This window comes from Genypterus blacodes, unplaced genomic scaffold (genome assembly GCF_046128005.1).
Source record: "Genypterus blacodes isolate CSIRO-AG114 ecotype Tasmania unplaced genomic scaffold, CSIRO-AGI_Gbla_v1 ptg000099l_1, whole genome shotgun sequence".
Classification (NCBI taxonomy): domain Eukaryota; kingdom Metazoa; phylum Chordata; class Actinopteri; order Ophidiiformes; family Ophidiidae; genus Genypterus; species Genypterus blacodes.
Window position 1 is genome coordinate 2,112,538 of NW_027466903.1, and position 69,180 is coordinate 2,181,717.

The window sequence follows — 69,180 nt, forward strand, 5'->3', positions numbered from 1 at the left end:
CTTTGGGTTGAGCACGAGCTGCTGTTCATCAAAGTGCAGCAGAGCCACAGAGTTAGACTCGGAGTTGTTGACGAAGATCTGCAGGCAGGGATAAAGAGACGTCCCCTTGCAGTCCGCCCCACAGGTGAACACGCACTCGAACACCTCCTCCGGAAGCAGCACCGACACCACCTACAGGAGGGAGGGCGTCAACACAAGAGCGTCACATGCGGGCGGGCAACGCTTCCAAAGGATGTGATCAGAAGAAGTCAATGTCAGGGTTCAAGATGTGCAGTGAACATCTCAAGTCTCAAGTCATTGGACATCACACAGATTGTCTAAGTAACAGTTTCATGAAATTCAATGTAAGTCCAGGTTCAAAGTCCAAATGACTTAAATCTCCCGACTGCTGAGACTCGCAGAAAAAGGCAACTTTTATTTTACGACGACACAATCAGCTAAGAGGGAAATGATTCTGGTTTATATGACTTTATCATTGGTGTCAAAATGTTGCAGGCACTTTTAATGATCCGTATCAGGAACACCAAATGCTTGAAAGGTCCCAATTAAAGATCACAATGAATGATGAACAACACGCATAGGACTGAGGCTGTATCCATGTGTGTGTGAGAGGTGATTGATGGCCAAACCAGGTGAGAAGGTATGAGCCTCTGGTGTACATTTGGACTGCTGTAAACTCTCGAAGTTTGCGTATAGAAAACAACTTAATAGCAAAAAGAAAAGAGATTTGTCTGATGCTTAACCTTTGGCCTATTTTGGAAGAGGAGTTCCCATGTGTTTCCACAGATCTGACACTCAAACTCTTGTTGGAAGTGATGCTCCGGTTCTCACCCACAGTCAGAGAATATATCTGGATCAACCTATTAATACTCAGATTTTGGCTGAATATTTTGTCAGAAGTCTTAAAGCTCAGCGGACTGACTCCTTCACTGGCAGATCATCTGTGATAACAGCAAGTTTCTGCTGGGAGATGATGGCTGTGGTGGCAATGCACAGTTCAGTTTACTGATCATTAGTTGTCACTACATCATGGATTTTATTTGGAGTATTTCTGATGTGGTTACAGTGACAGACCATGAAGACCGTTTCTCCTGTGCTGGAATTCTGGAATTCTTTATCGCTCCATAACATGAAGTAGCTGAGAGAATGTTATGCAGATACATGCAGGGCGTGGGGAGGACATATAAGAACATAGATGTGACAAGGCGTGAGTGTCGTAATAGCATTACACAGTTCTATTGGTGTATCCAGGAGATATGTTATAGCTTTTATTGTGGAGGGCAGAACTTTTGTCTTTGTGCTGTAGAAGAAACAACAACATGGATCCATAAGGGTCAATTCAAAGACCTACAGACCTGAGGAGAAGCTCAAACATCTACACAATGACACAACCTACAGAGGAACAATGTAAGTGACTGAGTGTGGACCTGGAGTGGAGTGGAGACCATCTTCAAGTAATCCAAAATGCTGCTGCACAGCTTTTAAGTAGGTCTGGTAGAAGGTAACATTAGTCCCATCTTAATTACATTACGATCTTTTGGCAGACGCTTTTATCCAAAGCCACTTACATTGCATTACACTACCACCCTTCGCAGAGGGGGGAGCAATTGAGGGTTCTGTGCCTTGCTCAGGGGCACCTCGGCAGGGACTCGAACCGGCGACCCTTGAGTTCCCAAGCGGAAGCTCTACCCAGTGAGCTACTGCCTCCCTACATTACTCTAATTGTGAGCCCTAATTACTCAGCACATTCAAGAGTCCATTATAAAACACTTGAGCTAACTTACAGCTCTGCACGGTGAAGCTCCTCAATGCTTTACTGGTGTCCTCCTTAATGTCATCAAACCAGCAGCATCTCTCAGCTCCTCTGATCAGAGATTACTCGATGTCACACACACACACTGAACTAATAATACAGTCACAACTCTAAAAATTAGTATTTGTAACTCTTGCCAGTACCACCACTCCCACTCTTTAAAGTAAGAATGATAGTACAACTAAAACAGTCATTTCTAATACCAGTAAAATTACCACAGCACGAAAGTATACAGATTCACACACACGCACACACACACACGCGCACACGCACACACACAGATAATGAAGGAAGGCTCCGCGGCGGCAGCGGGGCTCGCTGGCCGCTGTGGCCGGGCTCACCGTGCAGTTGGCCGGCTTGCTCTGCAAACTCTGCAGCGTGGGGCTGAGCCAGCAGAAGCCCAGGATGAAGAGGCTCAGGATGCCGCAGGCGATCAGGAACAAGCCCAGGCGGATGCTCTTGTCCTCGGCCTCGGAGTACTCGTACGACACCCGGATCTTCGCCATGACTGAGCCCCGCGGAGAGCCTCCTCAGCCCGGCATGGAGGCCGGAGGAGGAGGAGGTGGAGGTGGAGGAAGAGGAGGAGAGGTGGAGGCGCCGCCGTCTGTCTGCCGACTTTAAACACCAACTGCTTCTCCTCTCGGTCTCTTCATCTATTTATCCTGCCGCTTTTTTTTCTTTTCATCTCTCTCTCCATCTGTTCATCCTTTCACTCCTTTTCTGTCCCCGTCATTCATCTCTCCGTTTATCCTCCTCCTCCTCCTCCTCCTCTCTCTCTCTCTTTCTCCCCCCCTCTCTCACAGGATTTATCTTCATTTTTTCTTTTCATCTAAATACATTTCATCTCTGGCTGCATCCATTTATCCTCCTCCTCTCCACATATTTTCTTCTCTCATCCCCCTCTCTCCACTCCACCTTTTACATCTTCCTGTCAAACACCTTTCATTTTCCTCTCCCATCTTTCACGCGTTTTGTTTTCTAGCATTTCTTACATCTGTTCATCTCCTCTCACTTGTTATTGTCACTACTCATCCTCCTTACCTCCTCACCTTTACCCTGTTTCTTTCTTTCCATCCCTCTTTTACTCTCCCTTTTTTCCATTTCATCTCTCACTGGTTCTCTTCATCTCCTCCGTCCTCTCTGCTTCTCTTCATCCGTTTTCATCCTCTTTACCTCTTTTTCTCATATTATCTCCCTCTTACTTTACATTTTCTTTCCTCTTTTCTATCCAGTTATCAATTTTGTTGATAACTGGATATGCCTTAATGGTGCCTTAATGCCACAGTAACCATCCCGTGTGGTCACATTGAAGCCTGAATGATGCTCCTGTGTCAATGATCAACAGGTGTCATGTTTTCATTCAAGGTCAACTTCTGTTCCCAAAGCTTGCAGAGGGAGAATTGAGCAGGGAGATGAAGGCCTCCAAGGGGCACAGAGTTCTTATGAAGCAGCGCGTTCACACTAATCACATTGAGACTTGTGTGCAGAAGAGAGCCACTCCTTTACCTTTACCTCTCTCTCTCTCCCTCTGTCTCTGCAGGGTTTAGTGATTGGTGGCAACTTTATGTTGTTTGTTCTCTCACTGTTATAAGCCTCTTATAACACACACACACACACACACACACACACACACACAGTCTAAATCTGCAGGGGTGACGTCATCCCACCCCTGTGCAGCGGCTGTTACCTCTATCTGAGGTGTCCACTGGTTTCAGCTCCTCTGCTGAAGCTTAGATGTTTAGATGTTCCACATTCTCCGCCACCAACGGAGAGCCAAGACACGCAGCTATACAGTCACCACGTTTACATGAGCCCCAGACTCTTTGTTTGAACCGAAATAGGATCAAATAATTATAAGGTTTCTCTGGAAATAAGTAAATCAGAATGAGTTTTCAAAAGCATCCCTTTTGGACTGGGACTTGAGGGCCAAAGTTGCGGCTTGGTCTCACGTCTCTGCTGTCTGAAATCAGCAAAGCGCGACGCTTTGGTGCCTTTAATGATCTATTTTTTTTGACAGTGATAGAAGTGAGCCAGTACAGGAGAATAAAGCCTCAGCAGCGGCGGCGTGGCTGTGGGTTTGTAATCAAGGAGGCGTGCGGTGGATTACTATGATCTGTGCAGATGAAAAGATTACAACCATAACGGCCGTCAGCACGGGAGGACATGGATGTGTGTCTGCAGTGTCCGTGCTAAAAACATACTGCTACATTCATTCCGTTTGACATTAATACTGTTTGTGTTCACAAGACGAACCCTAGATTAAATTGTAGGCTGTGTGTTTATCAAACTAAATATTCACGATCTTCAGCATGTTATTGAAAACCATTATCGCTCTGAACCTGAGGTTAGTTAACCAGTTTGAACAGTTGGAAAGTTTGACCAGCGCCAATCAGCGATACTTGGATAGTCACGTTGTTAAGTGCAGTCAGTGTAGTTTAAAAAGGAACCGGTGAAATATCCGCGGATATTTCTTAGCTTGTACAGTGGCCCCCTCCTGTGGTCACAACACCCAAACACATCGAGGTAGAGAATCGGAAACCGGTTGCGGCGTTTATTATTTAAATGCATTTCCTCACGTTTCATCCACGAAACTAAATATGTTGTGAACGTTCATTATTCTGAAAAATGCACTTTCATGGCAATCCACAGAAATCGTAATACTAGAAATCCTGCATCTGTCTATTAAAACTGATGTCTGGAACAAAGGGAAAGAAAACTCATGATTACATTATTTTCTAATTTCAACTTTTATTCTCAGTTTGATAAATACGCATTTTATTTTATTTTTTGTCATTTTAATGTGCTGTATTAAAAAATGTCACGGCAGATATTCAAGCTTATTCATCCTTTACGGATGTCACCAAAACTTGTGCTCATATTTTGATATTAAAAACATAATGAAGACTAAACAGATCATCACAGATTTGTCTTCCTCTTTTAAAAGAAATTAATCTTAATTATTACAATTTGGCTTTGAGATTTTTTTAATAATTCCTAAAACCTCTTCCCTAACTTTTGAGCATTCTGCTTATACGAGGTCAAAAGTAACTAAAATGCACCGATTCATTTTGTGACCAGAAATATACATTTATCCAAAACTCCAAGAGGTGGATGCTGCTATGGTGACAGAAAACATAGATAGCCGTTATGCTCTCATCCATGCCCACCTCTAATTTATTCAAAAAGCATGTTTTTTGATAAAGTGATTGAAGCACTTTGATTTCTCCTTTACTCCTCTGTCCTTGACCTTGTGACCTTTTCATCAGGGTGGAAGAAAAGTATTTATCAGAGGAGGAAGTTGATGCAGGTACTCACCAGGTGGTGGTGCTCGCTGTCACACAGACGAGATGACCAAACAGGAAGCTGAGAGAGAGAAACACTAAAAACAGATGACTCTTTGTTCAGTTTCATTACCAGAATATTTTATTCTTTTCCTATTAAAACACTAGCTGCCATATTTAATAAAACAGCCAACGGCCAAGTGCCTCAGTCCTCATCCCACCAATCACACTGCTCCACACAGGTCCCCAGGGTGTGCGTCCTTGGCTGGCTGAGGCCTGAACAAGCCGGCCTCACGCTAAGTGCTGTCGCTGTCATCGTGGCGGCTGTTTCAAATTGGTTGTGGTAACGGCGGGAGTCATGTGTGGTCCCATGTTTATCGTCTGTGGTGGTTTCCGTGGTAACAAGAAGTCTAGTATTGCTTCAAAGCCGTTTGGTCTTTCAGACAAAATGTTGCTCTTTAAAATTCTGCCTTATATGTATATGAAGTCTATACATAGGAGTGAACATTGGGGATGTACAAAAAAAAAGTGGAAAAAATAAATAAAAGTGATTTATAAAATCCTTTTAGCAGATAGAACGGCCCAGGAGAAGAAGAAATGTTATGGTCGATCAAACAGTTTGATTGGTTTGATTATTGCCTGGCGGAAAATGGAGAAAGTCACAACAATGTGTATATAAGACGCATGAACACATGACAAAGAAATAAAGGTAAAAATACAGAAACAGGAAGCTGCACTGGAGGATTGTGGGAGCTGAGAAGACAAGGAGAAAGCAAGATGACAAAACATGAAAAGATTGATCACAAAAACCCTCACAGATCATTTTCAAGCTCACTCGTTTCATTCAGCGAATGAAGGTTCATAATAATTCTGTCCAACATCTGGATGGTCCAGCTGCTCACAAAGTTCTTCATGTTTGATGCTAAATTTCACCTCACAGAGATAAAAAAGCGAACACGTCACCACATAACATCAACAAACCAAAAATAACTTTTGTTTTTCTTATTTTATTACGAAATAGTGCTACACCGTACATTGCATTTCCTCTCCTGACTGTCCGCTGACTGCTAGCGTGAGCTGGATTTTGAAGTGTGAATGTTGTAAAGCTGGTAGAAACAGATGAGCTGATATATTGGCCTATATCAGAGGTGTGACTGTGTGCAGTGTGAAATAATTCTCCATCTTGACGGCTGATTCTCTGCTGTGTTAAAATCTCCTTAAAATGAAGTGAAAATCTTCTCTAGACAAAAATAGAAGACGGAATAGAAAAGTGAATCACTCGCTCAGATGGACAGTTGTTTACAGTGCAGCTGTCAGTCACATTAACAGACCAATCAAACTGAAGTCATGGAGGAGGGCGGGACATGAAAACATGAGGAAAAGAAAGAGAAAAACACAAAAGTTAAAATGATAAAGCGTCTGTTCAGAAACATGGATGAGTCCGTCCCACGTCCTCATTGGCCAGATTCACTTTAAGTGGGCAGAGCAAAGACTTGGAACCCCAATGGCCGCCTCTACTGACCAACTGCAAGGCGTCTGCAGGAGGAAGGGTGGGGCGACTGATAAGCCACGTGGGCCAATGGCAGGTAGGCAGTAATGGAAGGGGGGGGGGGGGGGGCAATCAGAAAGCCTGCTGGGCAGGATTGTAGTTGAAGGTAGAGGGAACGTGGGGGCGCTCTTCTAATTTATCGTACTCCAGGTGAAACTCCTGAGAAAGAGAGACGGAGGACAGAGAGAAAGTGTTTCAGTGTTCCCATGGTGACAGTCCTCTCAGTCTTTGCCCATATTTCCATAATAAAAGCTGATTAATTAATAAATTACTGAGACACACACACACCTTTTTAATAATAAGTATTCCTGTGATATGACAACATTTTACTCCCTGCCTTCACACTTCACACACATTTATAACCCCATGTATTTAACTGTAGTTGAATGTGTGTGTGTCTACCTTGGCCACTTTCCTCCAGTTGATGCAGTCGAAGAAGTAGTAGGTCCCTCTCTCGTAGGCGTTGGTCTTCAGTGTGGGCTCCATACCAGCGGCCCGCGTGATCCAGACCCGCTCCTCTTTATGATACCGCCAGTCCCTGTTAAAGCTACACACAGTTGACATGCTTTCATGTTTGCTGGGGAAAGCAGAGAGGTAAGAAAGCTGAGAACACCTGCTATCTGTAATCGCCCCCAACTCATCACAACCCCCAAGGAGCTCACACACTCACATGCAATCCAACATGCTTTGATAGACATGAAAAACATTCCCCTAACCCAACAGCAGGCACACACACACATACACACACACGCATACACAGAGAGAGAGAGAGGGGAGGACACATTATGAGTCATCTATAAATAAATACATATAGTCTGTTTTATATTATATATAATATTACTGAGGTGTGTGTGTGTGTGTGTTCTCACAGTTCTACAGCAGCCAGCAGTTGTAGCAGGTCTCCACCATTCATGTAGTAAAGATAAAACAGTAGATCTTCCCCATACCGAGACAACTTGATAGCTGCTAACTGGAGACACACAGGAAAACACATTTCACTTTTTAGACTTTTAGACTCAATAAAAGGTTTGGACAAAATGGGTTTCCATACAGAAGGCGGCAAATACTCAAGAAACAACTTTTTCATTGGTGAGATTTAGTCTCAATTTGTTGAATGATGTTTGGGGAAATTGTGTCTAACTCTGCTCTGTGTCTGGTCTTGTGTCACTGAATAGATGGGGGACAGTAACGGTAGTAGTATGTAACTAAAGTGATAGCTTCATGTAGGGGAGCTTTTAGAGGCTTTAACGCGTGTTCATGGATCCATAAGGGTCCAGTCAAAGACCCACAGACCTGAAGAGAAGCACAAACATCTACACAATGACACAACTTACAGAGGAACACACAGAGAGACAGTTTTGACACAATTTCCCTTGAAATCTTCATTGTGGATGGAGAAGTCCTGTGACTGCTCACTGGATGGCTTGGTTACCATGCCAACTGAGAAGAGCAAAGGGTCAGCAGTTATTATCGCGATTATCCCATTGTAAGAGTAAGAGTAATTGTAAGAGTAAAAACCAACGTTATTTTTTAAACACAAGTCAGGATGATTTCCAGGACATTGTTTTGAGTTGACTTTCGTATTTACAAATTGCATCTAAGTTGGATATTTTTATACTCGGCTCAGGTTCAGCCACATATTTTGTAAAATCGGGAGCAAATAAGTCCATTTAAAGGCAGAAAGCACAGGAAGTGTCTGTTTGTGCTGATGTGATGTTTCTTATCAGTACTCACCTTATCCCTTATATGGATGTTGGTTAAATATTCTGAGGGAACATGGAAGTCTGTGCCAAGAGACAAAGAGAAGTGACAGAAATTAACAGCTGTGATCCGATTCTCTCCATGATCAATCATCCTGAGATGCCAAGTGAAACTTCATATTTATGGGATCGATATCCTACCAAAACCACAACATTTCTATGTGTAAAAGGAAATAAGTTAATGCATAAGTGATTTGTCTTAGTAAAGGAATTTGGTCGTTAGTCTGTCCGCCAACCCGTGGACAAGATTTTGGCAAAACGCTCAAACTTCCTACTCTCATGTGTTTAGGCAGAATCTTTACTCCTGCGCCAACAGGCCAATGAGAGAGAGGGCCAAGTCAAACTGTCCAATCACTGCCCTGACCACTGGGAAAACCCCTCATTTGACTCTGACACAAACACATTTTCTATACAAATGTCTGAAGGCAGAATATTGATCCCACACTGATTATTCACGTGTATTGAATTGTAAACATGTCATTCAATTAACAATGACATGAACCATAAACAGTGAAACGTCTGTGTATTTATTCATCAAAGATGAGCAGAAAACAGAAGCTAAATAGTTAACCAGAGAGAAGACCTGGTAAAACTGGAGACATTGATCACACGTTAAGCATCCACGTCGGGTCCAAACTCACCTATGTCCTGCGGCCGACATGGAGCCGACGCCCAGGGAGACGCAAATTTAGGATATAGATTCCTGACAGAGAGAGAGAGTTTAGTTAATTATCTGTTTGCGTGTAGACAGAAGAGACAGAACATGTGGACACTGGATGTTTGTCTGGATACTACAGACATTCGGCTTTTGAATTCCAAGCGGTTTCATGTTTTCATTAATTAACTGCCAATCTCCTTGCATCTCTCTCTCTTGTCCCGACTGTTTGAGCGTTCAAATACTCGTTAGCTCCATCAGTACTCCAGTTTGTATCTTCACCTGCAACCGACCCACAAGTATGCAGAGGTAAGAAGGATTGTGTAACTTAGCCTGGGCTAATGCATAAGTTACCGTCACACGTCCACATGGTGTCCAATCAGAGAACAGCACAAACTGGGAGGAGCTTCAGAGTGTGACACAGTGAGCTCAGGGTTTGCAGTTTTCAGACTGTGAGCCTGATCATTGGTTCAAGTGATCACATTTATTCTGAATGTTGGTTTGTGTGATACATGGGGACAACATAGGCGGTACCAGTACATAATACTCATGTAGCTCCATGGTGCCATAGTGTGTACAGGCCTACATCACTGAGGGAATGCTGCCACCAGCTGGGCACATTGAATAGTGCAGAGATCACCACACTGTACTGCACAGTGAAATACTAGGTGTATTTTTATTTTAACATCTTATGTGGTTTATGTGACAAACAGAGAAACAAACGTCTTTATTTAAAAAAAAAAAAGCAAGATAAGTGATTGAAGGCTATCTGTCCAAGGTGTGTGTGTGTGTGTGTGTGTGTGTGTGTGTGTGTGTGTGTGTGTGTGTGTGTGTGTGTGTGTGTGTGTGTGTGTGTGTGTGTCATACTCTGGTGAGTTGAGGTTGAGGCCCAGTGTGGTGAGGTCAGAGCCCAGTGCCAGGTGGACCATGCCAGGGTCCGTCTCTGCCGCGCGGATAAATGTCAGCAAGCCTATCATTCCAAACTGGTCTGTTACCATGCCGATTGGGATGTTGGTGACACGCCCTGGATCAAACCAACACGCGCACAAAGATGGGTTAGATCTGCTCTGAATATACACAACCAAAAAACAAATGTGATTAAAGGGGGGAGTGTGTGTGTGTGTGTGTGTGTGTGTGTGTGTGTGTGTGTGTGTGTGTGTGTGTGTGTGTGTGTGTGTGTGTGTGTGTGTGTGTGTGTGTGTGTGTGTGTGTACATGTCTCACCATCTGGAAGCACCTGTATCCCTTTCTTCTGCTGGTTGTTGTTGCTAGTTGTCACCGAGCTCTTGTCACCAGGGAACTTTGGACCATCCGAGTTAGAGGTGGGTTTTCCCGACGAGTTCAGATTCTGTTTGGGCGAGAGGCAGAAAAAAAAAGAAGGACATAGTAAAAACTATGGGAAACAAGGTCATAAGGTCACGAGTCGCTACAGAAGGAGGCATAACAACAGACTAGAGGAAGCAAATACAAACAAGAGAAAGGAGAGGAAATGAAGTCTCACTGTTTTACTGTCGTCGCTGGTGCTGGTGGGGTCTTTTGTTTGGTAGTTTGGCCCAGGGAGAGCTGGGAAATCTTCATTATGGATGGAGAAGTCCTGTGACTGCTCACTGGATGGCTTGGTTACCATGCCAACTGAGAAGAGCAAGGGGTCAGCAGTTATTATCGCGATTATCCCATTGTAAGAGTAAGAGTAATTGTAAGAGTAAAAACCAACGTTATTTTTTAAACACAAGTCAGGATGATTTCCAGGACAATCTTTGAGTTGACTTTCGTATTTACAAATTGCATCTAAGTTGGATATTTTTATACTCGGCTCAGGTTTAGCCTAAAAGAATTCTCACACACTCACACACACCATAGGGAGCCCGTCCGGCCAGTGGGTTGAGCAGGGGCGTGGGATTCGAGCCTCCGTCCCGCCGACTCCTGTCTGCTAACGCCGGGAAATCAGACAAATCCAGGCCCGTCACATTCTCACTGCCATCTGGGAACAAACACATGGCATGAAGAAGACTAAAGCACACTGCCGTGTGTATTCAGGCGACACTCGAATCACAGCTCATACCTCAGCCAAGGCCTATTAACCCTCCAATTATGTGTCTCTCTGTGACGACATTTAACAGGTTGATCTCAAATATTCTCCAAATGACTTTAACATGACAGTGACCTTGTTTTTGATGCCATTTCCCAGAGCATCACATTGATTCACTCTAGCTCAATTTGAACTGGAGAAAAACAAAAGCAAAAAGGCAAACATTTATGGGATCTTCCCTGGAACCTATACCATCAAGTATGAAGCAGGAATTTGGACAATCATGGGTAAAAAGCAACTTGGCGGAGGTAATCAGCAGAAATATGACTATACACAAATACTACTACAAGTATAAAATACTTTAAACGTTAAAGTACCGGTGCCGTTGAAGATGTTGTTGGATAGGGAGTTGTTCATGTTGAACGCTGGATTCCTGCTCACACCAAACCCTGACATACTGACACACACACACAGAGATTACTGTCATAACACATGATTGAGCACCCGCGCGTTGACAGCGACACCTGTGTGTTAGCGCATCAGTCAGTGTGTGTGGTACCTGTTAATGGTGAAAGGCTGCCGTGCTTGCTGCTGCTTCGGCATGCAGATGATGCTGGGCGACGACCGACTGGGACTCCCCATGCTGCCGCTCCTTCCCCCTCCCACGCCTCCGCCCCTCTCTCCTCCTCCTCCCAACACGCCAGCCTGACCTGCACCCACTACCTGCTGATTGTGGTTCAACACACTCCTGCTGCTCATTGGTAGAATACCTCTGGAGAGAAAGAGAGCAAGAGAAATGATCGATAAGTTCAGATCCCAACACAGAACCTGATGTCATCATCAGAACTTGTGTAGAGTATGCAAAATAAACATTATTTGTGTAAAGAATAAATACATTGGCATACATTTTTGAAATCGATGAAGGTGTATCACATACAATACCCATCATCTGACCAAAGGGTTCATTTCAACCACATTGATTACTTCAATTTAACATTCCTTCAGGTCACTGCTTGAGCGACATGTCATCATTTCTTGTGTTATCAAACTTTTTGTTGGAAAAGAAAGAGGTTGCTTGGCTGATTGATGATTGATGCTTTTTAATTGCACACGTGCTCCTAAATACATTTTGCAGATGGTACACATCCATAAAATGTATTTCCTGACTTATTATGACATCATCCAGCCCGAATAGAGACGATTCTGATTTGTGTGGTTTCTCAACTACGCTTACATGCACATAAGCAAATACGTTTATGACTACAATCTAATGAATGGGATTGTGCACACAGTGTGTGTGTGTATATGTGTGAGGATGTCTTTACCTGCTTGGTGAGGGAGGCGTGTGCATTGTTCCAGTATTGGGTGTACTGACATGGCTGCTTAGCTGGCTGGCAGGCTGGTTCAGACCACTTCGACTTAACTGAGGAGCAGAGCTGCTGTTCATCCCACGCATGGGAAACCCCAATGCACCTACACACACACAGAGAGCGGGTCACTTTGTTGTGTCTAATGCCATTCAAATTTGGACAACGTTACACTTTAGCCGATAAGATGAACAGAGGCTGGGGAACCGGAAAATGTTTTAGAATGTGACATGCAAACACACCGGCTACTGAGATGTACTGCTTAACAAAGAAACAGATGAATAGTGTGTGTGTGAGAGTGTGTGTGTCGTACTCTGCGGGCCATATAAACTGGCTCCGAGCTGTGACAGTTGACCCGTAGAGGAAGTGGAGGAGGATGCCAGCATCTGGAGACAGAAGACACACAGAAAACAAACGTCCTCCGGTAAAATGTAATGAAAACATTTCCTGCGCTCTTATTGGATAATAGGGTCAGGGTCTTTGTTTAACCTGGACCGTAGTTCAGGACACAGATGTTTTGTGGACAACTAATTGTGGGACAAAAACCGTGAAATGGTGATGGAGGTCTTACGTCTTTGTCAGCTCGATGTGGGGGGAACATGGACTGCTGGCTGTAATAAAGGCTGGACTCATCTGTGTAGTCGCTCTCTACCCCCTCCACAAACTTCTTCCTGTTAGCACCAAACATGCCGCGTGTCACCTATTAAACCAGAGGAGAAGGGAGAGCGTCAGACCGTGGCCAGGAGGATCCATAAAGATGTTGGTTACCGTTGTTTCCTTCGATCAACAGCAGTTAGTTCTTAGACCAAGACCAAGTAAGTCTGAACTGGTTTGGCCTTGAAGAGGGTTTGAGCTTTGACGTTTTGATAATACTTCCAAAAGCATGCAGATAGTAGCTATCACAGGCACATCTACAGGCGATTTTTAGAGAGTTTCAACTTCACCAGACCTACAGTAAGTGTGTGTGTGTGGACTGTGGGAAGAAACAAAACATGTCCAGGTCCCGGGCAGCCGAGTGTGTTGCATTACGTTTGTGTCCGGCTTGGCCAGATGCAGAGCACAGAGCTTTGAATTAAGCAGACTGGAACCTGAAAAAATTCTGTTGGACTGACCCAAGCCACGAGTCCAAACAGTGCGCGTTTCATCATTATCTATAAACAAAATCAACATTCACCTCATAAAATCACATTTAATAAACTAATTTCAATATATATACAATACACATAACTTCTTTCATCATTATCTACCATCAACAAGGCTTAATCTTGATAACTTTCCCTGTGTTTCTCTCCCTGTGAAGGCTTCAGTGATGTCCTGAGGTCATTGTTTGTTAACTCCTACTACACAGAAACCAAAACACTCCCTGAATGAATATCTGGTGTAGATTCAGCCTCTACAGCTGGCTGCTGACACCACCAGCCCACTGCAAAAGGTATAATTTAGCTACTAAGTGGAGACTAGACAAACTATTACATACATACACACTTGAGTTAGTTTAAGATAGTTAGTAAGTTAAGTTTAGTTCTTTATTGTACACATCCTAGCTATGAGGAGAGATCGGGATCAACTGCGGATGTACAGGCAGGAGCAATGGCAGGAGCATGAACTTGCGGATGTTTTTGATAGCACGGAAACCAGACAGGCACCTGGAGCAAACCCACCTGGCCAATCTAAGCAATGTGTTTTAGTTATTCCGTTCAAACACAAATCTCAATGTCAAGTCCAAATCCAACGTCTCACATTCTGATACTAAAGATGGCATGCAATCCTGACATATACAGGTTAAATGGAGTTTTTTTTGGAGTTTGAAACAAAGTCAAGATAACAATTACAACTCACAGAACAGAGGGTTCATCAGGTATTGATCAATTATGATCTGTGTGGTCAAACGAAATATGCCTCAGGAAATATGAAGCTTCATAACTCCAGATTAACATCCAGATTCACTCATAATCGAGCCCTGCGACACCTTTTGAATGAGTGAATATGAAAAGGAGTTCGACCAAACTAGGACCATCATCTGTAAACATGAGCTGCGGTTAATGGAGTCAATGTATTTGACACATGTATACATATGTGCATTACTGTTTGAAACGTGTAAGTGTTTTCTAGCGTAATATTGCTATATGTATAATATCCTTTTACAGTGTCTAGAGTAGTGAACAGTCAAAGTTCCGTGTAGCTGTCTGCAGTAAACAGACAGAGCGCGTTCAAGTGAATCGGCTTCATTAACGTTAAACGTGCAGCATTGTCGCAAAAGGCTAATGTTAGCCAATAAGCTAAAGTTAGCTCTGGTAATCGTTCCACCTTAATTTCTGCAATGACATAACCGGACACGCGGCCGGTTAGCTTATAGTCCGAATGAAGACACTCGGCTCTTCACATTGTCTGTCCGACGTTACATTGTATAAGTAACTTATAAGACGTTAGACGGTTAGTTGTGGCTAATGCTAACAGCTCAGCGGGAGCTAGTGGTTGCTAGCGACCAGCATTTGAATATACTGGAATGTTAGCATCACGGCTAGCATTCGCTACAAATTAAATAAATTGCTACAGAAGAACATCCACAGCTTCCAGGGATGATTCGTTACTCCGGCGGGTGACAGAGGCTGGACCCGGCCCGGCAGAGATGAGACCGGTTGACGCTTTTTGTTCGAGCTTGGGCCTGCAGAGCCTCCAAAACAACAACAAACCAGCGACAAAGCCGGAGCGCCGGTTTCGGAATCGCGGCAACTTCCCAGGTCTTCACAGGCCCGGTAACTTCGGGGCCACCGCTCTGCTGTTTCTACTCGGCACCGGTGGCTGTTCGTAGAAAACGGGACAGAAAAAGCAAAGAAATTATAAAAAGAAGCTCACCGCATCAATCCTTCTTCCCCACTTCGAGCCAAGATGGCCGACCTGTGAGCGCCATCAGAAAGGATGCTGGGAAGCCTTTGGCCTCTGACCTCTGTGCATCCACTGTCCCGTTCCCAAACATGCTATGGATGCTGTATTACTGTTCAGTTGGTAACCTTGTCATAGGTGCTATCAGTGTAGAACGGTTATGTATGAACATTGCATAATAACTCAGTTGTGAGAAAAATTACTCAAGTTTAGTGGTAATAAGACCTGCAGCCTTAGCTATAGCTTCGTGTTTCTCTTGCATGGGATGAATTCCCTCTGCATCAATTACATGTCCCAAATGTGACACACGAGGCTGGAAAAGGGCACATTTTTATGTACTGACTTTTCAGTCTTTTTAGCATCTCTTCCAGAGTTTTCATGTGCTTTCCCGTGTCCTGTGACCAAAATGTCATCTAAGTTGATAGACTGGCTTGTTGATACGCTTGTGACAACTCAAGCTTGCTGAACTTCACACCTCCTGCTAGTTTAGTGAACAGGTCCTGTGGTTTTGGTATGGGGTACTAATCTACCTCAAGCCATGGGCTGGACATTTAATAGTCCCCACATATTCTCACTGTCTGGTCCAATTTAAGAATGTGTACTGTTGGTGAGGCCCATTCTCTGTACTTGATAGGCGTGATAACCCCACCAGCCTATATTTTGCTTAAATGAGCTTCCACTGCTTCTTTAAGAGCATAAGGCACATAGAGTAGTTTGCAAAATTTAGGAATAGCCCCTGGTTCAACATGGAAGTGGGCTTTGATCCCTGTCCCTTTCCCTCGACTGGGCTGAAACATCTCTGGGTATCTGTCACATAACTCCTGTACGCTCTCTCTCAGTTTACAGAAGAGAAATACAGTTTTAACAGCTTGATCCTATCTCTACCTACCCAGTAATGCTGGACCACAAGCAAGGTAAGCATGCACTTGTGTCTATTTCACTTAACTTTTACCGAAACTCTCCCCTTCAGACTGATACTGTTTGTGAACTTTTTAAAGGTCATTTTAGTTTGAAATTTGGAGTTCAAGCATAAGATGCTGACACACACACATTTTTATTTGATATTTTCTGCTAGAATTGTCCTAAAACTGGTGGAGGTGATCGTTTTCCTTGAATAATGATGCAGTCATTAAAAAGAGGACATCTGCTCATTTAATCGCCAATTTACCAGTGTTGAATTGACTAATTGCTGGGAAAATACAGGAATTTTGGAGGGACAAGACAAGGAGCAGATAATAATGTTCCTTTATACGTTTGATTCTTTTTAATCTTTTCTTTTCTATCCTTTATAAGAACTTTAATATATTATAATCGTCACATTTCCTTTTTTGTTTGTTTTCCTTTTTACTTGATATATAAGGTGGCTATTTATGAACAAACTTTTCAGCATGTCCTCTCGTTGTATGTTACATTTTCTCAAGTTTAAGAAAATGCAGTGTCATTAAGCCGCTGTGCAGTGACTCCCAGAGCAATGAATAAGGAGTGGAGTCATTCTGATTCAAAGAAAGAAACTCATCAATAGAAGCTGACCTGCTGCTCGCCCTCTTTTACAAGCAACTGTGCAGATTTACTGTAGTGAAGTACTTTTACTGTGTTTTACTGTGTCAGTGTGTGTGTTTTACTTGTGTCAGAGGCGTATTGTTTGCTGTGTCAGATTCCGAACGTGTCAATCAACCCTCACAAAGAAGGAAAGCCTCCCGTCCAGGGAAAAGACAGAGCTCTGCTTTCAGACTAGGAGGGGGTGTGTCCTCCCTGCCTCACAGTAATATGATTGGCCACAGTAGGTGTCACTCCCCTGGGATGAAGGTATGAACGTCTGTGGTCACTGATCAATGAACAATTTGGCGCCACTCAGCTCTGCTCCATAAGATCTCACTGGAAATGTTGCAGATCTTTACTTTACAGACTCGTTTCCTTAAAACTGAGCTGCCAAACTGCTGTGAATGGGCCTCATTTCCCTCCTTCTCTGTGTGTGGCTGCTTTAAGTATTGCACATGTTAAAGCTCCTCCAATTTATATTACGTTGTGTTCTTAACAGGTCCTCCTCGTTTAATTGTTGTTGCAAAATAAATAATGTCAAACGTGCTGCTCTGTTGTTTGGATCGAGAAGCTGCAGTTTGTGTTTCTGCCACTTGGTGATGCAACAACCAAACCTTTGTGTTGTCAAACACAAACAGTTGCTGCAAGATGAGGGAAGCAACCTGAGTGGCCTTAATGAGCTTATGTTGCGTTATTGTGACACACAGGCTAACACACAGACACAGAAACACAGAAACACACACAGACACACACACAGACACAGACACAGACACACACACACACACACACACACTTCACTCCACAGCTCCACTTTTTTCCTCGAGACGCCCCCTGCTGGTGGATGTCTCCGCACAAAGCCCCTACACCAGTGGTCTCACAGCTTCAGCAGCGTTTGTGTTTTGCTGCTGGACCCCATGATCAAAGTCAAGCCAGCCTGAGGATGGACTGCTGAAGAAAAGTTTGCACATCATTTGCGTGTTTCACTTGCTCTTTAGCGCAGATAACCAGGATGTTCAACAATATCAGAATATCTTCACATCCTCAGGGCTTCATTAAAGGATCTCTGGAAACCTGCTGACACTGCTGAATGTGTCAAAATCCTGTTTGTCACATTAACCTCTTTATCAAACAGTCACATGATCACTGCCAGGCTTTTGTTGAAGTAATAACCTAAAATAAAGCAGCTTTTTAGTTGATTTGACTGTAAAGGAGCAGTTCTCCCAGTTTCCACAGTGTAAGGTCAACTTTACCGTCCCCATAAGGACAAGTTGCTATTTTGATCTGCATCTTCATCAACACTTACCTCTGATCTCATCTACATGCAGAGACACGTCTCATCTGAAGATTTAAGATCTTAAATCTTAAATCTGGCAGCTTCAGCAGCGTTTGTGTTTTGCTGCTGGACCCCATGATCAAAGTCAATCCAGCCTGAGGAGGAACAGCTGAAGAAAAGTTTGCACATCATTTTCATGTCTTACTTGCTGTTTACCGAAGATAACCAGGATGTTCAACAATATCAGAATATCCTTACAGCCTCAGGGCTTCATTCAAGGATCTCTGGAAACCTGCTGACACTGCTGAATGTGTCAAAATCCTATTTGTCACATGTTCTTCTCTTTCTCTCTCTTTGTCCTCTGCATTTAACCCTCAATAGTTATAAATTATTGCTTCCTAATGATTCCCAAACATCCAGCCGGCTGTGACACAAGTTGCTAAGTTGAAATAAACTGATATGCATCATGATCTCACGTCTGCATCTTCATCAACTCTTCCCTCTGATCACAAACTCTGGGTCGTGAGCCAAAGAATGTGATGGTGGAGACAATGAATGGATGAATGTATCACATCTCATCCCACCATTGACCCATTCAGGGACCTCACATGTCTCTGAGTTCCATGACAACATCCTGAAGAATCCAAGCACTAATTCAGATCCTGCACCATTTGCAGTGAGATCTTGTGGAGCCGAGCTGAGCGGCGCCAAACTAAACGGCGACTTTCTGGTGACCTCAGATGATTTTTGAAATGATAGGACAACAAGACATTCAGACCTTCTTCCTGAGGTGAAGCTGACTTTAGAGTCTCAGGTGACTCTGAGGATTCATGATTTATAAATCAGTAGAAACATTTAACATATTTTCTGCACTTGTCACTTTGAATAAACTTTATGCAGCTGTGGAATCGTTCCATCTTAAAGTCACATGAAGCTGCTGAGGCTAAAACCGTCTCAACCTTCATAACTTTTATTAACCAAACACAGATCTGCAGTTTATTTACTGAAGGCAGCTCCCTAATGTGTCATTATAGACACATGATAATGCAATGTGTGTGTGTGTGTGTGTGTGTGTGTGTGTGTGTGTGGGATGTTTGAAGGTATAAAGGTGCTGAGTTTCTTCCTCCAGCATCATCCTGACACAGAAACCTGCTGCTGCAACATCAGCTCCTCTTCATCACCGCTGAGGTCAGTGTCTTCACTTTGTTTCGTTTGATTCTGTGATGCCTTTACTGTTTGAATAAAAGCTCAGTCATCTGGACTCCTTTCATGTCACACAGATGGCCTCCGTTCTTCATCTCATCACGCTCGTCAGTGTGGCTCTGGTGAGTTAAATACACACACACTCAGGTTCTTAGTGTTTCTGTTTCATTTCAACTGTTTAAGGTCTTTGTTTGTGGTTTTTACTTCATCTCCTTCACTTTTGCTCCCCCTTAGTTTATTTTCTTCACATCTCTTGTTGATATCTTAACTGATATTTGATTGAATTTGTTTTGGAAATTCCCTCTGACTTTGTGTTTCTTGTTCATTTACAGTTTGCCTCTGCTCAAGGTCGGCCCTGCTTCATTCATTTGATTACATTTGGTGTTTCTTAACATTTGATATTTTAGTCAGTGATAATTGATACATCTTGATTGATTGACTGGCTTTGTGTGTTAGGGTCCATGTGTCCTTGTGGTTGGAGTCAGTTTAAACATCATTGTTACCTGCTCCGGTCCAGCATTCTTCACATGCCTGATGCTGAGGTAACCAATCAGATTCCAGCTGCTCTTTATTCATTTCACCTTTAGTTCAAATGTTTTCTAGATTCTTCCTATTGATCTTTCTCTTCCTCTCCTCTCATTAGGCTGATTGCCTGAGTCGGGGAGGTCATTTGGCCTCCTACCACAGCGATGACGAAGCACAGTTTGTCATCAATTTGTTTAAGAAATCAGGTGAACACGATCCCAGAACCTGGACTGGACTTCACGACGCACTGAGGGTCAGTGAAGTACAAAGAACTGAAAATCCTCACAGAGTCACATGACAACACTTCTGTCAGTTCATCTCAGAGAGTGACGCCTACTGTGGCCAATCACATTTATGAAAAGTGTTAATAGTTAGGATTGGGAAACAGACACATATAATCAAAGTACACACATATGCAATATACATATACAATACATATACAGATACCAACTCCTCAATTAATGATTGATTTTCAAAATAATCAATGGCGACGCCTCTAATTTCCACATCCTTCCTCTTCCAGGAGAATCTCTTCTTCTACACCGATGGCTCCGTCTTCAGCTACAAACCCTGGGCTAATGGTGAACCCAACAACTTGCATGAAGAGGACTGTGTGGAGATGTATGCCTCAGGTACCAAGTACTCACTGTTTCCTCAGCAACCAGGCACCAGGGGCCGGGAGCGTGCCGTTTGTGCTGTTAGACTTAAAGACGCCACATAAGACAAAGAGTTAAACCTTCATCACACAGACCACAGAGATCCAAACTGTTTGTTTGTTGTCTAACATCTGACGTCTTTCCGCAGGAAAATTCAACGACATCTCCTGTGCAGTTAAAAGAAAATTTGTGTGCTCCATACACTTGTGATGACCTTCATCACCTCTGCTACCATCAGGTCCATCTCATCATAGACAACAGGCCTCAATGATGTCATCATTTGGAAGGCTGATCAACTGTGGAGGCGTTGTAACAAACATCTCAGCTCACTTTCAACCAAGTCATCTTCTTCATTCATTCATCATCAAACTAAAGCTTTCATTGTGATGCTAAAGTTCTGGCTCTGTACTGATTGTGGTGAGATTGAAACCTGCTTGGATTAAATAAACAACTTTGCATTCTGAATTTGGTTGAGCTTCTTTCTTTTTTTAAAGGTCATTTTAGTTTGAAATTTGGAGTTCAAGCATAAGATGCTGACACACACACATTTTTATTTGATATTTTCTGCTAGAATTGTCCTAAAACTGGTGGAGGTGATCGTTTTCCTTGAATAATGATGCAGTCATTAAAAAGAGGACATCTGCTCATTTAATCGCCAATTTACCAGTGTTGAATTGACTAATTGCTGGGAAAATACAGGAATTTTGGAGGGACAAGACAAGGAGCAGATAATAATGTTCCTTTATACGTTTGATTCTTTTTAATCTTTTCTTTTCTATCCTTTATAAGAACTTTAATATATTATAATCGTCACATTTCCTTTTTTGTTTGTTTTCCTTTTTACTTGATATATAAGGTGGCTATTTATGAACAAACTTTTCAGCATGTCCTCTCGTTGTATGTTACATTTTCTCAAGTTTAAGAAAATGCAGTGTCATTAAGCCGCTGTGCAGTGACTCCCAGAGCAATGAATAAGGAGTGGAGTCATTCTGATTCAAAGAAAGAAACTCATCAATAGAAGCTGACCTGCTGCTCGCCCTCTTTTACAAGCAACTGTGCAGATTTACTGTAGTGAAGTACTTTTACTGTGTTTTACTGTGTCAGTGTGTGTGTTTTACTTGTGTCAGAGGCGTATTGTTTGCTGTGTCAGATTCCGAACGTGTCAATCAACCCTCACAAAGAAGGAAAGCCTCCCGTCCAGGGAAAAGACAGAGCTCTGCTTTCAGACTAGGAGGGGGTGTGTCCTCCCTGCCTCACAGTAATATGATTGGCCACAGTAGGTGTCACTCCCCTGGGATGAAGGTATGAACGTCTGTGGTCACTGATCAATGAACAATTTGGCGCCACTCAGCTCTGCTCCATAAGATCTCACTGGAAATGTTGCAGATCTTTACTTTACAGACTCGTTTCCTTAAAACTGAGCTGCCAAACTGCTGTGAATGGGCCTCATTTCCCTCCTTCTCTGTGTGTGGCTGCTTTAAGTATTGCACATGTTAAAGCTCCTCCAATTTATATTACGTTGTGTTCTTAACAGGTCCTCCTCGTTTAATTGTTGTTGCAAAATAAATAATGTCAAACGTGCTGCTCTGTTGTTTGGATCGAGAAGCTGCAGTTTGTGTTTCTGCCACTTGGTGATGCAACAACCAAACCTTTGTGTTGTCAAACACAAACAGTTGCTGCAAGATGAGGGAAGCAACCTGAGTGGCCTTAATGAGCTTATGTTGCGTTATTGTGACACACAGGCTAACACACAGACACAGAAACACAGAAACACACACAGACACACACACAGACACAGACACAGACACACACACACACACACACACACACACTTCACTCCACAGCTCCACTTTTTTCCTCGAGACGCCCCCTGCTGGTGGATGTCTCCGCACAAAGCCCCTACACCAGTGGTCTCAGCTTCAGCAGCGTTTGTGTTTTGCTGCTGGACCCCATGATCAAAGTCAAGCCAGCCTGAGGATGGACTGCTGAAGAAAAGTTTGCACATCATTTGCGTGTTTCACTTGCTCTTTAGCGCAGATAACCAGGATGTTCAACAATATCAGAATATCTTCACATCCTCAGGGCTTCATTAAAGGATCTCTGGAAACCTGCTGACACTGCTGAATGTGTCAAAATCCTGTTTGTCACATTAACCTCTTTATCAAACAGTCACATGATCACTGCCAGGCTTTTGTTGAAGTAATAACCTAAAATAAAGCAGCTTTTTAGTTGATTTGACTGTAAAGGAGCAGTTCTCCCAGTTTCCACAGTGTAAGGTCAACTTTACCGTCCCCATAAGGACAAGTTGCTATTTTGATCTGCATCTTCATCAACACTTACCTCTGATCTCATCTACATGCAGAGACACGTCTCATCTGAAGATTTAAGATCTTAAATCTTAAATCTGGCAGCTTCAGCAGCGTTTGTGTTTTGCTGCTGGACCCCATGATCAAAGTCAATCCAGCCTGAGGAGGAACAGCTGAAGAAAAGTTTGCACATCATTTTCATGTCTTACTTGCTGTTTACCGAAGATAACCAGGATGTTCAACAATATCAGAATATCCTTACAGCCTCAGGGCTTCATTCAAGGATCTCTGGAAACCTGCTGACACTGCTGAATGTGTCAAAATCCTATTTGTCACATGTTCTTCTCTTTCTCTCTCTTTGTCCTCTGCATTTAACCCTCAATAGTTATAAATTATTGCTTCCTAATGATTCCCAAACATCCAGCCGGCTGTGACACAAGTTGCTAAGTTGAAATAAACTGATATGCATCATGATCTCACGTCTGCATCTTCATCAACTCTTCCCTCTGATCACAAACTCTGGGTCGTGAGCCAAAGAATGTGATGGTGGAGACAATGAATGGATGAATGTATCACATCTCATCCCACCATTGACCCATTCAGGGACCTCACATGTCTCTGAGTTCCATGACAACATCCTGAAGAATCCAAGCACTAATTCAGATCCTGCACCATTTGCAGTGAGATCTTGTGGAGCCGAGCTGAGCGGCGCCAAACTAAACGGCGACTTTCTGGTGACCTCAGATGATTTTTGAAATGATAGGACAACAAGACATTCAGACCTTCTTCCTGAGGTGAAGCTGACTTTAGAGTCTCAGGTGACTCTGAGGATTCATGATTTATAAATCAGTAGAAACATTTAACATATTTTCTGCACTTGTCACTTTGAATAAACTTTATGCAGCTGTGGAATCGTTCCATCTTAAAGTCACATGAAGCTGCTGAGGCTAAAACCGTCTCAACCTTCATAACTTTTATTAACCAAACACAGATCTGCAGTTTATTTACTGAAGGCAGCTCCCTAATGTGTCATTATAGACACATGATAATGCAATGTGTGTGTGTGTGTGTGTGTGTGTGTGTGTGTGGGATGTTTGAAGGTATAAAGGTGCTGAGTTTCTTCCTCCAGCATCATCCTGACACAGAAACCTGCTGCTGCAACATCAGCTCCTCTTCATCACCGCTGAGGTCAGTGTCTTCACTTTGTTTCGTCTGATTCTGTGATGCCTTTACTGTTTGAATAAAAGCTCAGTCATCTGGACTCCTTTCATGTCACACAGATGGCCTCCGTTCTTCATCTCATCACGCTCGTCAGTGTGGCTCTGGTGAGTTAAATACACACACACTCAGGTTCTTAGTGTTTCTGTTTCATTTCAACTGTTTAAGGTCTTTGTTTGTGGTTTTTACTTCATCTCCTTCACTTTTGCTCCCCCTTAGTTTATTTTCTTCACATCTCTTGTTGATATCTTAACTGATATTTGATTGAATTTGTTTTGGAAATTCCCTCTGACTTTGTGTTTCTTGTTCATTTACAGTTTGCCTCTGCTCAAGGTCGGCCCTGCTTCATTCATTTGATTACATTTGGTGTTTCTTAACATTTGATATTTTAGTCAGTGATAATTGATACATCTTGATTGATTGACTGGCTTTGTGTGTTAGGGTCCATGTGTCCTTGTGGTTGGAGTCAGTTTAAACATCATTGTTACCTGCTCCGGTCCAGCATTCTTCACATGCCTGATGCTGAGGTAACCAATCAGATTCCAGCTGCTCTTTATTCATTTCACCTTTAGTTCAAATGTTTTCTAGATTCTTCCTATTGATCTTTCTCTTCCTCTCCTCTCATTAGGCTGATTGCCTGAGTCGGGGAGGTCATTTGGCCTCCTACCACAGCGATGACGAAGCACAGTTTGTCATCAATTTGTTTAAGAAATCAGGTGAACACGATCCCAGAACCTGGACTGGACTTCACGACGCACTGAGGGTCAGTGAAGTACAAAGAACTGAAAATCCTCACAGAGTCACATGACAACACTTCTGTCAGTTCATCTCAGAGAGTGACGCCTACTGTGGCCAATCACATTTATGAAAAGTGTTAATAGTTAGGATTGGGAAACAGACACATATAATCAAAGTACACACATATGCAATATACATATACAATACATATACAGATACCAACTCCTCAATTAATGATTGATTTTCAAAATAATCAATGGCGACGCCTCTAATTTCCACATCCTTCCTCTTCCAGGAGAATCTCTTCTTCTACACCGATGGCTCCGTCTTCAGCTACAAACCCTGGGCTAATGGTGAACCCAACAACTTGCATGAAGAGGACTGTGTGGAGATGTATGCCTCAGGTACCAAGTACTCACTGTTTCCTCAGCAACCAGGCACCAGGGGCCGGGAGCGTGCCGTTTGTGCTGTTAGACTTAAAGACGCCACATAAGACAAAGAGTTAAACCTTCATCACACAGACCACAGAGATCCAAACTGTTTGTTTGTTGTCTAACATCTGACGTCTTTCCGCAGGAAAATTCAACGACATCTCCTGTGCAGTTAAAAGAAAATTTGTGTGCTCCATACACTTGTGATGACCTTCATGACCTCTGCTACCATCAGGTCCCTCTCATCATAGACAACAGGCCTCAATGATGTCATCATTTGGAAGGCTGATCAACTGTGGAGGCGTTGTAACAAACATCTCAGCTCACTTTCAACCAAGTCATCTTCTTCATTCATTCATCATCAAACTAAAGCTTTCATTGTGATGCTAAAGTTCTGGCTCTGTACTGATTGTGGTGAGATTGAAACCTGCTTGGATTAAATAAACAACTTTGCATTCTGAATTTGGTTGAGCTTCTTTCTTTTTTTAAAGGTCATTTTAGTTTGAAATTTGGAGTTCAAGCATAAGATGCTGACACACACACATTTTTATTTGATATTTTCTGCTAGAATTGTCCTAAAACTGGTGGAGGTGATCGTTTTCCTTGAATAATGATGCAGTCATTAAAAAGAGGACATCTGCTCATTTAATCGCCAATTTACCAGTGTTGAATTGACTAATTGCTGGGAAAATACAGGAATTTTGGAGGGACAAGACAAGGAGCAGATAATAATGTTCCTTTATACGTTTGATTCTTTTTAATCTTTTCTTTTCTATCCTTTATAAGAACTTTAATATATTATAATCGTCACATTTCCTTTTTTGTTTGTTTTCCTTTTTACTTGATATATAAGGTGGCTATTTATGAACAAACTTTTCAGCATGTCCTCTCGTTGTATGTTACATTTTCTCAAGTTTAAGAAAATGCAGTGTCATTAAGCCGCTGTGCAGTGACTCCCAGAGCAATGAATAAGGAGTGGAGTCATTCTGATTCAAAGAAAGAAACTCATCAATAGAAGCTGACCTGCTGCTCGCCCTCTTTTACAAGCAACTGTGCAGATTTACTGTAGTGAAGTACTTTTACTGTGTTTTACTGTGTCAGTGTGTGTGTTTTACTTGTGTCAGAGGCGTATTGTTTGCTGTGTCAGATTCCGAACGTGTCAATCAACCCTCACAAAGAAGGAAAGCCTCCCGTCCAGGGAAAAGACAGAGCTCTGCTTTCAGACTAGGAGGGGGTGTGTCCTCCCTGCCTCACAGTAATATGATTGGCCACAGTAGGTGTCACTCCCCTGGGATGAAGGTATGAACGTCTGTGGTCACTGATCAATGAACAATTTGGCGCCACTCAGCTCTGCTCCATAAGATCTCACTGGAAATGTTGCAGATCTTTACTTTACAGACTCGTTTCCTTAAAACTGAGCTGCCAAACTGCTGTGAATGGGCCTCATTTCCCTCCTTCTCTGTGTGTGGCTGCTTTAAGTATTGCACATGTTAAAGCTCCTCCAATTTATATTACGTGGTGTTCTTAACAGGTCCTCCTCGTTTAATTGTTGTTGCAAAATAAATAATGTCAAACGTGCTGCTCTGTTGTTTGGATCGAGAAGCTGCAGTTTGTGTTTCTGCCACTTGGTGATGCAACAACCAAACCTTTGTGTTGTCAAACACAAACAGTTGCTGCAAGATGAGGGAAGCAACCTGAGTGGCCTTAATGAGCTTATGTTGCGTTATTGTGACACACAGGCTAACACACAGACACAGAAACACAGAAACACACACAGACACACACACAGACACAGACACAGACACACACACACACACACACACACTTCACTCCACAGCTCCACTTTTTTCCTCGAGACGCCCCCTGCTGGTGGATGTCTCCGCACAAAGCCCCTACACCAGTGGTCTCACAGCTTCAGCAGCGTTTGTGTTTTGCTGCTGGACCCCATGATCAAAGTCAAGCCAGCCTGAGGATGGACTGCTGAAGAAAAGTTTGCACATCATTTGCGTGTTTCACTTGCTCTTTAGCGCAGATAACCAGGATGTTCAACAATATCAGAATATCTTCACATCCTCAGGGCTTCATTAAAGGATCTCTGGAAACCTGCTGACACTGCTGAATGTGTCAAAATCCTGTTTGTCACATTAACCTCTTTATCAAACAGTCACATGATCACTGCCAGGCTTTTGTTGAAGTAATAACCTAAAATAAAGCAGCTTTTTAGTTGATTTGACTGTAAAGGAGCAGTTCTCCCAGTTTCCACAGTGTAAGGTCAACTTTACCGTCCCCATAAGGACAAGTTGCTATTTTGATCTGCATCTTCATCAACACTTACCTCTGATCTCATCTACATGCAGAGACACGTCTCATCTGAAGATTTAAGATCTTAAATCTTAAATCTGGCAGCTTCAGCAGCGTTTGTGTTTTGCTGCTGGACCCCATGATCAAAGTCAATCCAGCCTGAGGAGGAACAGCTGAAGAAAAGTTTGCACATCATTTTCATGTCTTACTTGCTGTTTACCGAAGATAACCAGGATGTTCAACAATATCAGAATATCCTTACAGCCTCAGGGCTTCATTCAAGGATCTCTGGAAACCTGCTGACACTGCTGAATGTGTCAAAATCCTATTTGTCACATGTTCTTCTCTTTCTCTCTCTTTGTCCTCTGCATTTAACCCTCAATAGTTATAAATTATTGCTTCCTAATGATTCCCAAACATCCAGCCGGCTGTGACACAAGTTGCTAAGTTGAAATAAACTGATATGCATCATGATCTCACGTCTGCATCTTCATCAACTCTTCCCTCTGATCACAAACTCTGGGTCGTGAGCCAAAGAATGTGATGGTGAAGACAATGAATGGATGAATGTATCACATCTCATCCCACCATTGACCCATTCAGGGACCTCACATGTCTCTGAGTTCCATGACAACATCCTGAAGAATCCAAGCACTAATTCAGATCCTGCACCATTTGCAGTGAGATCTTGTGGAGCCGAGCTGAGCGGCGCCAAACTAAACGGCGACTTTCTGGTGACCTCAGATGATTTTTGAAATGATAGGACAACAAGACATTCAGACCTTCTTCCTGAGGTGAAGCTGACTTTAGAGTCTCAGGTGACTCTGAGGATTCATGATTTATAAATCAGTAGAAACATTTAACATATTTTCTGCACTTGTCACTTTGAATAAACTTTATGCAGCTGTGGAATCGTTCCATCTTAAAGTCACATGAAGCTGCTGAGGCTAAAACCGTCTCAACCTTCATAACTTTTATTAACCAAACACAGATCTGCAGTTTATTTACTGAAGGCAGCTCCCTAATGTGTCATTATAGACACATGATAATGCAATGTGTGTGTGTGTGTGTGTGTGTGTGTGTGTGTGTGTGGGATGTTTGAAGGTATAAAGGTGCTGAGTTTCTTCCTCCAGCATCATCCTGACACAGAAACCTGCTGCTGCAACATCAGCTCCTCTTCATCACCGCTGAGGTCAGTGTCTTCACTTTGTTTCGTCTGATTCTGTGATGCCTTTACTGTTTGAATAAAAGCTCAGTCATCTGGACTCCTTTCATGTCACACAGATGGCCTCCGTTCTTCATCTCATCACGCTCGTCAGTGTGGCTCTGGTGAGTTAAATACACACACACTCAGGTTCTTAGTGTTTCTGTTTCATTTCAACTGTTTAAGGTCTTTGTTTGTGGTTTTTACTTCATCTCCTTCACTTTTGCTCCCCCTTAGTTTATTTTCTTCACATCTCTTGTTGATATCTTAACTGATATTTGATTGAATTTGTTTTGGAAATTCCCTCTGACTTTGTGTTTCTTGTTCATTTACAGTTTGCCTCTGCTCAAGGTCGGCCCTGCTTCATTCATTTGATTACATTTGGTGTTTCTTAACATTTGATATTTTAGTCAGTGATAATTGATACATCTTGATTGATTGACTGGCTTTGTGTGTTAGGGTCCATGTGTCCTTGTGGTTGGAGTCAGTTTAAACATCATTGTTACCTGCTCCGGTCCAGCATTCTTCACATGCCTGATGCTGAGGTAACCAATCAGATTCCAGCTGCTCTTTATTCATTTCACCTTTAGTTCAAATGTTTTCTAGATTCTTCCTATTGATCTTTCTCTTCCTCTCCTCTCATTAGGCTGATTGCCTGAGTCGGGGAGGTCATTTGGCCTCCTACCACAGCGATGACGAAGCACAGTTTGTCATCAATTTGTTTAAGAAATCAGGTGAACACGATCCCAGAACCTGGACTGGACTTCACGACGCACTGAGGGTCAGTGAAGTACAAAGAACTGAAAATCCTCACAGAGTCACATGACAACACTTCTGTCAGTTCATCTCAGAGAGTGACGCCTACTGTGGCCAATCACATTTATGAAAAGTGTTAATAGTTAGGATTGGGAAACAGACACATATAATCAAAGTACACACATATGCAATATACATATACAATACATATACAGATACCAACTCCTCAATTAATGATTGATTTTCAAAATAATCAATGGCGACGCCTCTAATTTCCACATCCTTCCTCTTCCAGGAGAATCTCTTCTTCTACACCGATGGCTCCGTCTTCAGCTACAAACCCTGGGCTAATGGTGAACCCAACAACTTGCATGAAGAGGACTGTGTGGAGATGTATGCCTCAGGTACCAAGTACTCACTGTTTCCTCAGCAACCAGGCACCAGGGGCCGGGAGCGTGCCGTTTGTGCTGTTAGACTTAAAGACGCCACATAAGACAAAGAGTTAAACCTTCATCACACAGACCACAGAGATCCAAACTGTTTGTTTGTTGTCTAACATCTGACGTCTTTCCGCAGGAAAATTCAACGACATCTCCTGTGCAGTTAAAAGAAAATTTGTGTGCTCCATACACTTGTGATGACCTTCATCACCTCTGCTACCATCAGGTCCATCTCATCATAGACAACAGGCCTCAATGATGTCATCATTTGGAAGGCTGATCAACTGTGGAGGCGTTGTAACAAACATCTCAGCTCACTTTCAACCAAGTCATCTTCTTCATTCATTCATCATCAAACTAAAGCTTTCATTGTGATGCTAAAGTTCTGGCTCTGTACTGATTGTGGTGAGATTGAAACCTGCTTGGATTAAATAAACAACTTTGCATTCTGAATTTGGTTGAGCTTCTTTCTTTTTTTAAAGGTCATTTTAGTTTGAAATTTGGAGTTCAAGCATAAGATGCTGACACACACACATTTTTATTTGATATTTTCTGCTAGAATTGTCCTAAAACTGGTGGAGGTGATCGTTTTCCTTGAATAATGATGCAGTCATTAAAAAGAGGACATCTGCTCATTTAATCGCCAATTTACCAGTGTTGAATTGACTAATTGCTGGGAAAATACAGGAATTTTGGAGGGACAAGACAAGGAGCAGATAATAATGTTCCTTTATACGTTTGATTCTTTTTAATCTTTTCTTTTCTATCCTTTATAAGAACTTTAATATATTATAATCGTCACATTTCCTTTTTTGTTTGTTTTCCTTTTTACTTGATATATAAGGTGGCTATTTATGAACAAACTTTTCAGCATGTCCTCTCGTTGTATGTTACATTTTCTCAAGTTTAAGAAAATGCAGTGTCATTAAGCCGCTGTGCAGTGACTCCCAGAGCAATGAATAAGGAGTGGAGTCATTCTGATTCAAAGAAAGAAACTCATCAATAGAAGCTGACCTGCTGCTCGCCCTCTTTTACAAGCAACTGTGCAGATTTACTGTAGTGAAGTACTTTTACTGTGTTTTACTGTGTCAGTGTGTGTGTTTTACTTGTGTCAGAGGCGTATTGTTTGCTGTGTCAGATTCCGAACGTGTCAATCAACCCTCACAAAGAAGGAAAGCCTCCCGTCCAGGGAAAAGACAGAGCTCTGCTTTCAGACTAGGAGGGGGTGTGTCCTCCCTGCCTCACAGTAATATGATTGGCCACAGTAGGTGTCACTCCCCTGGGATGAACGTATGAACGTCTGTGGTCACTGATCAATGAACAATTTGGCGCCACTCAGCTCTGCTCCATAAGATCTCACTGGAAATGTTGCAGATCTTTACTTTACAGACTCGTTTCCTTAAAACTGAGCTGCCAAACTGCTGTGAATGGGCCTCATTTCCCTCCTTCTCTGTGTGTGGCTGCTTTAAGTATTGCACATGTTAAAGCTCCTCCAATTTATATTACGTTGTGTTCTTAACAGGTCCTCCTCGTTTAATTGTTGTTGCAAAATAAATAATGTCAAACGTGCTGCTCTGTTGTTTGGATCGAGAAGCTGCAGTTTGTGTTTCTGCCACTTGGTGATGCAACAACCAAACCTTTGTGTTGTCAAACACAAACAGTTGCTGCAAGATGAGGGAAGCAACCTGAGTGGCCTTAATGAGCTTATGTTGCGTTATTGTGACACACAGGCTAACACACAGACACAGAAACACAGAAACACACACAGACACACACACAGACACAGACACAGACACACACACACACTTCACTCCACAGCTCCACTTTTTTCCTCGAGACGCCCCCTGCTGGTGGATGTCTCCGCACAAAGCCCCTACACCAGTGGTCTCACAGCTTCAGCAGCGTTTGTGTTTTGCTGCTGGACCCCATGATCAAAGTCAAGCCAGCCTGAGGATGGACTGCTGAAGAAAAGTTTGCACATCATTTGCGTGTTTCACTTGCTCTTTAGCGCAGATAACCAGGATGTTCAACAATATCAGAATATCTTCACATCCTCAGGGCTTCATTAAAGGATCTCTGGAAACCTGCTGACACTGCTGAATGTGTCAAAATCCTGTTTGTCACATTAACCTCTTTATCAAACAGTCACATGATCACTGCCAGGCTTTTGTTGAAGTAATAACCTAAAATAAAGCAGCTTTTTAGTTGATTTGACTGTAAAGGAGCAGTTCTCCCAGTTTCCACAGTGTAAGGTCAACTTTACCGTCCCCATAAGGACAAGTTGCTATTTTGATCTGCATCTTCATCAACACTTACCTCTGATCTCATCTACATGCAGAGACACGTCTCATCTGAAGATTTAAGATCTTAAATCTTAAATCTGGCAGCTTCAGCAGCGTTTGTGTTTTGCTGCTGGACCCCATGATCAAAGTCAATCCAGCCTGAGGAGGAACAGCTGAAGAAAAGTTTGCACATCATTTTCATGTCTTACTTGCTGTTTACCGAAGATAACCAGGATGTTCAACAATATCAGAATATCCTTACAGCCTCAGGGCTTCATTCAAGGATCTCTGGAAACCTGCTGACACTGCTGAATGTGTCAAAATCCTATTTGTCACATGTTCTTCTCTTTCTCTCTCTTTGTCCTCTGCATTTAACCCTCAATAGTTATAAATTATTGCTTCCTAATGATTCCCAAACATCCAGCCGGCTGTGACACAAGTTGCTAAGTTGAAATAAACTGATATGCATCATGATCTCACGTCTGCATCTTCATCAACTCTTCCCTCTGATCACAAACTCTGGGTCGTGAGCCAAAGAATGTGATGGTGGAGACAATGAATGGATGAATGTATCACATCTCATCCCACCATTGACCCATTCAGGGACCTCACATGTCTCTGAGTTCCATGACAACATCCTGAAGAATCCAAGCACTAATTCAGATCCTGCACCATTTGCAGTGAGATCTTGTGGAGCCGAGCTGAGCGGCGCCAAACTAAACGGCGACTTTCTGGTGACCTCAGAGGACTTTTGAAATGATAGGACAACAAGACATTCAGACCTTCTTCCTGAGGTGAAGCTGACTTTAGAGTCTCAGGTGACTCTGAGGATTCATGATTTATAAATCAGTAGAAACATTTAACATATTTTCTGCACTTGTCACTTTGAATAAACTTTATGCAGCTGTGGAATCGTTCCATCTTAAAGTCACATGAAGCTGCTGAGGCTAAAACCGTCTCAACCTTCATAACTTTTATTAACCAAACACAGATCTGCAGTTTATTTACTGAAGGCAGCTCCCTAATGTGTCATTATAGACACATGATAATGCAATGTGTGTGTGTGTGTGTGTGTGTGTGTGTGTGTGTGGGATGTTTGAAGGTATAAAGGTGCTGAGTTTCTTCCTCCAGCATCATCCTGACACAGAAACCTGCTGCTGCAACATCAGCTCCTCTTCATCACCGCTGAGGTCAGTGTCTTCACTTTGTTTCGTCTGATTCTGTGATGCCTTTACTGTTTGAATAAAAGCTCAGTCATCTGGACTCCTTTCATGTCACACAGATGGCCTCCGTTCTTCATCTCATCACGCTCGTCAGTGTGGCTCTGGTGAGTTAAATACACACACACTCAGGTTCTTAGTGTTTCTGTTTCATTTCAACTGTTTAAGGTCTTTGTTTGTGGTTTTTACTTCATCTCCTTCACTTTTGCTCCCCCTTAGTTTATTTTCTTCACATCTCTTGTTGATATCTTAACTGATATTTGATTGAATTTGTTTTGGAAATTCCCTCTGACTTTGTGTTTCTTGTTCATTTACAGTTTGCCTCTGCTCAAGGTCGGCCCTGCTTCATTCATTTGATTACATTTGGTGTTTCTTAACATTTGATATTTTAGTCAGTGATAATTGATACATCTTGATTGATTGACTGGCTTTGTGTGTTAGGGTCCATGTGTCCTTGTGGTTGGAGTCAGTTTAAACATCATTGTTACCTGCTCCGGTCCAGCATTCTTCACATGCCTGATGCTGAGGTAACCAATCAGATTCCAGCTGCTCTTTATTCATTTCACCTTTAGTTCAAATGTTTTCTAGATTCTTCCTATTGATCTTTCTCTTCCTCTCCTCTCATTAGGCTGATTGCCTGAGTCGGGGAGGTCATTTGGCCTCCTACCACAGCGATGACGAAGCACAGTTTGTCATCAATTTGTTTAAGAAATCAGGTGAACACGATCCCAGAACCTGGACTGGACTTCACGACGCACTGAGGGTCAGTGAAGTACAAAGAACTGAAAATCCTCACAGAGTCACATGACAACACTTCTGTCAGTTCATCTCAGAGAGTGACGCCTACTGTGGCCAATCACATTTATGAAAAGTGTTAATAGTTAGGATTGGGAAACAGACACATATAATCAAAGTACACACATATGCAATATACATATACAATACATATACAGATACCAACTCCTCAATTAATGATTGATTTTCAAAATAATCAATGGCGACGCCTCTAATTTCCACATCCTTCCTCTTCCAGGAGAATCTCTTCTTCTACACCGATGGCTCCGTCTTCAGCTACAAACCCTGGGCTAATGGTGAACCCAACAACTTGCATGAAGAGGACTGTGTGGAGATGTATGCCTCAGGTACCAAGTACTCACTGTTTCCTCAGCAACCAGGCACCAGGGGCCGGGAGCGTGCCGTTTGTGCTGTTAGACTTAAAGACGCCACATAAGACAAAGAGTTAAACCTTCATCACACAGACCACAGAGATCCAAACTGTTTGTTTGTTGTCTAACATCTGACGTCTTTCCGCAGGAAAATTCAACGACATCTCCTGTGCAGTTAAAAGAAAATTTGTGTGCTCCATACACTTGTGATGACCTTCATCACCTCTGCTACCATCAGGTCCATCTCATCATAGACAACAGGCCTCAATGATGTCATCATTTGGAAGGCTGATCAACTGTGGAGGCGTTGTAACAAACATCTCAGCTCACTTTCAACCAAGTCATCTTCCTCATTCATTCATAATCAAACTAAAGCTTTCATTGTGATGCTAAAGTTCTGGCTCTGTACTGATTGTGGTGAGATTGAAACCTGCTTGGATTAAATAAACAACTTTGCATTCTGAATTTGGTTGAGCTTCTTTCTTTTTTTAAAGGTCATTTTAGTTTGAAATTTGGAGTTCAAGCATAAGATGCTGACACACACACATTTTTATTTGATATTTTCTGCTAGAATTGTCCTAAAACTGGTGGAGGTGATCGTTTTCCTTGAATAATGATGCAGTCATTAAAAAGAGGACATCTGCTCATTTAATCGCCAATTTACCAGTGTTGAATTGACTAATTGCTGGGAAAATACAGGAATTTTGGAGGGACAAGACAAGGAGCAGATAATAATGTTCCTTTATACGTTTGATTCTTTTTAATCTTTTCTTTTCTGTCCTTTATAAGGATTTTAATGTATTCTAATCGTCACATTTCCTTTTTTGTTTGTTTTCCTTTTTACTTGATATATAAGGTGGCTATTTGTGAACAAACTTTTCAGCATGTCCTCTCGTTGTATGTTACATTTTCTCAAGTTTAAGAAAATGCAGTGTCATTAAGCCGCTGTGCAGTGACTCCCAGAGCAATGAATAAGGAGTGGAGTCATTCTGATTCAAAGAAAGAAACTCATCAATAGAAGCTGACCTGCTGCTCGCCCTCTTTTACAAGCAACTGTGCAGATTTACTGTAGTGAAGTACTTTTACTGTGTTTTACTGTGTCAGTGTGTGTGTTTTACTTGTGTCAGAGGCGTATTGTTTGCTGTGTCAGATTCCGAACGTGTCAATCAACCCTCACAAAGAAGGAAAGCCTCCCGTCCAGGGAAAAGACAGAGCTCTGCTTTCAGACTAGGAGGGGGTGTGTCCTCCCTGCCTCACAGTAATATGATTGGCCACAGTAGGTGTCACTCCCCTGGGATGAACGTATGAACGTCTGTGGTCACTGATCAATGAACAATTTGGCGCCACTCAGCTCTGCTCCATAAGATCTCACTGGAAATGTTGCAGATCTTTACTTTACAGACTCGTTTCCTTAAAACTGAGCTGCCAAACTGCTGTGAATGGGCCTCATTTCCCTCCTTCTCTGTGTGTGGCTGCTTTAAGTATTGCACATGTTAAAGCTCCTCCAATTTATATTACGTGGTGTTCTTAACAGGTCCTCCTCGTGTAATTGTTGTTGCAAAATAAATAATGTCAAACGTGCTGCTTTGTTGTTTGGATCGAGAAGCTGCAGTTTGTGTTTCTGCCACTTGGTGATGCAACAACCAAACCTTTGTGTTGTCATACACCAGTGGACTCCACCAGGCCGCTCGCGAGCGACCAGTAGCTCGCCACTGGTTTCTGTGTAGCTCGCAAAAGGTTTGAAGAATACATGCAGGGAGGGAAGAGGCGGGGCGTGATGACGGTCTACTACATGAACAGAGCAGGACAGAGTGAAGCAGAGAAGAAGTTTTGCAAACGAAACTGTGGCGTAAAATGGACATCACTGAAGGCCTTGGTGTGAAATGCACGGCCCGCTACTGGGAACCACTGATCTAACAACTGAAGCAATCTGACCACTCACACAGACAAACTCAGACTCACTCTTTAGCACACAAAAGTGGCTTTTAAGGTTTGTCATTGGCTGAGCTTTGAGAGTCCTCCTGTGTCGGCTTGCAGACAACCTTCACAGTGTCAGTCTCCTTCAGTGTTTATCATTTGTTCTGGAGTCACATTCTTTCTCTTTGAATCCAGGATCGGATTTACGTGTCGTTTTATACATGTTCCATTTACATTCACGAAGTATGTTACAGAACCCAAAACATCAGTAACCACATCTTCTATCCACTTCTCTCCGCCCCTGTAATTTTTCACACGCACTGCCTGACCTAAGTTTGCTCTTCCTGTCCTTTTGGTTCGAGCCCCGTTGGAAAAACTGAGACTGCTGGTGTTTTCTTGGTAGTTATGTGTGTTCCTCAAATGCCTTCTGGCGAGCTACTGACCACACCCACGATTCACTGCAGCAGGGACTGCTGCACAAGGCTACTGTGAGACTTTGGAGTGGCGGAGGGGAAAAAGCTGCAGAACGATACGTGCTTTCATGTCAGTCTCCAAAACACTAGAAAAGTCTACAATACACCAGAAAAAGTCACTAGATTTGTTGCTAGTCGTTTGGACAAAAAAAAGTCGCAAAGACGTTTTGCAAAGTCGCCACATTTAACAAGAAAGTCGTTAAGTTCATCTTCTCTCTGCAACAAGAATTGTTAAAGGCATGTCCATGCTTCTGGAATTAAACAACATGCTGGATGACCTGCATCACAGCTCAGCGACGGAGGTCATGAACTTGGTGCCATTTTCGGTATCTTGCAATGGCTATGCGGACACAGCCCAATAGGTGGAAACAACAACCCAGGGGGAAGAAAGCAACAAGGAGTTGGGCCAGAGCCAGTGTGTTCAACCCATCCTGCTTGTCAAATGACAATGTAAGAGCAGAGATGAGGGTTTCCTTGCAAGAGGTGGACAGTAGTGATGAACTGCTACTGCAAAAAATGCAGATTGCTCAACATAATAAAAATGAGAGACTTCAAAAAGTGAAAACCACAAGCAAAACTACTCACTTGAACCAACGGCACAAACACAAGTGCAGTGAAAGCTAATAAGTCAATCAAAGAAGAGAGGAGAGTAATAGCGCAATTAGGGAGCTCACAGGCCAAGTAGCATTAGTTAGTTGCATCAAACTGTCCAACGCAAGAGAAAACCATTAGTGACAACCAAAGAAAGTCAGCTCCCAGCTCTTCAAAGTTGACAGATTGGAGAAGCTGTTAAAACTGCCATCTGAATATACAAGTCAAGGAAACATTGTATTCCTTTGTGATGCCATACTGAGAAGGAAGAGTCTAAGAATGAGGGAGGGAACAGGTGGTTGTTTTGCGGACTGGACCTAGGGGGATGCTTTTGCAAATTTAAAGTGTTTCCTAAATTGGTACCAAAGCTTTAGACTATTAAGAACCACAGGGTTTTTGGTGAACATTGAGATCTTGGTTGGGAGAGAGGAGAATATAAAGGCATCAGGCTAAATCAGGGGAGTGAACCCAGTAGCGTAATTTATCAATATGAATTGCCCAGAAAAAGGATTGGAGGTTTGGTAAGGCGAGACCTCCCCGGAACTTACATCTTTGTAATAGTGATTTGCCTCAGGGTCTAAGTTCTCCTTTCTCTCTCTACCTCTGGCTCTCTGCCCCTATTCGAAAAAAATTAATCAACAATAATACTAACAAATATACATCCTTTTTTATTTTCTCTGTCTCTCTCTCCTTACCCCCTCTTTCTGTATAAAAAACAATCTCCAAAATGACCCAGAACTGTATGCACACTGTCAAGTCAAATGCTTGCTTCAATAAAAATATACAACAACAAAAAGTGATTTGCTGATCCTTGGAGGCTCTGCACCCCAAATGAAGGCACAGATCATTTTGTCTAAAGAGTGGAAGAAATGTTTAGGTAGGAATAGAGGAAGAGATTGAAATAGGTAAAGAAATCTCAGCAAAACATTCATTTGGATCACATTCAATTTCCCAATTGAGGAGAGCGGTAAGCTGTTAAATCTCAGAAAGTCAGATGGAAGGGTCAACCAAACCATTCTGGGAGACAAAGTCAGAGAAAACTTAGGCCATTGCCGACAGGGATAATGTGCGGGGATGAGAATGATCTAGGATTGGGTCCAGTACGCAATTGAAATCGCCACCAAATATTGGCCGGTGAGTATTAAGGTGAGGGATAGCACTAAGAAATCTATTAGGGAACTTAACGCCATCATAATTGGGCGCATAGACCTTAACCAGTAATACCTTTGTCTGCATCAGCGTGCCTTAACATCGTTACATGAGACTTGAGTTCTCTTATTGATTAAAATGGCAACCCCTCTAGATTTGGGATTGAAGTTAGAGTGGTAAATCTGGCTGATCCAGGAGGGTTGCAGCCTATAATGATTTAAGCTTGAAATGAGTTTCTTGTTGAAGTATTATGTCTGAGTTGAGGAACCAGGAAATAGTCCCCATCCCCAGGCTACATCGTAGTTTGGTCCGGTCTCAACCAATCCATCTCGTCTGTTGTGCTTGTTCAGTCTTAGTCACAGAACTTCAAACCCTTGCAGCACTGATCAAACTCTCTCTGTACACTTTCACTTTAGTAAACATACCTTCAGTCAATATTTACGTGATGTGCATTTGGATGAGGTGTTTACGCATGTTTACCATAAAGGCCAGACTAGTTCAACTTGAAAAGTTACTCTTACAAACATGTGAAATAACAAATTATGCATCTTTATTCAAGGAAAATAACCACCTCAGCTTCTAAAACACAAATCAGGTCATATTTTAGAGGCGAGCCATTCATGTTGAAAGGTGTTTTACTTCCATCATCTCAACGCATCACACCTCTTTTAGTGTCCACTAGAAGATAGCAGAGAAAATTGACTTCCTCAAACTGAAATTAAAGCAATTTTCTGAAATGAAAAAAAATCCAATTTTGATATGGACATATACAGTATATCACATGACTCTTCATTATTCATAGTGTGATTTGAGGAATGTATTGGGAAGATATATGATAGAAATGGGCGTGGCTGTTTATACACTGAACATGTTGATATAAGTACTTAAAATAGGCGCCTCACAATTAGCTATTTATTAACCAACATGTTTTATGCTTTGTTAGAGCACCCCCAAATGTTTATCAGGTGTAATTTTATACGTTTATACATACATATATTTCATATACGTACGTCTATACGTTATATTTCATACTGCTTTACTGACCCTCACAGTTTTCATTGTCGCACTTAGGGCTGCACCTAACGATTATTTTTTTAACGATTGATGTACAGATTATTTTTTAGATTAGTTGATTAATCTATAGATTATATTTATTACTCAATATAACTGATTTCCCCCAAAATAAATATCAAATTTATCTCATTAATATTTCAATATTATCTTCAATCGTCTTCTCTTGAAAACAAACAAATGTAACACAGATTTGCAGTGCATTCTTTCCACAACTAGCCACCTTTTGACCGATAATCTCCGTTTTACAATCCAACATATTGCTTGCAAAAATACATGAGACGCAGGTCAATTTGCTCCGCGATCAGTCGGTCTGACGGGGGATGGGGGGGAGGACGCAGGTCAGTTTGCGCTTCCGCACGTCAGCCGGCAAAGAGCTGCGTGCGGCCCGCGGGGTCGCCACCCCTGCATATACTTGGTGGGCGGGGACACAAAGTGCTGTCGCCTTGACAACGCGCTCCGCGATGCTTCCACTTTAGACCGTGGGACTTTTTTTCGCCGCAGCTTGTTCTCCGGTTGCGTGCATGCTTTCATCGTCGGCGCACGGTTATGCAAATCGACGTATTTACGTAATCAAGTAGTCACTTTACGTTGACGCGTCACCCCACCCCTGGTCGCACTGTTTGAGTTAGGGATGCTAATATGGTACTGATACTAACCCACAGCATCAGTTTCAGGGCAATTCAAGCTGAAAAATAAGATAGAAATCCAAGCAAAAAAACAAAAACAAAAAGTCCTTTAAAATCATCTTTCAAGAAAGAAAGAAGCTCAACCAAATTCAGAATCCAGAGTTGTTTATTTAACCCAAGCCAGTTTCAATCTCACCACAATCAGTACAGAGCCAGAACTTTACCATCACAATGAAGGCTTTAATTTGATGATGAATGAATGAGGAAGATGACTCAATTGAGCCATCTTTAAACAGGAAGTTAACTGAGATGTTTGTTACCATTACAGAGTTGATCAGCCTTCCAAATCATGACATCTGGGTGTAACATTTGACGAGGACATAAACTTCAGCCGCCACATTAACAATATTATTATTTTCTATTATATCCTGTGACTGGACTGACCACTCCTTGGCCTATGGGCCCCACACCCTTGAGTGTGTCCAGGAAGAGCGCAGACACTGCTAAACCTAATACAAGAAACTACATGTGAGAATGATACCTACACAGTTAAAACCAACCGGATGGCAATTTTAAGTGCATTAGTTGCCCTCTTAAAACAGCTCTTAAAGTGACAACTCAAATGCTTTTCGAACCAGAGGAGAATCTTTCCTTGGATGAGGGACTCAAATTTAACTGTCAACTGATCAATCTATCAGGCTCTTCACATTAGGTGAATGTCAGTGTGAGGAATACCACACGCCACAACATAACAGTCCCAAGCAAAAGTGTGATAGGAAGTATCCAGAAGATAAAAGACTGTTACCCAGTGCATTTAGAGGACCATCAAATGCATGTGACATCTGTAGGAAACTATCAAGCTACATGTGACAACAATGTAGAAATGTCCCCCAAAAGTACCCTAGATAAATTATGGGATCCACCTGTTAATCTGGACCATTTATCTAGTGAACAACAAAAAATACGATCAGAAAGATGAACAACAAAATACAGTTAGAAAGATGCTCAGGGAGGAATCTGGTGCATTTTCAAGAAATAATGATGATGTTGGATACAGGCTAACAGATGGCGTCCCTGTGTTTAAAACATACAATGTCTGTTGTCTGTTATATGAAGAGGTGAAGACCCACATACAGGAGTTGCTGAACAAAGACTATATCCGCAAATCCACTACCTCATACGCATCTCTAGTGGTGTGTGTGCGAAAAACAGATGGAAGCCTTAGACTGTGCATTGACGATACCAGGCTTCACAAAAAGACTATTCCAGACAGGCAGCCTATACCACGCATCCAAGAAATACTTGATGGCCTTGGTGGAAATGCTTGGTTCACTGTAGTGGACTAGGGCAAAGCTTATCATCAAGCATCAGTGAGGACTAAAAGGGACACACAGTCTTTTACCACACCATGGGGGCTGTATGAATTCTCTTTGGTCTTACAAATGCACCTTCAGCTTTCCAGTGTAGCATGGAGGAAAGTTTGGAGGGCTTAAGAGACAAAATCTGTTTCCCATACTTGGATGATGTCCTGATCTATAGTAACACGTTTAAACAGGAGGATGTGAGATCAGTCCTCAAACGTCAACAGGTGTGGGGTATCAAACTGAGACCAGACAAATGTGACTTAGTGTGATATATTGGAGGTGGCTTAGTGGTTGTGGCTCACGACCATTGACACCAGCAGAAAAAAATTACAGGCCACATTCAGGAAAGTTGGAATATTTGGCTCTGAAGTGGGCTGTTGCGGAACAATTTGGAGCAGCACATTTTAGTTCAGGGGCCACATTCAGCCGAGTTTGAGCTCAAGTGGGCCGAACCAGTAAAATCATGGCATTATAACCTATAATTGGATTTAATTGACAACTCCAAGTGTTCCCTTTGCTTAGTGCAAAGAAGCAGTAAGTACATATTGAAAATGTTTACATTTAATGAACTATCTTTTTAAAATCACATTATGAACAACCTGCAATTTCTTGAGAAAAACAAATCCAATTTCAACTGTAAACAATAATAACAATACAGTATATATAACAACTTGTCAGATTGATCTAGAATTTTTTTTAAAAGTACATACATTTCCACATCTTTGTAGTAATGTGAACTGAACTGACTCACTAGCCATGGATAAATCCCCCAAAATAGTCTGGGAGGAACATGGAGGGTTTAATCCTGCGTGGACAGAGATTACATGAAATAATCATTTACTAAAATATCAGAGAATCTATTCTCTGACTTCAAAATCAAACATGAAATTTCTTAAAAAATTTTAGCCTCTCAATGCAAAGCCAATTAACAAATACACAACAGTAATCAAAGAATCCTGCCATGAGTCCATGGTAGCTTGGCAGTTACCCCTTTTGCCTCTCAGGGAGAGGTCCATGGGTTTGATCCCCTACCACGGCTTTTCTGTTTGGAGTTGTGTGTCAACAGTTTTCTTTCAGTTTTTTCTACAATTCCATAAATGCAACAAAGGCATATTTTGTAAATAATGTAACTATATATAAAACGTTATATTCTGTGTTATCTTAATTTTAATGGCCATCTGCTGTTTAGTCCTGGGTCTCAGTGGTGTACTATAAACAGTGTGACCCCAGTGGACAAACTTAGCTTATTTTTATTGAAAATTTGCAGTTAATATTCATGTTAATTTTCACACTTTGAAAAGTCATCTCCCGGGCTGCATGTTTGACACCCCTGATTTAGGGACTCTCTTTTACGCTCCATCTGTAACAGTGTAGAGTGACAACAATCCACTTACTTATTTTCCTGAGCACAGCTAAATTAAACACTATTGGTCATCGCTGGGTGTCTGAGTTAGCAGATCTCAACTTAACGCTTGAAGTACAGCCCACAGATGCTGACTTTCTGTTCCAGACACCTTTAAACATGAACAGCATCTTATATGACTGAGTGCACAGAACTATGTTCTCCTAGAGATGTTCGGTGCAATATTCAGTGCTGTGAAGGAAGGAAGGAAGAAAGCCAGTCATATCAGGAATATGCTCAAAAATGGCAGCAACAAATGAAAGAAGCATATGACATTGCATTCAAAACCATTGCAAAGACCACAGGAAGAGGCAAGACACACTGCGACCAAAAGAAACAAAGTGCAGACGTTATTTAAGAACAAGTGGAAGGAAGAACTTATGTGCTTGTTTCCATCATTTAACCACTTTAACTGTTTGGGGTAATGTGTAATACTGCCCACTAGGTGACGGGTGATAAATGTGAGTTTGCAGTTGATATTCGGGTGAAATTAGGAGAAGATAGCAGCTCTACCTGTACGTCTGTGATATTGCTGTAGCGCAATAAAAAGTTCTTTACACCCAAATGTGAACTTTGTGCGACTGAGTGGTGTAACATACACATTTCCCTTTTTGGCGTGGCTGCTTTTGGTATGGCGTGAGCCTTGAAAGACGTCTGTGACTTTGACAACTGCTATGGATTCCATTTTCAACTCTTCAGTGTGAGCTGCACTCAACATTCGGTCACAGAGTTCTGTACTTTTAACATTGCACACAAATCTGTCTCGGAGTGCATCAACTAGGAATGTCCCAAACATGCAAGTTGATGCTAACTTCCTCAAGCTGGCGATGTACTCACGTATGGACTCACTCTCTCTCTGATTGCTGGGGTTTAACTTGTATCTCTAAGCAATAAAATGTATCTTTGGCACATAATTCACACACAGGTAATCAATTAAAACTCTGACAGCTTTTTCTCTGAAGGCCTCTGTGGCGCACAAAAGTCTATTTACAGTGTGTTTCTTTCTGTCCACGACCGTCAGGAACACTGCTTTTGAATTTTTGTTGCTGTAAGTCAATTCATTTGTTTTGTTCCAAACTTTCCAAATAGGCTTCAAATCCTTCTCCTGAATGCCGCCGTCATCTTTCCCGTGCTTTCTCTCGTCACGACGGAGTTTATGTTTGCTTTTTACTTGCCAAACATCATTTAAACCGGAAACCGAAAGAACCCCTCCTCGTCGCATTCTTTGCCTCACAGACAAAAGTGGGGAAATGGATCCTCAGTGGAAAATTGACGGAGAAGCAGTCAGCAACTACAATGGTTTTTCTGATTAACAGCCCGGTTGTTACAAAACCTCAGCACACACACTATGAAGCAACACAACGCATCAGCCCTCACTGCTGACCACTGGCAAAATACACCATACGAACTTAACATTCACCCGCTCTTCTTTTTTCTTCAGACTCCACAACAATGTGTAGAAGTAAAATGATATTTAAAGTACTTGTTGTTGTTTGTAGATTTATGGAGATAAAGTATAAGGTGCTCCAGTTTGATCATTGTTGCAGGCCTGATGATGTTTTGCTTTCTCTTTTGCTTCTCATTAAACCACTGGAGAAAGTTCAGATTAATTTCATTTTGCCAGCGATGACTGATAACAGATTACAACTGTTGTGTACCTGCAGAGACATAAAGCTTCTCATCTGGCAGCCTCAGCAGCGTTTGTGTTGGACCCCATGAACAAAGTCAATCGAGCCTGAGGTGGAACTGCTGAAGAAAAGTTTGCACAAAATGTTCATTGTTTACATTGTTAACTCATTTTACTTGCTATTACTGAAGATCAGCAGGATGTTAAACAATATAAGAATATCTTCACATCCTCAGGGCTTCCTTAAAGCATTTCAGGGGGAAACATAGGCTGGTTCCCTGCATGGTTTCACAGAAACCTGCTGCTGCAAAGTCTGTTTCTGTGTTTACTCTCTTTTGAAAAGAAAATAACACAAGCTAGGTGTGTGTTTGTGTGGGGTGGGATGTTTGAAGGTATAAAGGTGCTGAGTTTCTTCCTCCAACATCATCCTGACACAGAAACCTGCTGCTGCAACATCAGCTCCTCTTCATTACCGCTAAGGTCAGTGTCTAAACTTTGTTTTGTCTGATCCTGTGATGCCTTTACTGTCTGAATAAAAGCTCAGTCATCTGGACTCCTTTCATGTCACACAGATGGCCTCCGTTCTTCATCTCATCACGCTCATCAGTGTGGCTCTGGTGAGTTAAATACACACACACTCAGGTTCTTAGTGTTTCTGTTTCATTTCAACTGTTTAAGGTCTTTGTTTGTGGTTTTTACTTCATCTCCTTCACTTTTTCTCCCCCTTAGTTTATTTTCTTCACATCTCTTGTTGATATCTTAACTGGAATTTGTTTTAATTCGTTTTTTGAAATTCCCTCTGACTTTGTGTTTCTTGTTCATTTACAGTTTGCCTCTGCTCAAGGTCGGCCCTGCTTCATTCATTTGATTACATTTGGTGTTTCTTAACATTTGATATTTTAGTCAATAATAATTGATACATTTTGATTGTTTAACTTTTTTGTGTGTTAGATTCCTGTTGTACCAGGTGTCCTTCGGGTTGGACTCAGTTTGGAAATCGTTGTTTCATCTTCTACCACAGCCATCGCACCATGCCTCAGGCCGAAGTAACCAATCAGATTCCAGCTGCTCTCTTTTTGTTTCACCTTAAGTTCAAATGTTTTCCTGAATTTTAAAGGTTAATTCAAACTCTTTTCTTATAGTTTCAACTATTCCTCTCCTTTCTCCTTTCGTTAGATTGAGTGCATTAAACAGGGAGGAAATTTGGCCTCCTACCACAATGGCCCAGAGACAACATTTGTGAACAGTCTCATCAAGAGAGTTACTGGCAAAGCTTTAACCTCCTGGTGTGGACGTACCGATGCCATAAAGGTCAGTGAAGAACCATGAACTGAAAATCCTCACAGAGTTGCATGACAACACATCAGTCTGTTCATCTCATGAGAGTGACGCCTACTGTGGCCAATCACTACAGTGGGGGAGGGACTCTGAGGAAGAGGAAGGAGAGAATTTGACTCAATGTCCACATATGTGTTTAGTTAGGCTTTCCTTCTTTATGAGGGTTAATTGACACATTCGGAACCTAACACAGCAAAGAAAACGCCTCTGACTGTTGTTAAACCATATGTATAAAACAAAATGCACTACAAAAAACACTACAAATACCAAGTACTCAATTAACAATCAAAATCAGTGAATTAATGGATTTTCTAAATAATAGATATTGACACCTCTAAGTTCCACATATTTGCTCTTCCAGGACGGTACCTTTTTCAACACTGATGGCTCCCCCATGAACTTCAAAAACTGGGCTAGGGGTGAACCCAACGGCCGTGGCAAAGAGAGCTGTGTGCAAATGTACCACACAGGTAACAAATACTCAATACTGTTTCCTTGGCACCAGGCACCAGGCACCAGGGGCTACAGGGGCCAGGGCCGTATCGTTTGTGCTGTTAGACTTAAAGACGCCACATAAGACAAAGAGTTAAACCTTCATCACGCAGACCACAGAGATCCAAACTTGTTGCTTGTTTGTTGTCTAATATCTGCTGTCTTTTTACAGGACACTTCAACGATGTCGGCTGTGGAGCTAAACTACCCTTCGTGTGCTCCAAACACCTGTGATGACCTGGTCAGGTCCAACTCATCATTAACAACAGACCTCAATGACAGCAGCCTTCCAATGATGTCATCATTTGGAAGGCTGATCAACTGTGGAGGCGTTGTAACAAACATCTCAGCTCACTTTCAACCGAGTCATCTTCCTCATTCATTCATCATTAAACTAAAGCTTTCATTGTGATGCTAAAGTTCTGGCTCTGTACTGATTGTGGTGAGATTGAAACCTGCTTGGATTAAATAAACAACTTTTATTCTGAATTTGGTTGAGCTTCTTTCTTTCTTTAAAGGTCATCTTCCATTCAATTAAAGTCTACTTTATGTATATAGCTCCAAATCACAACAAACGTTATCTCAAGGCACTTCACATACAGAGTATTTAAAGATGCCCAACATTCCCCCATGAGCAAGCACTTGGCAACAGTGGCAAGAAAAAACTCTGAGAGAGAGAGAGAGGGCGAGAGAGAGAGAGATAGAGATAGATTATTAATACTAATAGCAGGACAGGGTCTTCATCTCAACAGAACAGGCTGTCACAGCAACCTACGAGATGAGAGAACACAGAAATCTTAGGGGAAGAAACAGAGTGCGTGGAGTGCAGTGATAATGCAATGAGATTGATATGCACAGATAGAGAGTGGAGGAAGAGAGAGCTCAGTGCATCATGAGAAGTCCCCCAGCAGTACAGGCCTATAGCAGCATAACTAGGGCCTGGTCCAAGGCAAGCCTGGCCTAAATTCACCTAACAGACTCGTTTGGCCACCAAGGATGTTTTTTAGGTTTTGGTAGGGTTACAGAAAATTTGTAACAATTTGATTACAATTCTCTTACATTCTGATTTTACCCAGTCGGAGGTGCTATTTCTTCATAGTTCATCCACCTGATAAGTAGCCAGATATGATCTAGCTATAGTATCCTTTTGGATGGATGCCTAGCTTTTCTTTTTCTTTTTTTTCTATAAATAATATCACCACTTACAAGAAACCCACAGAATTTATTCTATTTTCTTCACAAAAAATATAAACTTCTTAACCCTTTACCAACTGATGATGCTCACTTTTATTTGTGTGGCCTGCAGTCCAGAGGTTGAACCTCTAAACTGTGGATTGTGATATTATTAAACCTCCTGGTGATCTTCAGTGAACAGCAACTAAAACATGCAAAGGATGTGCTAATGTTTCTTCAGCAGTTAATCCTCAGGCTAGATTTACTTTGTTTATGGATTCCAGCAGCAAAACACAAACGCTGCTGAAGCTGCCAGATGAGAAGCTTTATGTCTCTGCAGGTAGAAAACAGTTGTAATCTGATTTGTCATCATCTGCAAATTGACCCGATTGCAAACGCTCGAAATCAATCACAATTTTCTCGAGTGGTTTAATGAAGAACAGAACATCAGGCCTCCGACTAGACAGCGCCCCGTCTTCATCTTTAGTCACTTCTACACTTCTGTCCCCATCCCCAGGCTACATCGTAGCTTGGCCGGGTCTCAACCAATCCATCTCGTCTGCTGTGCTTGTTCAGTCTTAATCACAGGACTTTAAACCTTTGCAGCACTGATCAAACTCTCGTGTACACTTTCACTTTAGTAAACATACCTTCAGTCAATATTTAAGTGACGTGCATTTGCATGAGGTGTTTACGCATGTTTACTATAAAGGCCAGACCAGTTCAACTTGAAAAGTTACTCTTACAAACATAAAATAACATATTGATGTCTCTAATTTCCCAGTTCAGAGTGTATACAGTGCCTTAGAGAAGGTTCTTAGCAGATCCAACCTCGAGGTCAGGGAAGGTTTAGTCTTCACTAAGCGATTAGGAGCTAGGGGTGGCATAGCTCAAGATGATAGAGCAGTCGTCCAGTGATCAAAAGGTTCCTGCTCTGATCTTGGGCTCCTTGAGAGTCTGTTGAAGTGCTGTTGAGCAAGACACTGAACCCCTAACCCTCTTGGGCATATTAAAGGGAAAAAACAAATGAAGAGTAAAGGAGAAAAAGAGTACTTACCTCATCAAGGCAATTTGTTTTATTTGCGTACATCTTTATAGAAAAAGGCTCAATGAGCTGAATGACTCCCGACTGTTGCCTTATTTTATTTTTTTCAGTCGAGAAGTTGTATGTCTGGTGATTGATTGTAAGTAGCACAGTGACATCTGATTTAATGTGAAGTGAAATAATCATTTTCAATATACATGCTGTATATGAATATTGAAGTTACCACAGTCGTAAGGTTTTGGAAATGCTGCATAATTGCTTGAATTTGACTTTGGAAAAGGTGTAGGGAACCCTGCAGGCAGATGAAAGGAATCTGTCCAATCTAGCAGGTTTTCATTCCTACCATGACATTTAATGCTTCAGATGACTAAATAGAAACCTTTCTCGACTGAAGTGGGACAACGGGAAACACACAGCAGAATCTAAATTGTGACGCTGCGACTGCTTCTGTTCAATTCAACGACCTGTTTAAACAGTTAGGTTAGGTCATCTTTATCTGAAGAAAACATTCTTGACAGCAAATTTTTCTAGAAAAATGGAAAAATAGTCTCATTTTTATTGAGGTAATTTTCTATAGAAAAAATTGAGGTAACCATTTGCATAGTAATAACTTCCATAACATTACACTCGCACACATAACCATGGAGTAGAAACCAAAATGCCAACATACAACGTGTCACAATGTGTGAAAAAGATTAAATGTGCTTTGAATTCCCCCTAGCAGGTAAATCAGAAGGAGCAAGGCTGAGGTGGAGATAAGTAGGATCAAACTGTATAAACCAAAATTATCCCGTTACATCCGGCTAGTTACACAAGGGTTAAATAAAATACAGTATGTACACTTACTGTACACACAACTACTCACCGGTGAACTCTCACAGTAACATTATTATTATGCGTGTTAACATTGCTGGTGGTGCTGCACAATCAGCAGGAGTGTAAAGGACTCAGCTGTGCTATAAAATGTCTGGAAACAGTCAACAGCCTCATTTCTGAATCATAAAAGCTCTGAGGAAAATTGTAGAAAAATACATTCGTCATCTACATGCTGGTCTGAGTGGGACAGCGGATGTTGCAGATCCCATTTTGCTGAAAGGATATGAAATGTTCTTGGATAGGAACTATAAAAATATATTTGCTTTGTCAACAGAAGGGCACTTTTCTAGCACACAAGGATCTGTCAGGGACAGTTAACATTCTGCAGCGTAAAGCTCAAACAAATCCCTTTGGAAACACACAAAAGTTTTTTCCTCAATTACAAAAATGTCAATTTGCTTTTCAAAATGCTTCCACCGAGGATAGAATGCAGCTTTGAGGTTTGCAGCAGCACTGGATCTGTGAAGAAGAGGTTCAGAGAACTTCAACAGTAGTGCACATCTGGCAGGGTTCTTCCACAAGAGCACGCACACAGAGACAGAGAGAGACCGAGAGAGAGAGAGAGAGAGAGAGAGAGAGAGAGAGAGAGAGAGAGAGAGAGAGAGAGAGAGAGAGAGAGAGAGAGAGAGAGAGAGAGAGAGAGAGAGAGAGAGAGAGAGAGAGAGAGAGAGAGAGAAAACTGAAAGGAACTGAGATTTCACTGCACGGTCCAATTCACATCTCGTTCTGCGTCGACTAAAGTGATTGAGAAACATTTCGGTCGATTCAGATGAATTACCAGCTTTTACAATCGACAGGCAGACTAAACTTGCATGATCTGTTGGCTACTGAGACAAACCTGATACTCTTAAAAAATACAGCTGTACACAAAACGTTTCTTTAAAAAATACCTACATATAAACACCATATACAGCAAGTTCACAAAGTAAAACCATGTTTTTATAAAAGAGTCTCTTTTTAGTCGCAGCTTCCCAAACGGCCACAGGGAAGGATCCAGAGCCCTACTGGGTCTGTGCTCATACCTGCACATCGAGCGGCCAGGCTGCAGCGGAGGGTCGGGGGGCCGGGTCCTATAGCGGCCGGTCTTTGTCCTGAGTGACACACTGTGTGTAGAAGAGGATGTAGGCCTGTGCTCGGCAGACCTCCTCCACAGAACACACGTTCATCTTAGAGTCGTTACAGTGAACCCAGAAGCCTGCAGCGGGAGACAAGAGACCAGGAACAGCTGTTTAGTATCGCAGTCGAGCACGGAGAAACTGCTCGTGTGTGTGTGTATGATCGTCCTGACTACCATAATGTGTTCATGCAGAGGCGTGCGCGCTATCATAAAAGTGATTATCTGGCCTACACTTAGCTTAGCCTCAGCTAAGCCTGAGCTTAGCCAGAGTTGATCGATGGAAAATGTCAGAGTCAGAAAGTCAGTGAAGTCAGAGGACGGAGCACGGCATCACCCTCTTTTCTACTATTCTCTCCTTCTTGACTCTTCTATCTGGTGTACCTGCTCTCTCCTGTACTCCTCTCCTAACCTTCCCTCTAGCATGCAGCCCCCCCTGCCCCCCACCCCCAAGTGTCTCCTTCCTGGAAAGCTCCCCATGCCAGCAGCTTGTGTACCCAGAGATCTCTCTCGATCTCTCTCTCGATCTCTCTCTCGATCTCTCTCGATCTCTCTCTCTCTCATTATCAATAACCTTACTGTTTCCCACACGTGGCTCCCGTTGCACCCCTGGCCGTTGGTGGAGTGAGTCTGGTTTCATAGTCCAGGCCCCTGTATGAGCTGACCCCTGCTGTGTACTCACCCCCCTTGGTGTTGTAGCAGTAGGCAGTGTAGTGACCGGAGCCAAAGCCCTTCCCATGGTGCATCACCACAGCGGAGAGTTCGTAGAGGAAGCGCTTTGGTCGCGGGGAGCCTGTGGCACTGGGGCTGCTGGGACTGGAGTAGGTGACGCCTTTGGGCAGGGGCTCCCGGCAGCAGTACAGCTCCATGTTGAGAATCTGGTCGAAGCTGACGTGGACGCCGATCTTCTCCCGGTGGTTCCGCCCGGACCACCTGGCGGCCAATAACAAAACAGAAAATCATTCATTGCCCCCGCTGGATAACAGATCTGTCGTCTCTGCTGTGATGTCATCATACCTGAAGCGTTTCAGGTGAAGCCGCAGGACCTGAGGCAGCTTGTGGATCATCAGCTGTTTTTGTGCTTCAGTCAGAATGGCTGATTTAGAGGATGTCCGCCGACGACCTGCTGCTGCTAGGGGGACGAAAGGGTTTAAATACACAGAAGTGATTAGGAGTCAACCAGTGTGTGTGTTTGTTTGTTTCTGTGTGTCTTTAACTCACTGTTACACTGGTCACAGGCATAGATGTTGCCCTCCAGGGCTTCAGTCTCTGTGAACTTGGCCAGCATTTCCGTGAGGTGGCACGGACCCTGAGCCGCCGACTCCCTGCTGTTACTGTGATAGCGCTCGGGGAACTCCAGGGAAAGATCCCAGAAAGGCTCTACGGTGACAGAAAGATGGTCACAAGCCAGGCACGTCACCTGCAACAGGAACACAAAGAGAAGAGCAGGACACATGAGAGCAGATATTATTCAGGTAAAGCCAGACTTCTACCCTGAACCAAACAAATTCATGTGGAAAGAACCTAAATCTTATCTGCTGCTCTGCTGTCAGGCACTCAAACAGGCTTCAAATGGTAAAAATCAGCGGTGGCAGTACTTGAAAAGTGCATTGTTTAAATTCATGTCTATTATGAACATCAACAGTGGCAGTGGGGAGGCAGTGGCTCAGTGGGTAGTGCTTCTGCTCGGGAACCGGAGGGTCAGGGGAGAAGATGATATCAGGCATTATCAAGTTATTTCCCTCAGGATAATAAACTTTTATCTTATCTTATTAATGTGTTTTTTATCCCTTATCTATAGTAAATGATCATTTAAGTTAATATCAGTTAATATACTTTTGTTGCACATCTATAATTGAATATTAGGGAAAACCCTAACCCTTCTTAACCTCGTCAAACTGGTCATGTTAACCAACTAAAGTACACCGATCATATTTGTTTTGTATTGTTTTTAAATACTGATACCGGCATCAGCCTCAGAGATCCAGTATCAGTTGGGTTCAAGTCATTGATAAGCCACAAGGCCGAGACCCCAACCCTCAAGAGAGAATCGCCTATTCAGCAAGAGCAGGTGTCACCCTGAGAGTGTGTGAGAACACGCTCGGCCTCTCCAAGTAGACACTGATCTCTTGTGCTCAAACACAAACACACACACACACACACACACACACACACACACACACACACACACACACACACACACACACACACACACACACACACACACACACACACACACACACACACACACACACACACACACACACACACACACACACACACACACACACACACACACACACACCGAGTGTGAAAAGATTTGAAACTGATTTGTTGTGCATTAACAATATGAAACCATGCTGACTGGTTTAGACTCATCATGAGTGCAGGACAATAAATTCAACAATCAAAAAACAGACAATCCATGAATCATCTGTAAAACCTAAAGAATAAAATGTACCTGCCTAATCCACTAAATCACAAAATATGGTGTGGTCAGTGATTACGATGTGATGCTTATGGCCCAGTCAGCACTGTGGAGGGACGGGGATGCTGTGTGTGAGTTGTTGAGTCGTACCTGGCTGAGGAGCTGCCCATGAAAGATGGTGTTGACAACATTGAGCACCTGCTTGATGAGCCGTTTCTGAGGGACCCCCGCCGTGGTTGTGTGCGTGCCCGTGCTCTCCAGCTCGTGTTGCACTTTGTCCAGCAACTCACAGAGGAACTCCTGAGCATCCTGCTGGGCGTAGCCCCGGAATGCCGGGATCAGCTGCCACACTGAATGCAGCATGGCAAAAGGAGACACTAGCGCCCACTTGCCTGACCACATGACCTGGAACAAAGTGTGCAGCTCGTGGCAGAGTGAGATGTGCTTTGAACTGGGCTCTTTGGGTTGGATCAGCTCCATGCTGCGGGCCCGCGAGGCCCCGCCACTCAGCCCTGCACCGGAGCCCGAGCTGGCCTGGAGTCCCCTCCTCTGGGACAGTGAGGAATGCGTGGAGACCTTCCCCGCCAGTTGTCCGTGGACGGCAGATGCCAGTAGCTCCAGTGCCTGGGTGAGATCCAGGCGCAGGAAGCACTCCCTGAAGATGTGCAGGTGGCTCAGCACCTGAAGGATGGAGTTCATGTAACACGTATTACCCAGATTTCTCAGGCCTGTCACTCCTGGAGTGACAGTGGGATGCCGTTTAACTGGTGAGCCGGCCTGCTTGGTACAAGGCTTTCGGCGCACAGGGCTGGCAGCAGCACGGGTGGGCACTGGGGAAGGTTTAGGTCTTGATTTTGTGGTGGCCGAGGGGGTATGGGCCTTAAGAATTGTATGGACCTTTTTTGGCTGTGCAACTTTCCTAGGGGCAGTAGAGGCTGGACTTTGAGTCCTTGGCCTGCTGAGGGAAGGTGGCAAGGAGGTTTTTATCTTGTTCTGTGTCCTCTGTGAGGTCGAGGTAGCAACCTCAGAGTCTGCAACCCTCTGGCTCTTCCGACGTAAGCGCCGGCTCTTTCTGAGAGGAGCACTCTCCAGCTCCTCCAGGAGCTGCCTCTTTATAGCGCGCCTCCTCTCTCTCGCCTCCCTTTTCCGCTCCTCCTCCGCCTCTCTCTTTCTCTCTTCCTCGTCACGCATCTTTCCGCCATCGGTCAGTCCAAACCAGAATCGGAAGACACGTCCTATAAGTGCTCTACGGCGGTGCCAGAGGGCAGTAAACATCCTGTCCTCGTCCCTCAGCTGCAGCTCGCGGGCACCTGATGGCATGAGGGCGTCAGGGATGGTGGTGGCAGAGCGAAGGGTGCGCCCACTGCGTGTGGTGACCTCATAGCGTTGGCTCTGAATGGCGCTGAGTGTACTTCGAAGCAGCTTAAGGTCTCCGGTGGCGTTGTCATTAAGGACGTAGTCATCGCACAAATAGCAGAAAACATAAAGTTCATTAACCTCCATAGCCAAAGGGTGGCGCAGCTGCTGAAAGTGCTGCAGAGCATGCTCCTCAATGTAGCGGCCACATGCCACGTGAGCACAGCCGAGGCAGGCCCACACTGACTCAGTGGTGTTACAGTCCACACAGTGCCACTTCTGTGGGTTGAGGATGGAGTGGTCTGGGGCCAGCCGCAGCCGCCCCACATGCTTACACCTGTCCATTACACAAGTGACTGTGTCAGTCAATAAGAGTGTGTATGTCTCTCTGCGTTTCACGCTGGCTTCATATCCCCATGGTGACCACGGTGAGGTGAGTAAAGGGACCCTCCCAGGGCATGGTGTTACCTAAAGGAGAGAGAACAAATCTAGTTATATAAGATGAATTGATTGCATTAGAATGCTGGAAAAGAAAGGCGAGCATTTATTGAAAAATGTTTTGAGGATTCTTCAGGGGTGTAAACAAAAATGTCATCCAATAAAATGTAGTTTGTGTAGAGTTTGTTACCCAGCTACCACCTGCCCAGTTCAATCTTAATCAAATCCTTTCAATTCAGTGCGTTCAGTGTAAAATATCACCTGTAAACACACATGAAACCACAAAGCATATTACAATCTGAAAAACACTGCAGAGCTCCAATGATTGTTTTTCATAAGATCATGAAATAACAACGAGCGGCCAGGCGACCAGCTGGTTCAGGCGTTTCTCAGAAGTAACAGGCAGACAGTAACACACGGATGATCAAAGGTGACAGTGCTGATGTCAAGAGTAATTTTAGAGCAGAAAAACATCCAAATTCAACTCACACAACCTTAAGTCCCTTCTGGTTTGCTGTCATCCCCGGGGGGTTAGTGTGTCTTACATGAGAACCTGGGGGCCCTTAAGGTCTGAGCCCTATCAGACCCCCACTGAGGCCAACAGAGGACACTTATCCAACAAAAGGGGACGTCCAGTCTGACGCTTTATGTTGCATTATGAGAGCGTGGCAATGCTGCAACTTTTATAACCACACGAACAAAACAGAAATGAGCACAGCTACAGACTCGACCAGTGAACCGAGTGAACTCTGCCTCAGACTTCCACTCAAGTTTGGAGCTCCGGTTAAGACGTCTCGCCCTGTTGCTCCTGGCGGCTTCACATCACCACACAGCGTCTAACTTCACACTGGCAGATATACTAAGCGAGCACATACGAGCTCATTTCTCACAACTCCATTTAAAATCACTTCTTAACTGCTAGCCTTAGACTGGCTAGCTGTGATAGCCACACAGCTACAAGGAGTTAGGATTACAAAATGCTGAGATATACACAAAGAAAACACATTGTTGCAAACCGATAACAAAACACGCGTCTATAATAAAGCGAAGTTACGCGTTTCATACAGGAGCAAACGCCAGGTGCCCTAGGTATGACATTTAGACGCGTTCATTTCAGAGATTACTGAGCCTAAACCGTCCTTGCTGCTAACATTAATTTAGCGGGGTAGCTGGCTTAAGCTATCTACGCTAACTCCAGTAATCCTTCTAATTTGCGAGCGTTCGCCGGAGGTCAGTTCGCAGCGTCAGGCGGGGCTCAACCGCAGACACGCCGGAGCTCCTCGAGACGAATCGATATTAGTTCGGCAGCAGTTTGACACACGTGTTCCGATAGAGTCCATGTGAACGCAGACATACCAAGCCTCTCCTTCACCGCCGCAGCCCCTGTGTTTCTAAGGTGGCCGCCATCTTGTCAGTCCCAGTCGCGTGGTATTGGCGCGTCCACGATGCGTGACGTTGATGTTGTTGTTATTATTGTTATTATTATTATTGTTGCTGTCGACATCGAGGTTGATCGATGAAGACATTGGATATCTCATAAACCAAATGTTTGACTTTTTAATAGAAGTTCAGTATCAAGACTGTTCGAATACTCAATTGTATGATAGTTACGTGTGTTTTTTGGTTTCCTTTTACGTTTGCATTTTAAAAGGCATGTGTGTGTTTTAGTTGGGTGGAGTTTTTGTGTTGCAGTGAATTTTAAATTAAGTGATTAAAAACAACCCACACTCAAGGCTCCTAGGTGAAGAAATAAGACCACTAGATGTCAGTATTATGCCACGCATACCCGAGTACGGGTAAACAGAAGCGCGGACACTAAAAAATAATCCAACAGTTCAGACCTGACAAATAATCGGATAATGCATTATTGGGATAAAAAACAATCGAACACAACCGAATTTAAAGTTAGAACACTGTATGTAGTGTACTGATGTTGTGTCAAGCTTGATTCAGCTAGCGATTAATTAAAAACAAAACAAATGTTTGTCTTTCTTCATATTTTACTACTACGCCAGCAAATTTAGTTTAATCGGTCTTTAAATAGTTTGAAAAAAAAAATAGTGTTTGACTTTCAAAATAAAACACTTGCTTATGTGTACAGGATGTGGATCACTCGTCGCCCTCGGCCCCTGATGTCGTACCTGTAGGAATCAGGCCTTTTAAATGTTTTGGTTGATGCTGTGGGATGCAGGTGTTGTGCTCCATGCTGGTGAATGTGGGCTGGTGGTGCCCAGAGTGTAGATCCTATCAACCAGAGCCTCTGGATTTAGAACACAACAGCAGTAGTTTGATGCGCTCTTGCTATTATCATGGACACAAAGAACATAAAAAAAAGACTTTACCTCAACCTCCGTTTACCACCAATCATTAAAGTCCTCGTCATATACGCATCAACTTTGCTTATAAAACTTTGCTACAACGAAAAAGAGTACTGCGTTGGCCGGGAATCGAACCTGGCCAACGGGAATCGAACCCAGTCAACTGCTTGGAAGGCAGCTATGCTCACCACTATACCACCAACGCCGGTGGGTCGGGTGTGTTACAATCAAAATCAGTTTGACGTCACATGTTTTGTGTTTCATGTGGTTTCATTTACACGTGTACATTTTGTACCCAACACTTTGTGTTGTCTGACCTGTCTTTGGCACAACAATTTCATTCGGATGGTAAAGTTTTATCTTATCTAAATTGCACAAGAGTGCAACATCAATATCGCCGCTTATCAGAACAAATAGTCAATAGAAAAGCAAATTCACTCTGAGAATGCCCATGAAAAGATGATGGCAATTATTCTTCAGGAAAAGCTGCCTGAGACAGGAGTGTAACATACACTGAAACAGACACACACACACACGCAGACACTCATTGCGTGTTCTGTGGAAGAATCCCTCTTGTGTACTGATTAGTGAGGGACTGATCCATACAAGCCCTCTTAAACCCTCAGTGAACAGGGCCAGTGTGGAAAAAAAAAAAAAAGGTGTGTGTGTGTGTGTGTGTGTGTGTGTGAGAGAGAGAGAGAGAGAGAGTGTGTGAAAGAGAGAGTGTGTGAGAGAGAGTTATTAACAGAGGGGAAAGATGGTGGTGTGAGCCAGCGCAGAGGTGTGTGTGAGAGAGATTAAGGGGCGTTTGTGAGTGATTTAGAGAAAGAGGTATGTGTTGATGTGCCATGCGATGCCTGTGAATCACCTCTAATGTTTTTCTGCCTCTGTGCCCTCGGGCCTTTACTGCCTTCATGTCCACACATGTCCCTCCCTCCTCTCTCTCCCCCTCTCTGCACTCTTTTCATCTGCACACACTCTTTATCACTCTCTCCCCCTCATAAACACGCTCATTTTTATACTGTACTGGTGAAGACCCGCCACTGAGCACCAGCCTAAAGGGGACTCAAGATGGCGCTCTTTTGGGTGTGCTGCTCCAATGCCCCAAAGACAAATCTCAACACCCATTTCTGATTTTCTTGCCCACATGATGTTTTTTTGGGACGATTTCTGAGATGGAGCTAAAGAAAGAAGGTATTTCTTTTTGTCAATCCCCTAAATTTGGACTGTCACTTCAAACTCTATATTACCTAATCCGAGTCAAGTGTTTTCTGTGAGGATTTTACTCTGGAAGGCCAATTCTACAGCCACGTTCCTGTGATTGGTCAATAATTTTCATGTGACAACAATATCTCGCACCTCTCCCTTGGTTTTTCCCAATCCCTGCAAATTCAGACTACATCACCATAAATATGTGCAAACTTCAGAGTATTGGTTGGATGTATTCACTAAAACGACTTAAAGAATTGCTGCTTGGAAGCCGCACCAATTACAACACCAACTACAGTCTGTTTGGTACACTTTCAAATGAACAACAGCTCTTTGCGCTCATCCCTCTCTCCGTGTTGAGGGGTTTGTCTGTTTCAAATAATGACAGCATGCCGAAATGAGCGATGATACGTTGCAGAACTGAGCAGACGATGACAACACTCAGACCTCCACAACTCTGGGGTGCAGATATTGCCACGGCGACCGGTGTCACCAATCTCAACACCAAACACAAGCTCTTACAGGAGCGAGGATGACTGACTGCGTTTGTTTTGAGGGATATGTCCTCATCTGTCCGTCCTTGAGGGCAAATCTGGACCTTGTGAAGCGTGCAGCCTTGCCTCCTGTTTGTGCCACTAAACTGTGGTTGATGTTTCAGTGACAGGAAGCCACTCCGGCGGTGTCATGCTGGCGTTAAACGCAGCTGGATACGGTGTTGGCTTTTGCGGCACAGGGGGAAAGGGAAACACTTTACAGCCTGTAAACAGACGTACAAACCCACAATAGAGCAGCTCCCCTGTGATTTACAGGTAGAGGCGGCAGCTAATGTTGGCTGCTACTGTTTGTGTAATCGTTCAAAGAGCGTCTCGTCTGTCTGTGTGTCACATCAATCTGCAGGCCTGCTCTGTAATGACTCGGTGACATCAGGCAGTTGTTCAGCGGCGGTGTCTCAATCACTTTGCTCTGTCAACATTGCCCTGTTCTGGCTTGCTCCCGTGTACTCGGTGTACAGAAACATTCCTGATGCGTGTATGTGTGTGTCTTTGCGTGCGTGCATGTCTGTGTGTGTGTGTGTGTGTGTGTGTTGTGTGGTGCGTGGTGTGTGGTGTGTGTGTGTGTGTGTGTTATTAAATGAAGGCGGAGAACAGGAGCCGTTCAGGAGGACAGAGCGTGACTGTGAGGGTGTTTTTAGGCTGACTTGAGTGAAGGACATCAGCGCTCCATAAAAGCGATTTCCTCTTCGGTTCACTCTGGATTCCGACGCCTCACTCTTTCAGTGAAAGTGAATCACGACTGACGGGCCACATGACACTGACACACACACACACAAACAGCATAAGAGCCCATACATATTTGATTTAAACAATGCAAATGTAGGTTATTGTAATCCGTATTCGCTGCAGACTGGAGTCCTCTCTCTCTTGTCAGATTATTACAACATGTAAGGCGTTGAGGCGTTGGCTCATCATTATCTTCCTCACTTCTACCTCTTCTCCTCCCACATGTATCCTGACCGTCTCTCCTCTGTCCCCCTTGAGACCTTTTGCCACCGCTTGCCCCGTGACACCCATAGCCAGCTTGTGTTGGGGTGTCTGTCTCAGGGTGATGGGTGCTCCTGAAGATGGGGGGCATTGTGAGAGCAGGGGAGGGTGGGGTGGTAGGGGGGGGGGCATTGGCGAGGGTTATTGTCCCTGAGCCTGCGGGAGCTGCCATACACTCCGAGGCCAATGGCAACACAAGAATGCTCACGGGACAAAGACCATAACTCCATTCTATAGCAACACAAGTGGGGCATTGTGTTCATACAGGCGTGCGCGCGCGCGCACACACACACACACACACACACACACACACACACACACACACACACACACACACACACACACACACACACACACACACACACACACACACACACACACACACACAAACTATACCGGAGCAAAGTATGTGCAAGCATGCCAAATACTCATTCATCAACTTGTTTCCCACACCATACAACCCCCCACAGGCCATCTCCATCACAGGAGAATGGCTTGTCACCGTGGGGACAATGAGACAGCGAGAGAGAGAGAGCAGCCGTGTGTGTGCGTCTGTTATGTCTGCGCTCCAAGGTCAGTTCCCACCATGTAAAACACCTCCTTCCCCAGCCGACTTGAGGGTCTGTGGCGAGTGTCTCCCTCACCCCTCTGCCGTTTGCAGAGCCTGCGAGGAAATGCTGGATGAGTACACGAGACGTAAAAGACCTGCAGCACCGCCGGGGGTCAGCAGACAGGTGACCCGGCCTGCTGCGGAGCCGCTGGACACGCCAGGAATGCGTCCGCACCTCGCGGTCAACCACGTCATGGTGAGTGGCGAGGAGGCAGAGGAAAACACACACTTTCTCTCTCCTTTAACCCAAACAGAATGTGTGTGTATATATATATGTATGTGTATGTGTGTGTGTGTGTGTGTGTGTGTGTGTGTGTGTGTGTGTGTGTGTGTGTGTGCGCTCGCCCCGGTCTCTCTGTTATGGTCCACATTCTGCGGCAGTGTGTGAACACAGGGGAGAGTGTTTTGGGAGCGAGAGTGATGGATGACTTAATCTAAAGGGACACACACACACACACACACACACATATACACGCACACACAGCGTGATAAGGATATTTTTGTCCAATTTAAGTATTTCAAGGTCTGAGGAACTTCAGTCGAGATACTGTGTGTTTTTGTGTGTGTGAGAACAGTTCTGCTCGGAAACAAGGTTGCAGTCACAGCTAGAGGCTCCAACCAATAAACACGGTTGAACACCCACAAAAATAATACAGCAGGAGAGATAAACAATAATATTTATATTGATATATACAAATTAATACTGTACAAGAGCACAAAGGAAGGAACAAGCAGAACTGTGGCGTTTCTGGATTAAGCAGTGGAGGGTAACATGAAACATTTAACATAAGGACGCATCATAAACAGTGTATACACACACACACACAGACAAATAAGATGTGTGTGTGTGTCAATAAACGACGCTAGCAGAGTTGGACTTAACCTGAACTGCGCTCGAAAATCCACACACACACACACACACACACACACACACACACACACACACACACACACACACACACACACACACACACACACACACACACACACACACACACACACACACACACACACACACACACACACACACACACACACACACACACACACACACACACACACACACACAGCCCATTCACTCCGATTTCAACACAGGCACACCTGGACCGGCTGAGAGTCGTGCACCTGTGGTGGCACGTATGGCTTATTCAACGCCACGATGGAACAACGGCTCTCTAGCGCACCGCAGTCGGACACGGTGGAGGGAGGAGTCAAGAAGTGCGTGTGTGTGTGTGTTTGTGCGCGTATTAAATCTCTCCCTCTCTTTGCGTGTTCATATTCCCTTGGAACATTTGGCCAGTCCATCTTAGGCTAAAGTGCTGGAGAGAGAGGATGAGATCTGGGATGTGAGTGTGTGTGTTTGTGTGTATGTGCATGTGTGTCAATGTGTCCAGGGGGCTTTCAGTCACTCAGAATAGAGAAAACTTGGCCATAGTGCTGAATTCCTGTACTTTTTTGATCCACAGAAGCAACAGTAAAGTTGTTTGCTCTTTGCTACATAAGAACATTAAGAGTTTGAGCTCCATTTGAGACAAATCTGATGTCTTAATAAAATCAAGTCCCACCCTTTGTCCCATCTTTTGTCTTTTGGAGAAGAAGACACAAATCCACGGCCTTGTCTCATTCCGCCTCTCTCTCTCTCTGTGTCCGTCCTCCTGTCTGTCCCACTGCAGCGAGTCCCCCATCCTCCTACCAGTTGCAGTCTTTCTTGAGCAGCGTGAGAACTTTGCGGCCTAAACTGGCTCTCCACGGCTTGACAAAGCTCTTCATGTTGACCAGCAGGCGGCCCTGCTTCCGGTCCGAGTGTCCCGCCACAATGTACTCTGCCCCTGAGGAACCAGGTTAAAGGTTAAATGCTGCGGAGGGCAGAAGTTTGTATTCCTAAGACTCAGAAACTGAGTACTTGGTGTTTGAGTGTGTGCGCATGTGTGTGTCTAACCTGGGTTTAAGATGGGGCAGGTGCAGCCCCGTGCGGTCCAGGACTCAGGGTAAAGAGTGACTCGACCCCGCTGGAGCTTCACCTTCTGACTGAGGACCTTCTGAACTTTGACCTCCACCTCGGCGTGGGTGCCCTTATCATGGGCTGACAGCACTTTAACCTTTAACACTGGGAGGGAGGGGAGATTATCAAACACTTGCACATGAGGAGGCATGTTCTCTGGGTAAGGACAGTAACAATCCTCTGTCTTATCCCTTCCATTTACCCCATACTACAGCGCCACATACCACGCCTCGTTATTTTAAAGGAACATGGAAGTCCCCTTTATCACCCTTTTCTTTGTTTTTGTTTGGTTTAATTGATCAAAAGTCCAGACACAGCCTGACTTGAGAGTTAAACTAATGAGTTATTATGTGTAAAAATTAGAAACTACAACTTAACACTGAGAAATTCAAGATCTGTTATCTGATAAACCAATATACTGCATGTCAAATCATTCTCTTAAAGTTCCTTAAAATACTCAACTTTGCTCATGAAGTGTGTGTGTGTGTGTGTGTGTGTGTGTGTGTGTGTGTGTGTGTGTGTGTGTGTGTGTGTGTTCTTACCATATGCATAATTCATAGTGCAGAAGAGTTTATTGTTGGTCAGCGCTTGTTCTTTGCACTCACATTTCTCTGCATGGGGGCAAGCACAGGCACGGATTAATGTTTGTAACATAACTGACGGTGTGTGCAAGTGTGTGCGGGCGCGTGTGTGTGTGTCTGTGTGTGTGTGTGTGCGCGTGCATCCATGCATGTGTGGTCTTAAATATGCAGCGTCCTAAGAATGCAAGCTCAGTTTTGCGTGTCCAGTGAGGAATGTGTCTATGAAAGATGCAGCTCCAAGGTGGTGTGGGTCTCAAAGTAGGGACATTTAGAAGCTGTCCATGTACACACACACGTGCATACAAACACAAACATATTTGTTCCATGTCCTTCTAAGGTCCTATCAAGACATTACTTACTTATTTTCATTACTTAACCACTAATGCTTGACCAGTGGAGTGTGTAGGACAATCAAACACACATACAGTACAATCCCGGCGTCTCACCTGAGTAGTGGAGGGCAGAGAAGAGTTCGTCTGTTCTGAAGATCCTGGCCGGCTCACTGGAGTTTCCCTCTGAATTGTACAGGTCCAGATCAGAGCTACACACACAAAGAAACACACGCACAACAACAACATCAACATCAACGGTATTATGTGAAACAAATCCATCAATCAGAGCCTTCTTGTCCGAATACGATGAATAACAGGATAGTAACATAAATTGATCTCCCTCATGTTGACCTTCCCTGGAGTCGTCTACTCACGCAGATATGCAGTCTCCTGTGAAGGGATCGCAGTCTCCCGCGCAGTCACATGGGTGGCAGCCGTACTCATGGAAGCCCCAGTATCCCACCATGCACCTGTCGCAGTGGGCGCCGCCGACGCCGGGCTTGCACATGCAATTTCCGCTGGCGGGGTCGCAGGGCCAACCGTTGGCCATGTGAAAGGGCGTGGAGCCCAGTGGGTGGCAGCTGCATGCTGGGAGGGAAAGAAGAGGAGGACAAGGTCAAACTCACCTGGCAGCCTTAGGAGTGATCACCCAGAACAAAGTACTAAACCCATATATTGATCTCACCGTGGGGGTATATGGTGTACTTACAATCAAAGTACTGTCTAACTGATACTGACACAGTCCAGGTATTGTTGTAGCAGCTTCTAATACAATGGCCTCTCTTATTTTCTTATCACACACACACTTTTCCAACTTTCACCCTCCCTCGTGTCCCCTCTAATTGTGTGCTGATAGTGTGTTCTTCAAACAACCTCTAAACACACACACACACACACACACACACACACACACACACACACACACACACACACACACACACACACACACACACACACACACACACACACACACACACACACACACACACACACACACACACACACACACACACACACACACACACACACAAAGAGTGAGAGAGAACTAATAAAGTAATGTCGCTGTGCTCTTTACAGTGCTGTGCTGTGTGAGACCACAGCTCAGTCTCAGGAGCCCCCCATAAATCTGTCTTATCCTATCTTGGGCACGGTATGGAGGGCGAGGGGGGGATGAGGAAGAATCCGAAGAAGAGGAGAGAGAGAGTGAGAGAGGGGGGGATGGAGGGGGCGGGGGTTGTTTTGGAGCATTTCTCTGATGTTTAATGACATTCCAGTCTACTGGCAGGAAACGACTGTAGCTACTGTACTTACTGTGGACCCTGTTCCATCTTCAGTCAGCCTAAAAGTGATACGACGCAATTTAACCAGACATCTGTCACTGATATGGCTTTTGGTATGTAAGTGGAAGCATTTTGGAGATATTTGCTGTTCTCAGCAGGCAGCAGTGCTTTGGAAAACCGTCACAATATCTCAGTCGGTGTTCACTGTGTGTGCACAGTGGAGCTGCAACTTTCAAATATAAACACAGCAAAGTGTGTGTGTGCTGAGACTGTAATGATGATGTCACATCAGTCCCATCGCCAGACATCTATATCAAACAAATCGCCCGCTGCAACGGAGATAAGAAAAGCCTTATCAACCGTCTGTATCACACAATATCAGCAGAGTCATAAAGTGCCAACAGTTACAGCTGCAGACACAACGAGATGCACACAGAGAGCAGGAAGGAGAGACACACACACACACACACACACACACACACACACACACACACACACACACACACACACACACACACACACACACACACACACACACACACACACACACACACACACACACACACACACACACACACACACACACACACACACACACACACACACACACACACACACACACACTCTCTCCTCTGGAGTGTGGGTGTGTGTATCAGTGAGCAGCCTCCTATATTAATCATTAACACACTACAATGCAACCTCAGACCGAGGAAACCCAACACACGTGTGATTGTGTGTGTGTGTTTACATATCTGTGTGAAGAAATATGAGCATTTGAAGGGGTCAGCACACAAGCACTCCTGTATGCCATCATGTGTGCGTGTACATTCAAGAAGGCTGTCAAGCTGACAATAAAAACTGTATGAGACATGACAGGACAGCACTAAACACACACACACACACACACACACACACACACACACACACACACACACACACACACACACACACACACACACACACACACACACACACACACACACACACACACACACACACACACACACACACACACACACACACACACACACACACTTAAGTGTTTTGGTGTCTGTGTGTGTGCTTGACAGGAGCATTCTCCTCTCTCTTGGGCCCCCTCTCCACGCCAGGAATGAAAAAAATGTTCCTCCAGACAGAGGGAAATTCCTCCATTGTCAGCGAGCGATGCGGCAGGATTTCACAAGCCGTCAGACGTCCGCTCGGGTCATCTGCCGCCATGGTTACGCTGCACACACAGGCCAGTGCATCACGCAAAACTACTCACTCATACTACATTTAGAATGTATTCGAGTATCAAAGCATCAAAGGCATGATGATGAGCAGAAACTTGTGTTTGGGTACATCTTTTGATCAAATTTAAAGATATGAGGGATTTCAAAATTTGCAGTTTCCTTTTTCCATCACCTCATAAAGTCAATTGTAATCAGAGTTTTCTGTCATTTGATTCCAAATCTTAGACATTGCAGAGTTTAATTTTGTTCTTATTTATACAACCTAGATGTTTAGTTATGGCCTGGTGTAATTTGACAGTCGTTCTGAATTCAAGGAGACCTCTGTGTGTATGTGTGTGTCTACGTACATGAACATACTGTACACACTGAGCCGCTCCTATATGAGGCCGGCATACCTGTGAGGCTCAGCTCACTGGGTCAAATCTGACAGATAATCAGAGGGAGAATGTAGCCACTGCTGTGTGTTTATGGATGACTATCCGGTGTTTACTTAAGACTCGTCTCCACAGCACACACACACACACACACTCCTACGACCGCCAATGATTACCCTCAGGCTACTCAGACTCTGAGTCACGACTAAAGATGGACAATCGGGGCCGTGTGTGTGTGTGTGTTTTGAGTCAAGCCATAGGTATGCCACCATCTGATGATTAACTACTGTGAAGCGTGGGTCGTCTGCATCAACACACACACACACACACACACACACACACACACACACACACACACACACACACACACACACACACACACACACACACACACACACACACACACACACACACACACACACACACACACACACACACACACACACACACACACACAAAGAGAACCAGGTGCCCATCGGGAGTCTGTGTTATCCAGCACGTCCCAGCTTGTGTCCTCAGCATTCCTAGCGGGAGTGAGACTGCAGTGCCAGTGTCATGTGTGTATGAGTGTGTATGAGGTTATGATTCACAGGCAACGTTATGTCAACACCCGTGTGACTCTGAGGAATCCTGTTAGCCACCGAGGCTCAGTTACAGTCGATCATGCTGGCTGGCTGAAGCTTCCTGGGTTTCAATTCACAAAATAGTTTGGCCATGGCAGATAATATTTACTAGTGAAATTCCTGAAGCCATATGAATAAATGAGGTTTCTGGCCCAAATGGGGGCCTGACAGCACATTATATGGTCAGTGTGAGAGAATACAATAACATCTTTAGCCTTTGGCCTCGATATTATGGATAAAAACCATAATATAAGCTCTAAATACCATTTGATTTGATGAGTTTTGTCCATCTGATCTCCAAATCAATGTACTATCTGGGTATTTCTACCAATAATCCGGCTATTCTTGTCTCTTTGTAGAGACTTCGGAACATTTGCTTGGAATGTCTCGGGAACCAATAAGGTGTGGGCCTGTTGTGAGCGTGTGTGTGTGTGTCCTACGTTTGCAGGAGTCCGGGGTGGCATGTGGTCTATGGGGGTCTCTAAAGTAGCCCGGGTTGCAGCTCTCACAGTGGCGGCCTTCTGTGTTGTGCAGACAGTTGCACACACCTCCGCTGCGCTGGCCGGAAGCACGCCACACAGACCAATCGAAGTGGCAGCTTTGGGCGTGGCCGTTACACTTACACTCTGGATTGACACAGAGGCACAATGTTAACATCCAAACACACACTGACAGAAACATGCTCATTTGATTTGGCAGATGTGTGTGAGAGACTCACTCCGACACTCGTGTGGAGCCCCCGTGAGTCCGTCTGCAGGCTGCCAAGGTCGGTCATTGTAGAGGGGGGCACAGCGCTCACAGTGGTCACCTGCAGTGTTGTGTCTGCACACACACTTCCCATGGACCTGTCAGAGAGAGGGGGAGAGAGGGAGCTCATTAGTGAAAGGCAAATGATAGAGGTAGAGATGGAAGGAACAAAGAGGTCAATGTGATGGAGGAGTTCACCATGTGAGAACAAGTTGTTGTTGGTTCAGCCTCCCTTCTTCTTCTTCTAAACTTCTACACCATCACTCCATTCACTTCCTCTTTTTCCTCTCCATCAGTCTTTTAGTCTTTCAGTTTTCTACCCTCTTCCTCCTCCTCCCCCTCCCCCTCCCTCTCTCTCCGTCTGTCTCGCTCGCACTCTCTCGCCCGGAGTTAATAAATAGTGATTAATTGTTGAGCTTCGTCACTGGAAAACGGGAAAGGGCCTCTGGTCTGAAAAGGTCTATGTGTGTGTGCGTGTGCGTGTGCGTGCGTGCGTGCGTGCGTGCGTGCGTGCGTGTGTGTGAGAAAAGTGGAAGTATGCAGCACCGAGAGCACAATAACAATCTCCTTGTCATTCCTGCGAGCTGGAATGCCATGCATGCTGGATAATGATGGGAGGGGGGGAAAGGGGGGGGGGGGGCAAGGCATCTGAGGAAGCTCTTTATTTGTTTGTGTTACACCATGCTACTGTAATGTAGGACACACACACACACACACACACTCACATTTTGATAAAATGAATACAGACACGCACTCACACGGATTTCGACAATCACATGCAAATTGCAAATAAGGTAAAAGAAACATATGGATACACACAACTCCACACATGCAAACAGTGTTGAGTAAAACGTATCCACATGCTATAGGAATGGCCCTGATCCTTTGTCCTCTGCCTGAACTGACCCCTGATCGCGCACACGCACACGCACACGCACACACACACACACGCGCACACACACACACACACACACACACACACACACACAATAATAAGAGTAATTATTGTATAAATGAGAGGGCAGGTAGGAGACCTAATGAGGGACGTCAAAATGTACTCGAGTAATTAATGAATATCGTCTGAAAAACAAATGAGGAGGAGGAAGGAGCAAGGGGCGGTGGGGGAAAGGCTGAGGGCAGCTGGCATTTCAACCCGCTTCACATGTTTACCATCCCGTGATACGGGACAATTAGCACATGTACACACTAAGAGACGCACACACTCAATCATGTAAACGCTGCAGCACAGAGGGA

The 69,180-nt window shown here is 43.7% G+C and overlaps 9 protein-coding genes across 11 annotated transcripts in view; 5 read left to right on the forward strand and 4 right to left on the reverse strand.

Moving 5' to 3' along the window:
• Positions 1–2,319, reverse strand: part of LOC143008129 (calcium-activated potassium channel subunit beta-4-like) — an 8,306-nt gene extending 5,987 nt beyond the window's left edge. Inside the window, exons 1-2 of the mRNA XM_076159738.1 lie at positions 2,155–2,319; positions 1–171 (exon numbers count right to left, since the gene is read on the reverse strand). Of these exons, the coding sequence (XP_076015853.1) occupies positions 1–171; positions 2,155–2,319 (336 nt within the window). The remainder of the gene's footprint in view (positions 172–2,154) is intronic.
• A 3,191-nt stretch (positions 2,320–5,510) lies between these two features.
• Positions 5,511–15,407, reverse strand: LOC143008171 (CCR4-NOT transcription complex subunit 2-like). Of its 2 annotated transcripts, none has more exons than XM_076159803.1 (15): positions 15,310–15,407; positions 13,025–13,153; positions 12,767–12,839; positions 12,412–12,559; positions 11,646–11,858; positions 11,464–11,543; positions 10,913–11,038; positions 10,559–10,689; positions 10,282–10,405; positions 9,926–10,082; positions 9,045–9,106; positions 8,378–8,427; positions 7,513–7,613; positions 7,046–7,190; positions 5,511–6,802 (listed from the first exon to the last, which is right to left on the reverse strand). In XM_076159803.1, exons 2-15 carry the CDS (start codon positions 13,139–13,141, stop codon positions 6,716–6,718), a joined length of 1,614 nt encoding a protein of 537 aa, XP_076015918.1. In that variant the 5' UTR covers positions 13,142–13,153; positions 15,310–15,407; the 3' UTR covers positions 5,511–6,715. The 2 variants fall into 2 exon arrangements, with proteins under 2 accessions (XP_076015918.1, XP_076015917.1); XM_076159802.1 differs by having other exon boundaries at positions 10,907–11,038.
• A 3,832-nt stretch (positions 15,408–19,239) lies between these two features.
• LOC143008191 (galactose-specific lectin nattectin-like) lies at positions 19,240–20,997 on the forward strand. Its single transcript, XM_076159824.1, has 7 exons — positions 19,240–19,336; positions 19,429–19,473; positions 19,684–19,699; positions 19,808–19,893; positions 19,995–20,129; positions 20,400–20,508; positions 20,681–20,997. The coding sequence occupies exons 2-7, from the start codon at positions 19,429–19,431 to the stop codon at positions 20,740–20,742; spliced, it is 453 nt and encodes a 150-aa protein (XP_076015939.1). The 5' UTR covers positions 19,240–19,336; the 3' UTR covers positions 20,743–20,997.
• A 2,932-nt stretch (positions 20,998–23,929) lies between these two features.
• Positions 23,930–25,687, forward strand: LOC143008200 (galactose-specific lectin nattectin-like). The gene is made up of 7 exons (XM_076159834.1): positions 23,930–24,026; positions 24,119–24,163; positions 24,374–24,389; positions 24,498–24,583; positions 24,685–24,819; positions 25,090–25,198; positions 25,371–25,687. The coding sequence occupies exons 2-7, from the start codon at positions 24,119–24,121 to the stop codon at positions 25,430–25,432; spliced, it is 453 nt and encodes a 150-aa protein (XP_076015949.1). The 5' UTR covers positions 23,930–24,026; the 3' UTR covers positions 25,433–25,687.
• A 2,934-nt stretch (positions 25,688–28,621) lies between these two features.
• LOC143008188 (galactose-specific lectin nattectin-like) lies at positions 28,622–30,379 on the forward strand. Its single transcript, XM_076159820.1, has 7 exons — positions 28,622–28,718; positions 28,811–28,855; positions 29,066–29,081; positions 29,190–29,275; positions 29,377–29,511; positions 29,782–29,890; positions 30,063–30,379. Exons 2-7 carry the CDS (start codon positions 28,811–28,813, stop codon positions 30,122–30,124), a joined length of 453 nt encoding a protein of 150 aa, XP_076015935.1. The 5' UTR covers positions 28,622–28,718; the 3' UTR covers positions 30,125–30,379.
• Positions 30,380–33,301: 2,922 nt separating this feature from the next.
• On the forward strand, positions 33,302–35,059 carry LOC143008194 (galactose-specific lectin nattectin-like). The gene is made up of 7 exons (XM_076159828.1): positions 33,302–33,398; positions 33,491–33,535; positions 33,746–33,761; positions 33,870–33,955; positions 34,057–34,191; positions 34,462–34,570; positions 34,743–35,059. Exons 2-7 carry the CDS (start codon positions 33,491–33,493, stop codon positions 34,802–34,804), a joined length of 453 nt encoding a protein of 150 aa, XP_076015943.1. The 5' UTR covers positions 33,302–33,398; the 3' UTR covers positions 34,805–35,059.
• A 10,789-nt stretch (positions 35,060–45,848) lies between these two features.
• LOC143008130 (galactose-specific lectin nattectin-like) lies at positions 45,849–46,881 on the forward strand. The gene is made up of 4 exons (XM_076159739.1): positions 45,849–45,863; positions 45,994–46,128; positions 46,517–46,625; positions 46,820–46,881. Exons 1-4 carry the CDS (start codon positions 45,849–45,851, stop codon positions 46,879–46,881), a joined length of 321 nt encoding a protein of 106 aa, XP_076015854.1.
• A 2,746-nt stretch (positions 46,882–49,627) lies between these two features.
• On the reverse strand, positions 49,628–56,512 carry usp44 (ubiquitin specific peptidase 44). 2 transcript variants are annotated; one of them, XM_076159841.1, is made up of 6 exons: positions 56,434–56,512; positions 53,434–55,107; positions 52,077–52,275; positions 51,873–51,984; positions 51,538–51,788; positions 49,628–50,936 (listed from the first exon to the last, which is right to left on the reverse strand). In XM_076159841.1, the coding sequence occupies exons 2-6, from the start codon at positions 54,982–54,984 to the stop codon at positions 50,812–50,814; spliced, it is 2,238 nt and encodes a 745-aa protein (XP_076015956.1). In that variant the 5' UTR covers positions 54,985–55,107; positions 56,434–56,512; the 3' UTR covers positions 49,628–50,811. The 2 variants fall into 2 exon arrangements, with proteins under 2 accessions (XP_076015956.1, XP_076015955.1); XM_076159840.1 differs by having other exon boundaries at positions 51,873–51,987.
• Positions 56,513–61,011: 4,499 nt separating this feature from the next.
• ntn4 (netrin 4) overlaps positions 61,012–69,180 on the reverse strand; it is an 18,409-nt gene continuing 10,240 nt past the window's right edge. Inside the window, exons 4-10 of the mRNA XM_076159797.1 lie at positions 67,898–68,024; positions 67,620–67,805; positions 64,045–64,258; positions 63,785–63,879; positions 63,300–63,368; positions 62,695–62,862; positions 61,012–62,584 (exon numbers count right to left, since the gene is read on the reverse strand). Of these exons, the coding sequence (XP_076015912.1) occupies positions 62,445–62,584; positions 62,695–62,862; positions 63,300–63,368; positions 63,785–63,879; positions 64,045–64,258; positions 67,620–67,805; positions 67,898–68,024 (999 nt within the window). The 3' untranslated portion in view covers positions 61,012–62,444. The remainder of the gene's footprint in view (positions 62,585–62,694; positions 62,863–63,299; positions 63,369–63,784; positions 63,880–64,044; positions 64,259–67,619; positions 67,806–67,897; positions 68,025–69,180) is intronic.

Coding starts and splice junctions, on each gene's coding strand:
- LOC143008171 (XM_076159802.1), bottom strand. CDS start 13,141: ATGTTTGGTGCTAACAGGAAGAAGTTTGTGGAGGGGGTAGAGAGCGAC. Junction 12,560..12,766: donor CAGTTTATATGGCCCGCAGA/GTACGACACACA, acceptor GTGTGTGTGTAG/GTGCATTGGGGTTTCCCATG. Junction 11,039..11,463: donor CAACATCTTCAACGGCACCG/GTACTTTAACGT, acceptor GTTTGTTCCCAG/ATGGCAGTGAGAATGTGACG.
- LOC143008191 (XM_076159824.1), top strand. CDS start 19,429: ATGGCCTCCGTTCTTCATCTCATCACGCTCGTCAGTGTGGCTCTG. Junction 20,130..20,399: donor GACTTCACGACGCACTGAGG/GTCAGTGAAGTA, acceptor TTCCTCTTCCAG/GAGAATCTCTTCTTCTACAC. Junction 20,509..20,680: donor TGTGGAGATGTATGCCTCAG/GTACCAAGTACT, acceptor GTCTTTCCGCAG/GAAAATTCAACGACATCTCC.
- LOC143008200 (XM_076159834.1), top strand. CDS start 24,119: ATGGCCTCCGTTCTTCATCTCATCACGCTCGTCAGTGTGGCTCTG. Junction 24,820..25,089: donor GACTTCACGACGCACTGAGG/GTCAGTGAAGTA, acceptor TTCCTCTTCCAG/GAGAATCTCTTCTTCTACAC. Junction 25,199..25,370: donor TGTGGAGATGTATGCCTCAG/GTACCAAGTACT, acceptor GTCTTTCCGCAG/GAAAATTCAACGACATCTCC.
- LOC143008188 (XM_076159820.1), top strand. CDS start 28,811: ATGGCCTCCGTTCTTCATCTCATCACGCTCGTCAGTGTGGCTCTG. Junction 29,276..29,376: donor TTCACATGCCTGATGCTGAG/GTAACCAATCAG, acceptor TCCTCTCATTAG/GCTGATTGCCTGAGTCGGGG. Junction 29,891..30,062: donor TGTGGAGATGTATGCCTCAG/GTACCAAGTACT, acceptor GTCTTTCCGCAG/GAAAATTCAACGACATCTCC.
- LOC143008194 (XM_076159828.1), top strand. CDS start 33,491: ATGGCCTCCGTTCTTCATCTCATCACGCTCGTCAGTGTGGCTCTG. Junction 34,192..34,461: donor GACTTCACGACGCACTGAGG/GTCAGTGAAGTA, acceptor TTCCTCTTCCAG/GAGAATCTCTTCTTCTACAC. Junction 34,571..34,742: donor TGTGGAGATGTATGCCTCAG/GTACCAAGTACT, acceptor GTCTTTCCGCAG/GAAAATTCAACGACATCTCC.
- LOC143008130 (XM_076159739.1), top strand. Junction 46,129..46,516: donor GACGTACCGATGCCATAAAG/GTCAGTGAAGAA, acceptor TTGCTCTTCCAG/GACGGTACCTTTTTCAACAC. Junction 46,626..46,819: donor TGTGCAAATGTACCACACAG/GTAACAAATACT, acceptor GTCTTTTTACAG/GACACTTCAACGATGTCGGC.
- usp44 (XM_076159840.1), bottom strand. CDS start 54,984: ATGGACAGGTGTAAGCATGTGGGGCGGCTGCGGCTGGCCCCAGACCAC. Junction 52,276..53,433: donor ATGGGCAGCTCCTCAGCCAG/GTACGACTCAAC, acceptor TTCCTGTTGCAG/GTGACGTGCCTGGCTTGTGA. Junction 51,988..52,076: donor TGCCTGTGACCAGTGTAACA/GTGAGTTAAAGA, acceptor TCGTCCCCCTAG/CAGCAGCAGGTCGTCGGCGG.